We start from the raw sequence: 72,089 nt of genomic DNA, 5'->3' as shown, positions 1-72,089 counted from the left end.
CGTTTAGCTTAATATATTGGTCCGGGTGGCGTTGTATTGGTTTTTCAGAAGTGTTAGCCCTGTAAGAGAAAAATTTAAATGGTTGGGAAAGGCCATGGGATGTAGAAATATTTTTTTCACATTTTATTTCCTTGTAAAAACAGGTAAATCTATAGGGATTTTCGTAAGGATAAGTACCCAGTGAACGGTTCGTTTAGCTTAATATATTGGTCCGGGTGGGCGTTGTATTGGTTTTTCGGAAGTGTTAGCCCTGTAAGAGAAAAATTCAAATGGTTGGGAAAAGCCATGGGATGTAGAAATATCTTTTTCACATTTTATTTCCTTGTAAAAACAGGTAAATCAATAGGGATTTTCGTACGGATAAGTACCCAGTGAATGGTTGGTTTAGCTTTATATATTGATCCGGGTGGGCGAAGTATTGGTTTTTCGGAAGTGTTAGACCTGTAAGAGAAAAATTTAAATGGTTGGGAAAGGCCATGGGATGTAGAAATATTTTTTTCACATTTTATTTTCTTGTAAAAACAGGTAAATCAATAGGGATTTTCGTACGGATAAGTACCCAGTGAACGGTTCGTTTAGCTTTATATATTGTTCCGGGTGGGCGTTGTATTGGTTTTTCGGAAGTGTTAGCCCTGTAAGAGAAAAATTTAAATGGTTGGGAAAGGCCATGGTATGTAGAAATATTTTTTTCACATTTTATTTCCTTGTAAAAACAGGTAAATCTATAGGGATTTTCGTACGGATAAGTACCCAGTGAACGGTTCGTTTAGCTTAATATATTGGTCCGGGTGGGCGTTGTATTGGTTTTTCGGAAGTGTTAGCCCTGTAAGAGAAAAATTTAAATGGTTGGGAAAGGCCATGGGATGTAGAAATATATTTTTCACATTTTATTTCCTTGTAAAAACAGGTAAATCTATAGGGATTTTCGTACGGATAAGTACCCAGTGAACGGTTCATTTAGCTTTATATATTGTTCGGGGTGGGCGTTGTATTGATATTTTGGAAGTGTTAGACTTGGAAGAGAAAAATTTAAATGGTTGGGAAAGGCCATGGGATGTAGAAATATTGTTTTCACATTTTATTTCCTTGTAAAAACAGGTAAATCTATAGGGATTTTCGTACGGATAAGTACCCAGTGAACGGTTCGTTTAGCTTAATATATTGGTCCGGGTGGGCGTTGTATTGGTTTTTCGGAAGTGTTAGCCCTGTAAGAGAAAAATTTAAATGGTTGGGAAAGGCCACGGGATGTAGAAATATTTTTTTCACATTTTATTTCCTTGTAAAAACAGGTAAATCTATAGGGATTTTCGTACGGATAAGTACCCAGTGAACGGTTCGTTTAGCTTTATATATTGTTCCGGGTTGGCGTTGTATTGGTTTTTCGGAAGTGTTAGACCTGTAAGAGAAAAATTCAAATGGTTGGGAAAGGCCATGGGATGTAGAAATATCTTTTTCACATTTTATTTCCTTGTAAAAACAGGTAAATCAATAGGGATTTTCGTACGGATAAGTACCCAGTGAACGGTTGGTTTAGCTTTATATATTGATCCGGGTGGGCGAAGTATTGGTTTTTCGGAAGTGTTAGACCTGTAAGAGAAAAATTTAAATGGTTGGGAAAGGCCATGGGATGTAGAAATATTTTTTTCACATTTTATTTTCTTGTAAAAACAGGTAAATCAATAGGGATTTTCGTACGGATAAGTACCCAGTGAACGGTTCGTTTAGCTTTATATATTGTTCCGGGTGGGCGTTGTATTGGTTTTTCGGAAGTGTTAGACTTGTAAGAGAAAAATTTTAATGGTTGGGAAAGGCCATGGGATGTAGAAATAATGTTTTCACATCTTATTTCCTTGTAAAAACAATTAAATCAATAGGGATTTTCGTACATATAAGTACCCAGTGAACGGTTTGTTTAGCTTTATATATTGTTCCGGGTGGGCGTTGTATTGGTTTTTCGGAAGTGTTAGCCCTGTAAGAGAAAAATTTAAATGGTTGGGAAAGGCCATGGTATGTAGAAATATTTTTTTCACATTTTATTTCCTTGTAAAAACAGGTAAATCTATAGGGATTTTCGTACGGATAAGTACCCAGTGAACGGTTCGTTTAGCTTAATATATTGGTCCGGGTGGGCGTTGTATTGGTTTTTCGGAAGTGTTAGCCCTGTAAGAGAAAAATTTAAATGGTTGGGAAAGGCCATGGGATGTAGAAATATATTTTTCACATTTTATTTCCTTGTAAAAACAGGTAAATCTATAGGGATTTTCGTACGGATAAGTACCCAGTGAACGGTTCATTTAGCTTTATATATTGTTCGGGGTGGGCGTTGTATTGATATTTTGGAAGTGTTAGACTTGTAAGAGAAAAATTTAAATGGTTGGGAAAGGCCATGGGATGTAGAAATATTGTTTTCACATTTTATTTCCTTGTAAAAACAGGTAAATCAATAGGGATTTTCGTACATTTAAGTACCCAGTGAACGGTTCGTTTAGCTTAATATAGTGTTCTGGGTGGGCGTTGTATCGGTTTTTCGGAAGTGTAAGACCTGTAAGAGAAAAATTCAAATGGTTGGGAAAGGCTATGGGATGTAGAAATATATTTTTCACATTTTATTTCCTTGTAAAAACAGGTAAATCAATAGGGATTTTCGTACGGATAAGTACCCAGTGAACGGTTCGTTTAGCTTTATATATTGTTCGGGGTGGGCGTTGTATTGATATTTTGGAAGTGTTAGACTTGGAAGAGAAAAATTTAAATGGTTGGGAAAGGCCATGGGATGTAGAAATATTGTTTTCACATTTTATTTCCTTGTAAAAACAGGTAAATCTATAGGGATTTTCGTACGGATAAGTACCCAGTGAACGGTTCGTTTAGCTTAATATATTGGTCCGGGTGGGCGTTGTATTGGTTTTTCGGAAGTGTTAGCCCTGTAAGAGAAAAATTTAAATGGTTGGGAAAGGCCACGGGATGTAGAAATATTTTTTTCACATTTTATTTCCTTGTAAAAACAGGTAAATCTATAGGGATTTTCGTACGGATAAGTACCCAGTGAACGGTTCGTTTAGCTTTATATATTGTTCCGGGTTGGCGTTGTATTGGTTTTTCGGAAGTGTTAGACCTGTAAGAGAAAAATTCAAATGGTTGGGAAAGGCCATGGGATGTAGAAATATCTTTTTCACATTTTATTTCCTTGTAAAAACAGGTAAATCAATAGGGATTTTCGTACGGATAAGTACCCAGTGAACGGTTGGTTTAGCTTTATATATTGATCCGGGTGGGCGAAGTATTGGTTTTTCGGAAGTGTTAGACCTGTAAGAGAAAAATTTAAATGGTTGGGAAAGGCCATGGGATGTAGAAATATTTTTTTCACATTTTATTTTCTTGTAAAAACAGGTAAATCAATAGGGATTTTCGTACGGATAAGTACCCAGTGAACGGTTCGTTTAGCTTTATATATTGTTCCGGGTGGGCGTTGTATTGGTTTTTCGGAAGTGTTAGACTTGTAAGAGAAAAATTTTAATGGTTGGGAAAGGCCATGGGATGTAGAAATAATGTTTTCACATCTTATTTCCTTGTAAAAACAATTAAATCAATAGGGATTTTCGTACATATAAGTACCCAGTGAACGGTTTGTTTAGCTTTATATATTGTTCCGGGTGGGCGTTGTATTGGTTTTTCGGAAGTGTTAGCCCTGTAAGAGAAAAATTTAAATGGTTGGGAAAGGCCATGGTATGTAGAAATATTTTTTTCACATTTTATTTCCTTGTAAAAACAGGTAAATCTATAGGGATTTTCGTACGGATAAGTACCCAGTGAACGGTTCGTTTAGCTTAATATATTGGTCCGGGTGGGCGTTGTATTGGTTTTTCGGAAGTGTTAGCCCTGTAAGAGAAAAATTTAAATGGTTGGGAAAGGCCATGGGATGTAGAAATATATTTTTCACATTTTATTTCCTTGTAAAAACAGGTAAATCTATAGGGATTTTCGTACGGATAAGTACCCAGTGAACGGTTCATTTAGCTTTATATATTGTTCGGGGTGGGCGTTGTATTGATATTTTGGAAGTGTTAGACTTGTAAGAGAAAAATTTAAATGGTTGGGAAAGGCCATGGGATGTAGAAATATTGTTTTCACATTTTATTTCCTTGTAAAAACAGGTAAATCAATAGGGATTTTCGTACATTTAAGTACCCAGTGAACGGTTCGTTTAGCTTAATATAGTGTTCTGGGTGGGCGTTGTATCGGTTTTTCGGAAGTGTTAGACCTGTAAGAGAAAAATTTAAATGGTTGGGAAAGGCCATGGGATGTAGAAATATTTTTTTCACATTTTATTTCCTTGTAAAAACAGGCAAAAAAATAGGGATTTTCGTACGGATAAGTACCCAGTGAACGGTTCGTTTAGCTTTATATATTGTTCCGGATGGGCGTTGTATTGGTTTTTCGGAAGTGTTAGACCTGTAAGAGAAAAATTCAAATGGTTGGGAAAGGCTATGGGATGTAGAAATATATTTTTCACATTTTATTTCCTTGTAAAAACAGGTAAATCAATAGGGATTTTCGTACGGATAAGTACCCAGTGAACGGTTCGTTTAGCTTTATATATTGTTCCGGATGGGAGTTGTATTGGTTTTTCGGAAGTGTCAGACCTGTAAGAGAAAAATTCAAATGGTTGGGAAAGTCCATGGGATGTAGAAATATTTTTTTCACATTTTATTTCCTTGTAAAAACAGGTAAATCAATAGGGATTTTCGTACGGATAAGTACCCAGTGAACGGTTCGTTTAGCTTTATATATTGATCCGTGTGGGCGTTGTATTGGTTTTTCGGAAGTGTTAGACCTGTAAGAGAAAAATTTAAATGGTTGGGAAAGGCCATGGGATGTAGAAATATTTTTTTCACATTTTATTTCCTTGTAAAAACAGGTAAATCAATAGGGATTTTCGTACGGATAAGTACCCAGTGAACGGTTCGTTTAGCTTTATATATTGTTCCGGATGGGCGTTGTATTGGTTTTTCGGAAGGGTTAGACCTGTAAGAGAAAAATTCAAATGGTTGGGAAAGGCCATGGAATGTAGAAATATTTTTTTCACATTTTATTTCCTTGTAAAAACAGGTAAATCAATAGGGATTTTCGTACGGATAAGTACCCAGTGAACGGTTCTTTTAGCTTTATATATTGATCCGGGTGGGCGTTGTATTGGTTTTTCAGAAGTGTTAGACCTGTAAGAGAAAAATTAAAATGGTTGGGAAAGGCCATGGGATGTAGAAATATTTTTTTCACATTTTATTTCCTTGTAAAAACAGGTAAATCAATAGGGATTTTCGTACGGATAAGTACCCAGTGAACGGTTCGTTTAGCTTTATATATTGTTCCGGGTGGGCGTTGCATTGGTTTTTCGGAAGTGTTAGACTTGTAAGAGAAAAATTTAAATGGTTGGGAAAGGCCATGGGATGTAGAAATAATGTTTTCACATCTTATTTCCTTGTAAAAACAATTAAATCAATAGGGATTTTCGTACATATAAGTACCCAGTGAACGGTTCGTTTAGCTTTATATATTGTTCCGGGTGGGCGTTGTATTGGTTTTACGGAAGTGATAGACCTGTAAGAGAAAAATTTAAATGGTTGGGAAAGGCCATGGGATGTAGAAATATTTTTTTCACATTTTATTTCCTTGTAAAAAAAGGTAAATCAATAGGGATTTTCGTACGGATAAGTACCCAGTGAACGGTTCGTTTAGCTTTATATATTGTTCCGGGTGGGCGTTGTAGTGGTTTTTCAGAAGTGTTAGACCTGTAAGAAAAAAATTTAAATCGTTTGGAAAGGCCATGGGATGTAGAAATATTTTTTTCACATTTTATTTCCTTGTAAAACCAGGTAAATCCATAGGGATTTTCGTACGGATAAGTACCCAGTGAACGGTTCGTTTAGCTTTATATATTGATCCGGGTGGGCGTTGTATTGGTTTTTCGGAAGTGTTAGCCCTGTAAGAGAAAAATTAAATGGTTGGGAAAGGCCATTGGATGTAGAAATATATTTTTCACATTTTATTTCCTTGTAAAAACAGGTAAATCTATAGGGATTTTCGTACGGATAAGTACCCAGTGAACGGTTCGTTTAGCTTTATATATTGATCCGGGTGGGCGTTGTATTGGTTTTTCGGAAGTGTTAGACTTGTAAGAGAAAAATTTAAATGGTTGGGAAAGGCCATGGGATGTAGAAATATTTTTTTCACATTTTATTTCCTTGTAAAAAAAGGTAAATCAATAGGGATTTTCGTACGGATAAGTACCGAGTGAACGGTTCGTTTAGCTTTATATATTGTTCCGGGTGGGCGTTGTACTGGTTTTTCGGAAGTGTTAGACCTGTAAGAAAAAAATTTAAATCGTTGGGAAAGCCATGGGATGTAGAAATATTTTTTTCACATTTTATTTCCTTGTAAAAACAGGTAAATCAATAGGGATTTTCGTACGGATAAGTACCCAGTGAACGGTTCGTTTAGCTTTATATATTGATCCGGGTGGGCGTTGTATTGGTTTTTCGGAAGTGTTAGACCTGTAAGAGAAAAATTTAAATGGTTGGGAAAGGCCATGGGATGTAGAAATAATGTTTTCACATCTTATTTCCTTGTAATAACAATTAAATCAATAGGGATTTTCGTACATATAAGTACCCAGTGAACGGTTCGTTTAGCTTTATATATTGATCCGGGTGGGCGTTGTATTGGTTTTTCGGAAGTGTTAGCCCTGTAAGAGAAAAATTAAATGGTTGGGAAAGGCCATGGGATGTAGAAATAATGTTTTCACATCTTATTTCCTTGTAAAAACAATTAAATCAATAGGGATTTTCGTACATATAAGTACCCAGTGAACGGTTCGTTTAGCTTTATATATTGATCCGGGTGGGCGTTGTATTGGTTTTTCGGAAGTGTTAGACTTGTAAGAGAAAAATTTAAATGGTTGGGAAAGGCCATGGGATGTAGAAATATTTTTTTCACATTTTATTTCCTTGTAAAAAAAGGTAAATCAATAGGGATTTTCGTACGGATAAGTACCGAGTGAACGGTTCCTTTAGCTTTATATATTGTTCCGGGTGGGCGTTGTACTGGTTTTTCGGAAGTGTTAGACCTGTAAGAAAAAAATTTAAATCGTTGGGAAAGCCATGGGATGTAGAAATATTTTTTTCACATTTTATTTCCTTGTAAAAACAGGTAAATCAATAGGGATTTTCGTACGGATAAGTACCCAGTGAACGGTTCGTTTAGCTTTATATATTGATCCGGGTGGGCGTTGTATTGGTTTTTCGGAAGTGTTAGACCTGTAAGAGAAAAATTTAAATGGTTGGGAAAGGCCATGGGATGTAGAAATATTTTTTTCACATTTTATTTCCTTGTAAAAACAGGTAAATCAATAGGGATTTTCGTACGGATAAGTACCCAGTGAACGGTTCGTTTAGCTTTATATATTGTTCCGGGTGGGCGTTGTTTTGGTTTTTCGGAAGTGTTAGACTTGTAAGAGAAAAATTTAAATGGTTGGGAAAGGCCATGGGATGTAGAAATAATGTTTTCACATCTTATTTCCTTGTAAAAACAATTAAATCAATAGGGATTTTCGTACATATAAGTACCCAGTGAACGGTTCGTTTAGCTTTATATATTGTTCCGGGTGGGCGTTGTATTGGTTTTTCGGAAGTGTTAGACCTGTAAGAGAAAAATTTAAATGGTTGGGAAAGGCCATGGGATGTAGAAATATTGTTTTCACATTTTATTTCCTTGTAAAAACAGGTAAATCAATAGGGATTTTCGTACGGATAAGTACCCAGTGAACGGTTCATTTAGCTTAATATATTGGTCCGGGTGGGCGTTGTATTGGTTTTTCAGAAGTGTTAGACTTGTAAGAGAAAAATTTTAATGGTTGGGAAAGGCCATGGGATGTAGAAATAATGTTTTCACATCTTATTTCCTTGTAATAACAATTAAATCAATAGGGATTTTCGTACATATAAGTACCCAGTGAATGGTTTGTTTAGCTTTATATATTTTTCCGGGTGGGCGTTGTATTGGTTTTTCGGAAGTGATAGACCTGTAAGAGAAAAATTTAAATGGTTGGGAAAGGCCATGGGATGTAGAAATATTTTTTTCACATTTTATTTCCTTGTAAAAACAGGTAAATCAATAGGGATTTTCGTACGGATAAGTACCCAGTGAACGGTTCATTTAGCTTAATATATTGGTCCGTGTGGGCGTTGTATTGGTTTTTCAGAAGTGTTAGCCCTGTAAGAGAAAAATTTAAATGGTTGGGAAAGGCCATGGGATGTAGAAATATTTTTTTCACATTTTATTTCCTTGAAAAAACAGGTAAATCTATAGGGATTTTCGTACGGATAAGTACCCAGTGAACGGTTCGTTTAGCTTAATATATTGGTCCGGGTGGGCGTTGTATTGGTTTTTCAGAAGTGTTAGCCCTGTAAGAGAAAAATTTAAATGGTTGGGAAAGGCCACGGGATGTAGAAATATTTTTTTCACATTTTATTTCCTTGTAAAAACAGGTAAATCTATAGGGATTTTCGTACGGATAAGTACCCAGTGAACGGTTCGTTTAGCTTTATATATTGTTCCGGGTTGGCGTTGTATTGGTTTTTCGGAAGTGTTAGACCTGTAAGAGAAAAATTCAAATGGTTGGGAAAGGCCATGGGATGTAGAAATATCTTTTTCACATTTTATTTCCTTGTAAAAACAGGTAAATCAATAGGGATTTTCGTACGGATAAGTACCCAGTGAACGGTTCGTTTAGCTTTATATATTGATCCGGGTGGGCGTTGTATTGGTTTTTCAGAAGTGTTAGACCTGTAAGAGAAAAATTTAAATGGTTGGGAAAGGCCATGGGATGTAGAAATATTTTTTTCACATTTTATTTTCTTGTAAAAACAGGTAAATCAATAGGGATTTTCGTACGGATAAGTACCCAGTGAACGGTTCGTTTAGCTTTATATATTGTTCCGGGTGGGCGTTGTATTGGTTTTTCGGAAGTGTTAGACTTGTAAGAGAAAAATTTTAATGGTTGGGAAAGGCCATGGGATGTAGAAATAATGTTTTCACATCTTATTTCCTTGTAAAAACAATTAAATCAATAGGGATTTTCGTACATATAAGTACCCAGTGAACGGTTTGTTTAGCTTTATATATTGTTCCGGGTGGGCGTTGTATTGGTTTTTCGGAAGTGTTAGCCCTGTAAGAGAAAAATTTAAATGGTTGGGAAAGGCCATGGGATGTAGAAATATTTTTTTCACATTTTATTTCCTTGTAAAAACAGGTAAATCTATAGGGATTTTCGTACGGATAAGTACCCAGTGAACGGTTCGTTTAGCTTAATATATTGGTCCGGGTGGGCGTTGTATTGGTTTTTCGGAAGTGTTAGCCCTGTAAGAGAAAAATTTAAATGGTTGGGAAAGGCCATGGGATGTAGAAATATATTTTTCACATTTTATTTCCTTGTAAAAACAGGTAAATCTATAGGGATTTTCGTACGGATAAGTACCCAGTGAACGGTTCATTTAGCTTTATATATTGTTCGGGGTGGGCATTGTATTGATATTTTGGAAGTGTTAGACTTGTAAGAGAAAAATTTAAATGGTTGGGAAAGGCCATGGGATGTAGAAATATTGTTTTCACATTTTATTTCCTTGTAAAAACAGGTAAATCAATAGGGATTTTCGTACATTTAAGTACCCAGTGAACGGTTCGTTTAGCTTAATATAGTGTTCTGGGTGGGCGTTGTATCGGTTTTTCGGAAGTGTTAGACCTGTAAGAGAAAAATTTAAATGGTTGGGAAAGGCCATGGGATGTAGAAATATTTTTTTGACATTTTAATTCCTTGTAAAAACAGGCAAAAAAATAGGGATTTTCGTACGGATAAGTACCCAGTGAACGGTTCGTTTAGCTTTATATATTGTTCCGGATGGGCGTTGTATTGGTTTTTCGGAAGTGTTAGACCTGTAAGAGAAAAATTCAAATGGTTGGGAAAGGCTATGGGATGTAGAAATATATTTTTCACATTTTATTTCCTTGTAAAAACAGGTAAATCAATAGGGATTTTCGTACGGATAAGTACCCAGTGAACGGTTCGTTTAGCTTTATATATTGTTCCGGATGGGCGTTGTATTGGTTTTTCGGAAGTGTCAGACCTGTAAGAGAAAAATTCAAATGGTTGGGAAAGGCCATGGGATGTAGAAATATTTTTTTCACATTTTATTTCCTTGTAAAAACAGGTAAATCAATAGGGATTTTCGTACGGATAAGTACCCAGTGAACGGTTCGTTTAGCTTTATATATTGATCCGGGTGGGCGTTGTATTGGTTTTTCGGAAGTGTTAGACCTGTAAGAGAAAAATTTAAATGGTTGGGAAAGGCCATGGGATGTAGAAATATTTTTTTCACATTTTATTTCCTTGTAAAAACAGGTAAATCAATAGGGATTTTCGTACGGATAAGTACCCAGTGAACGGTTCGTTTAGCTTTATATATTGTTCCGGATTGGCGTTGTATTGGTTTTTCGGAAGGGTTAGACCTGTAAGAGAAAAATTCATATGGTTGGGAAAGGCCATGGGATGTAGAAATATTTTTTTCACATTTTATTTCCTTGTAAAAACAGGTAAATCAATAGGGATTTTCGTACGGATAAGTACCCAGTGAACGGTTCGTTTAGCTTTATATATTGATCCGGGTGGGCGTTGTATTGGTTTTTCAGAAGTGTTAGACCTGTAAGAGAAAAATTTAAATGGTTGGGAAAGGCCATGGGATGTAGAAATATTTTTTTCACATTTTATTTCCTTGTAAAAACAGGTAAATCAATAGGGATTTTCGTACGGATAAGTACCCAGTGAACGGTTCGTTTAGCTTTATATATTGTTCCGGGTGGGCGTTGCATTGGTTTTTCGGAAGTGTTAGACTTGTAAGAGAAAAATTTAAATGGTTGGGAAAGGCCATGGGATGTAGAAATAATGTTTTCACATCTTATTTCCTTGTAAAAACAATTAAATCAATAGGGATTTTCGTACATATAAGTACCCAGTGAACGGTTCGTTTAGCTTTATATATTGTTCCGGGTGGGCGTTGTATTGGTTTTTCGGAAGTGATAGACCTGTAAGAGAAAAATTTAAATGGTTGGGAAAGGCCATGGGATGTAGAAATATTTTTTTCACATTTTATTTCCTTGTAAAAACAGGTAAATCAATAGGGATTTTCGGACGGATAAGTACCCAGTGAACGGTTCGTTTAGCTTTATATATTGTTCCGGATGGGCGTTGTATTGGTTTTGCGGAAGGGTTAGACCTGTAAGAGAAAAATTCAAATGGTTGGGAAAGGCCATGGGATGTAGAAATATTTTTTTCACATTTTATTTCCTTGTAAAAACAGGTAAATCAATAGGGATTTTCGTACGGATAAGTACCCAGTGAACGGTTCGTTTAGCTTTATATATTGATCCGGGTGGGCGTTGTATTGGTTTTTCAGAAGTGTTAGACCTGTAAGAGAAAAATTTAAATGGTTGGGAAAGGCCATGGGATGTAGAAATATTTTTTTTCACATTTTATTTCCTTGTAAAAACAGGTAAATCAATAGGGATTTTCGTACGGATAAGTACCCAGTGAACGGTTCGTTTAGCTTTATATATTGTTCCGGGTGGGCGTTGCATTGGTTTTTCGGAAGTGTTAGACTTGTAAGAGAAAAATTTAAATGGTTGAGAAAGGCCATGGGATGTAGAAATAATGTTTTCACATCTTATTTCCTTGTAAAAACAATTAAATCAATAGGGATTTTCGTACATATAAGTACCCAGTGAACGGTTCGTTTAGCTTTATATATTGTTCCGGGTGGGCGTTGTATTGGTTTTTCGGAAGTGATAGACCTGTAAGAGAAAAATTTAAATGGTTGGGAAAGGCCATGGGATGTAGAAATATTTTTTTCACATTTTATTTCCTTGTAAAAAAAGGTAAATCAATAGGGATTTTCGTACGGATAAGTACCCAGTGAACGGTTCGTTTAGCTTTATATATTGTTCCGGGTGGGCATTGTAGTGGTTTTTCGGAAGTGTTAGACCTGTAAGAAAAAAATTTAAATCGTTGGGAAAGGCCATGGGATGTAGAAATATTTTTTTCACATTTTATTTCCTTGTAAAACCAGGTAAATCCATAGGGATTTTCGTACGGATAAGTACCCAGTGAACGGTTCGTTTAGCTTTATATATTGATCCGGGTGGGCGTTGTATTGGTTTTTCGGAAGTGTTAGCCCTGTAAGAGAAAAATTAAATGGTTGGGAAAGGCCATGGGATGTAGAAATATATTTTTCACATTTTATTTCCTTGTAAAAACAGGTAAATCTATAGGGATTTTCGTACGGATAAGTACCCAGTGAACGGTTCGTTTAGCTTTATATATTGATCCGGGTGGGCGTTGTATTGATTTTTTGGAAGTGTTAGACTTGTACGAGAAAAATTTAAATGGTTGGGAAAGGCCATGGGATGTAGAAATATTTTTTTCACATTTTATTTCCTTGTAAAAACAGGTAAATCAATAGGGATTTTCGTACGGATAAGTACCCAGTGAACGGTTCGTTTAGCTTTATATATTGTTCCGGGTGGGCGTTGTATTGGTTTTTCGGAAGTGTTAGACTTGTAAGAGAAAAATTTAAATGGTTGGGAAAGGCCATGGGATGTAGAAATAATGTTTTCACATCTTTTTTCCTTGTAAAAACAATTAAATCAATAGGGATTTTCGTACATATAAGTACCCAGTGAACGGTTCGTTTAGCTTTATATATTGATCCGGGTGGGCGTTGTATTGGTTTTTCGGAAGTGTTAGACCTGTAAGAGAAAAATTTAAATCGTTGGGAAAGCCATGGGATGTAGAAATATTTTTTTCACATTTTATTTCCTTGTAAAAACAGGTAAATCAATAGGGATTTTCGTACGGATAAGTACCCAGTGAACGGTTCGTTTAGCTTTATATATTGATCCGGGTGGGCGTTGTATTGGTTTTTCGGAAGTGTTAGACCTGTAAGAGAAAAATTTAAATGGTTGGGAAAGGCCATGGGATGTAGAAATATTTTTTTCACATTTTATTTCCTTGTAAAAACAGGTAAATCAATAGGGATTTTCGTACGGATAAGTACCCAGTGAACGGTTCGTTTAGCTTTATATATTGTTCCGGGTGGGCGTTGTTTTGGTTTTTCGGAAGTGTTAGACTTGTAAGAGAAAAATTTAAATGGTTGGGAAAGGCCATGGGATGTAGAAATAATGTTTTCACATCTTATTTCCTTGTAAAAACAATTAAATCAATAGGGATTTTCGTACATATAAGTACCCAGTGAACGCTTCGTTTAGCCTTATATTTTGTTCCGGGTGGGCGTTGTATTGGTTTTTCGGAAGTGTTAGACCTGTAAGAGAAAAATTTAAATGGTTGGGAAAGGCCATGGGATGTAGAAATATTTTTTTCACATTTTATTTCCTTGTAAAAACCGGTAAATCAATAGGGATTTTCGTACGGATAAGTACCCAGTGAACGGTTCGTTTAGCTTTATATATTGTTCCGGGTGGGCGTTGTATTGGTTTTTCGGAAGTGTTAGACTTGTAAGACAAAAATTTTAATGGTTGGGAAAGGCCATGGGATGTAGAAATAATGTTTTCACATCTTATTTCCTTGTAATAACAATTAAATCAATAGGGATTTTCGTACATATAAGTACCCGGTGAATGGTTTGTTTAGCTTTATATATTGTTCCGGGTGGGCGTTGTATTGGTTTTTCGGAAGTGATAGACCTGTAAGAGAAAAATTCAAATGGTTGGGAAAGGCCATGGGATGTAGAAATATTTTTTTCACATTTTATTTCCTTGTAAAAACAGGTAAATCAATAGGGATTTTCGTACGGATAAGTACCCAGTGAACGGTTCGTTTAGCTTTATATATTGATCCGGGTGGGCGTTGTATTGGTTTTTCAGAAGTGTTAGACCTGTAAGAGAAAAATTTAAATGGTTGGGAAAGGCCATGGGATGTAGAAATATTTTTTTCACATTTTATTTCCTTGTAAAAACAGGTAAATCAATAGGGATTTTCGTACGGATAAGTACCCAGTGAACGGTTCGTTTAGCTTTATATATTGTTCCGGGTGGGCGTTGCATTGGTTTTTCGGAAGTGTTAGACTTGTAAGAGAAAAATTTAAATGGTTGGGAAAGGCCATGGGATGTAGAAATATTTTTTTCACATTTTATTTCCTTGTAAAAAAAGGTAAATCAATAGGGATTTTCGTACGGATAAGTACCGAGTGAACGGTTCGTTTAGCTTTATATATTGTTCCGGGTGGGCGTTGTACTGGTTTTTCGGAAGTGTTAGACCTGTAAGAAAAAAATTTAAATCGTTGGGAAAGCCATGGGATGTAGAAATATTTTTTTCACATTTTATTTCCTTGTAAAAACAGGTAAATCAATAGGGATTTTCGTACGGATAAGTACCCAGTGAACGGTTCGTTTAGCTTTATATATTGATCCGGGTGGGCGTTGTATTGGTTTTTCGGAAGTGTTAGACCTGTAAGAGAAAAATTTAAATGGTTGGGAAAGGCCATGGGATGTAGAAATATTTTTTTCACATTTTATTTCCTTGTAAAAACAGGTAAATCAATAGGGATTTTCGTACGGATAAGTACCCAGTGAACGGTTCGTTTAGCTTTATATATTGTTCCGGGTGGGCGTTGTTTTGGTTTTTCGGAAGTGTTAGACTTGTAAGAGAAAAATTTAAATGGTTGGGAAAGGCCATGGGATGTAGAAATAATGTTTTCACATCTTATTTCCTTGTAAAAACAATTAAATCAATAGGGATTTTCGTACATATAAGTATCCAGTGAACGGTTCGTTTAGCTTTATATATTGTTCCGGGTGGGCGTTGTATTGGTTTTTCGGAAGTGTTAGACCTGTAAGAGAAAAATTTAAATGGTTGGGAAAGGCCATGGGATGTAGAAATATTTTTTTCACATTTTATTTCCTTGTAAAAACCGGTAAATCAATAGGGATTTTCGTACGGATAAGTACCCAGTGAACGGTTCGTTTAGCTTTATATATTGTTCCGGGTGGGCGTTGTATTGGTTTTTCGGAAGTGTTAGACTTGTAAGACAAAAATTTTAATGGTTGGGAAAGGCCATGGGATGTAGAAATAATGTTTTCACATCTTATTTCCTTGTAATAACAATTAAATCAATAGGGATTTTCGTACATATAAGTACCCGGTGAATGGTTTGTTTAGCTTTATATATTGTTCCGGGTGGGCGTTGTATTGGTTTTTCGGAAGTGATAGACCTGTAAGAGAAAAATTCAAATGGTTGGGAAAGGCCATGGGATGTAGAAATATTTTTTTCACATTTTATTTCCTTGTAAAAACAGGTAAATCAATAGGGATTTTCGTACGGATAAGTACCCAGTGAACGGTTCGTTTAGCTTTATATATTGATCCGGGTGGGCGTTGTATTGGTTTTTCAGAAGTGTTAGACCTGTAAGAGAAAAATTTAAATGGTTGGGAAAGGCCATGGGATGTAGAAATATTTTTTTCACATTTTATTTCCTTGTAAAAACAGGTAAATCAATAGGGATTTTCGTACGGATAAGTACCCAGTGAACGGTTCGTTTAGCTTTATATATTGTTCCGGGTGGGCGTTGCATTGGTTTTTCGGAAGTGTTAGACTTGTAAGAGAAAAATTTAAATGGTTGGGAAAGGCCATGGGATGTAGAAATAATGTTTTCACATCTTATTTCCTTGTAAAAACAATTAAATCAATAGGGATTTTCGTACATATAAGTACCCAGTGAACGGTTCGTTTAGCTTTATATATTGTTCCGGGTGGGCGTTGTATTGGTTTTTCGGAAGTGATAGACCTGTAAGAGAAAAATTTAAATGGTTGGGAAAGGCCATGGGATGTAGAAATATTTTTTTCACATTTTATTTCCTTGTAAAAAAAGGTAAATCAATAGGGATTTTCGTACGGATAAGTACCCAGTGAACGGTTCGTTTAGCTTTATATATTGTTCCGGGTGGGCGTTGTAGTGGTTTTTCGGAAGTGTTAGACCTGTAAGAAAAAAATTTAAATCGTTGGGAAAGGCCATGGGATGTAGAAATATTTTTTTCACATTTTATTTCCTTGTAAAACCAGGTAAATCCATAGGGATTTTCGTACGGATAAGTACCCAGTGAACGGTTCGTTTAGCTTTATATATTGATCCGGGTGGGCGTTGTATTGGTTTTTCGGAAGTGTTAGCCCTGTAAGAGAAAAATTAAATGGTTGGGAAAGGCCATGGGATGTAGAAATATATTTTTCACATTTTATTTCCTTGTAAAAACAGGTAAATCTATAGGGATTTTCGTACGGATAAGTACCCAGTGAACGGTTCGTTTAGCTTTATATATTGATCCGGGTGGGCGTTGTATTGATTTTTTGGAAGTGTTAGACTTGTAAGAGAAAAATTTAAATGGTTGGGAAAGGCCATGGGATGTAGAAATATTTTTTTCACATTTTATTTCCTTGTAAAAACAGGTAAATCAATAGGGATTTTCGTACGGATAAGTACCCAGTGAACGGTTCGTTTAGCTTTATATATTGTTCCGGGTGGGCGTTGTATTGGTTTTTCGGAAGTGTTAGACTTGTAAGAGAAAAATTTAAATGGTTGGGAAAGGCCATGGGATGTAGAAATAATGTTTTCACATCTTATTTCCTTGTAAAAACAATTAAATCAATAGGGATTTTCGTACATATAAGTACCCAGTGAACGGTTCGTTTAGCTTTATATATTGATCCGGGTGGGCGTTGTATTGGTTTTTCGGAAGTGTTAGACTTGTAAGAGAAAAATTTAAATGGTTGGGAAAGGCCATGGGATGTAGAAATATTTTTTTCACATTTTATTTCCTTGTAAAAAAAGGTAAATCAATAGGGATTTTCGTACGGATAAGTACCGAGTGAACGGTTCGTTTAGCTTTATATATTGTTCCGGGTGGGCGTTGTACTGGTTTTTCGGAAGTGTTAGACCTGTAAGAAAAAAATTTAAATCGTTGGGAAAGCCATGGGATGTAGAAATATTTTTTTCACATTTTATTTCCTTGTAAAAACAGGTAAATCAATAGGGATTTTCGTACGGATAAGTACCCAGTGAACGGTTCGTTTAGCTTTATATATTGATCCGGGTGGGCGTTGTATTGGTTTTTCGGAAGTGTTAGACCTGTAAGAGAAAAATTTTAATGGTTGGGAAAGGCCATGGGATGTAGAAATATTTTTTTCACATTTTATTTCCTTGTAAAACCAGGTAAATCCATAGGGATTTTCGTACGGATAAGTACCCAGTGAACGGTTCGTTTAGCTTTATATATTGATCCGGGTGGGCGTTGTATTGGTTTTTCGGAAGTGTTAGCCCTGTAAGAGAAAAATTAAATGGTTGGGAAAGGCCATGGGATGTAGAAATATATTTTTCACATTTTATTTCCTTGTAAAAACAGGTAAATCTATAGGGATTTTCGTACGGATAAGTACCCAGTGAACGGTTCGTTTAGCTTTATATATTGATCCGGGTGGGCGTTGTATTGATTTTTTGGAAGTGTTAGACTTGTACGAGAAAAATTTAAATGGTTGGGAAAGGCCATGGGATGTAGAAATATTTTTTTCACATTTTATTTCCTTGTAAAAACAGGTAAATCAATAGGGATTTTCGTACGGATAAGTACCCAGTGAACGGTTCGTTTAGCTTTATATATTGTTCCGGGTGGGCGTTGTATTGGTTTTTCGGAAGTGTTAGACTTGTAAGAGAAAAATTTAAATGGTTGGGAAAGGCCATGGGATGTAGAAATAATGTTTTCACATCTTTTTTCCTTGTAAAAACAATTAAATCAATAGGGATTTTCGTACATATAAGTACCCAGTGAACGGTTCGTTTAGCTTTATATATTGATCCGGGTGGGCGTTGTATTGGTTTTTCGGAAGTGTTAGACCTGTAAGAGAAAAATTTAAATGGTTGGGAAAGGCCATGGGATGTAGAAATATTTTTTTCACATTTTATTTCCTTGTAAAAACAGGTAAATCAATAGGGATTTTCGTACGGATAAGTACCCAGTGAACGGTTCGTTTAGCTTTATATATTGTTCCGGGTGGGCGTTGTTTTGGTTTTTCGGAAGTGTTAGACTTGTAAGAGAAAAATTTAAATGGTTGGGAAAGGCCATGGGATGTAGAAATAATGTTTTCACATCTTATTTCCTTGTAAAAACAATTAAATCAATAGGGATTTTTGTACATATAAGTACCCAGTGAACGGTTCGTTTAGCTTTATATATTGTTCCGGGTGGGCGTTGTATTGGTTTTTCGGAAGTGTTAGACCTGTAAGAGAAAAATTTAAATGGTTGGGAAAGGCCATGGGATGTAGAAATATTGTTTTCACATTTTATTTCCTTGTAAAAACCGGTAAATCAATAGGGATTTTCGTACGGATAAGTACCCAGTGAACGGTTCGTTTAGCTTTATATATTGTTCCGGGTGGGCGTTGTATTGGTTTTTCGGAAGTGTTAGACTTGTAAGACAAAAATTTTAATGGTTGGGAAAGGCCATGGGATGTAGAAATAATGTTTTCACATCTTATTTCCTTGTAATAACAATTAAATCAATAGGGATTTTCGTACATATAAGTACCCGGTGAATGGTTTGTTTAGCTTTATATATTGTTCCGGGTGGGCGTTGTATTGGTTTTTCGGAAGTGATAGACCTGTAAGAGAAAAATTCAAATGGTTGGGAAAGGCCATGGGATGTAGAAATATTTTTTTCACATTTTATTTCCTTGTAAAAACAGGTAAATCAATAGGGATTTTCGTACGGATAAGTACCCAGTGAACGGTTCGTTTAGCTTTATATATTGATCCGGGTGGGCGTTGTATTGGTTTTTCAGAAGTGTTAGACCTGTAAGAGAAAAATTTAAATGGTTGGGAAAGGCCATGGGATGTAGAAATATTTTTTTCACATTTTATTTCCTTGTAAAAACAGGTAAATCAATAGGGATTTTCGTACGGATAAGTACCCAGTGAACGGTTCATTTAGCTTTATATATTGTTCCGGGTGGGCGTTGCATTGGTTTTTCGGAAGTGTTAGACTTGTAAGAGAAAAATTTAAATGGTTGGGAAAGGCCATGGGATGTAGAAATAATGTTTTCACATCTTATTTCCTTGTAAAAACAATTAAATCAATAGGGATTTTCGTACATATAAGTACCCAGTGAACGGTTCGTTTAGCTTTATATATTGTTCCGGGTGGGCGTTGTATTGGTTTTTCGGAAGTGATAGACCTGTAAGAGAAAAATTTAAATGGTTGGGAAAGGCCATGGGATGTAGAAATATTTTTTTCACATTTTATTTCCTTGTAAAAAAAGGTAAATCAATAGGGATTTTCGTACGGATAAGTACCCAGTGAACGGTTCGTTTAGCTTTATATATTGTTCCGGGTGGGCGTTGTAGTGGTTTTTCGGAAGTGTTAGACCTGTAAGAAAAAAATTTAAATCGTTGGGAAAGGCCATGGGATGTAGAAATATTTTTTTCACATTTTATTTCCTTGTAAAAACAATTAAATCAATAGGGATTTTCGTACATATAAGTACCCAGTGAACGGTTCGTTTAGGTTTATATATTGTTCCGGGTGGGCGTTGTATTGGTTTTTCGGAAGTGTTAGACCTGTAAGAGAAAAATTTAAATGGTTGGGAAAGGCCATGGGATGTAGAAATATTGTTTTCACATTTTATTTCCTTGTAAAAACCGGTAAATCAATAGGGATTTTCGTACGGATAAGTACCCAGTGAACGGTTCGTTTAGCTTTATATATTGTTCCGGGTGGGCGTTGTATTGGTTTTTCGGAAGTGATAGACCTGTAAGAGAAAAATTCAAATGGTTGGGAAAGGCCATGGGATGTAGAAATATTTTTTTCACATTTTATTTCCTTGTAAAAACAGGTAAATCAATAGGGATTTTCGTACGGATAAGTACCCAGTGAACGGTTCGTTTAGCTTTATATATTGATCCGGGTGGGCGTTGTATTGGTTTTTCAGAAGTGTTAGACCTGTAAGAGAAAAATTTAAATGGTTGGGAAAGGCCATGGGATGTAGAAATATTTTTTTCACATTTTATTTCCTTGTAAAAACAGGTAAATCAATAGGGATTTTCGTACGGATAAGTACCCAGTGAACGGTTCGTTTAGCTTTATATATTGTTCCGGGTGGGCGTTGCATTGGTTTTTCGGAAGTGTTAGACTTGTAAGAGAAAAATTTAAATGGTTGGGAAAGGCCATGGGATGTAGAAATAATGTTTTCACATCTTATTTCCTTGTAAAAACAATTAAATCAATAGGGATTTTCGTACATATAAGTACCCAGTGAACGGTTCGTTTAGCTTTATATATTGTTCCGGGTGGGCGTTGTATTGGTTTTTCGGAAGTGATAGACCTGTAAGAGAAAAATTTAAATGGTTGGGAAAGGCCATGGGATGTAGAAATATTTTTTTCACATTTTATTTCCTTGTAAAAAAAGGTAAATCAATAGGGATTTTCGTACGGATAAGTACCCAGTGAACGGTTCGTTTAGCTTTATATATTGTTCCGGGTGGGCGTTGTAGTGGTTTTTCGGAAGTGTTAGACCTGTAAGAAAAAAATTTAAATCGTTGGGAAAGGCCATGGGATGTAGAAATATTTTTTTCACATTTTATTTCCTTGTAAAACCAGGTAAATCCATAGGGATTTTCGTACGGATAAGTACCCAGTGAACGGTTCGTTTAGCTTTATATATTGATCCGGGTGGGCGTTGTATTGGTTTTTCGGAAGTGTTAGCCCTGTAAGAGAAAAATTAAATGGTTGGGAAAGGCCATGGGATGTAGAAATATATTTTTCACATTTTATTTCCTTGTAAAAACAGGTAAATCTATAGGGATTTTCGTACGGAAAAGTACCCAGTGAACGGTTCGTTTAGCTTTATATATTGATCCGGGTGGGCGTTGTATTGATTTTTTGGAAGTGTTAGACTTGTAAGAGAAAAATTTAAATGGTTGGGAAAGGCCATGGGATGTAGAAATATTTTTTTCACATTTTATTTCCTTGTAAAAACAGGTAAATCAATAGGGATTTTCGTACGGATAAGTACCCAGTGAACGGTTCGTTTAGCTTTATATATTGTTCTGGGTGGGCGTTGTATTGGTTTTTCGGAAGTGTTAGACTTGTAAGAGAAAAATTTAAATGGTTGGGAAAGGCCATGGGATGTAGAAATAATGTTTTCACATCTTATTTCCTTGTAAAAACAATTAAATCAATAGGGATTTTCGTACATATAAGTACCCAGTGAACGGTTCGTTTAGCTTTATATATTGATCCGGGTGGGCGTTGTATCGGTTTTTCGGAAGTGTTAGACTTGTAAGAGAAAAATTTAAATGGTTGGGAAAGGCCATGGGATGTAGAAATATTTTTTTCACATTTTATTTCCTTGTAAAAAAAGGTAAATCAATAGGGATTTTCGTACGGATAAGTACCGAGTGAACGGTTCGTTTAGCTTTATATATTGTTCCGGGTGGGCGTTGTACTGGTTTTTCGGAAGTGTTAGACCTGTAAGAAAAAAATTTAAATCGTTGGGAAAGCCATGGGATGTAGAAATATTTTTTTCACATTTTATTTCCTTGTAAAAACAGGTAAATCAATAGGGATTTTCGTACGGATAAGTACCCAGTGAACGCTTCGTTTAGCTTTATATATTGTTCCGGGTGGGCGTTGTTTTGGTTTTTCGGAAGTGTTAGACTTGTAAGAGAAAAATTTAAATGGTTGGGAAAGGCCATGGGATGAAGAAATAATGTTTTCACATCTTATTTCCTTGTAAAAACAATTAAATCAATAGGGATTTTCGTACATATAAGTACCCAGTGAACGGTTCGTTTAGCTTTATATATTGTTCCGGGTGGGCGTTGTATTGGTTTTTCGGAAGTGTTAGACCTGTAAGAGAAAAATTTAAATGGTTGGGAAAGGCCATGGGATGTAGAAATATTGTTTTCACATTTTATTTCCTTGTAAAAACCGGTAAATCAATAGGGATTTTCGTACGGATAAGTACCCAGTGAACGGTTCGTTTAGCTTTATATATTGTTCCGGGTGGGCGTTGTATTGGTTTTTCGGAAGTGTTAGACTTGTAAGAGAAAAATTTTAATGGTTGGGAAAGGCCATGGGATGTAGAAATAATGTTTTCACATCTTATTTCCTTGTAATAACAATTAAATCAATAGGGATTTTCGTACATATAAGTACCCAGTGAATGGTTTGTTTAGCTTTATATATTGTTCCGGGTGGGCGTTGTATTGGTTTTTCGGAAGTGATAGACCTGTAAGAGAAAAATTTAAATGGTTGGGAAAGGCCATGGGATGTAGAAATATTTTTTTCACATTTTATTTCCTTGTAAAAACAGGTAAATCAATAGGGATTTTCGTACGGATAAGTACCCAGTGAACGGTTCGTTTAGCTTAATATATTGGTCCGGGTGGGCGTTGTATTGGTTTTTCAGAAGTGTTAGCCCTGTAAGAGAAAAATTTAAATGGTTGGGAAAGGCCATGGGATGTAGAAATATTTTTTTCACATTTTATTTCCTTGTAAAAACAGGTAAATCTATAGGGATTTTCATACGGATAAGTACCCAGTGAACGGTTCGTTTAGCTTTATATATTGTTCCGGGTGGGCATTGTATCGGTTTTTCGGAAGTGTTAGACCTGTAAGAGAAAAATTTAAATGGTTGGGAAAGGCCATGGGATGTAGAAATATTTTTTTCACATTTTATTTCCTTGTAAAAACACGTAAATCAATAGGGATTTTCATACGGATAAGTACCCAGTGAACGGTTTGTTTAGCTTTATATATTGTTCCGGGTGGGCGTTGTATTGGTTTTTCGGAAGTGTTAGACTTGTAAGAGAAAAATTTAAATGGTTGGGAAAGGCCATGGGATGTAGAAATAATGTTTTCACATCTTATTTCCTTGTAAAAACAATTAAATCAATAGGGATTTTCGTACATATAAGTACCCAGTGAACGGTTCGTTTAGCTTTATATATTGTTCAGGGTGGGCGTTGTATTGGTTTTTCGGAAGTGATAGACCTGTAAGAGAAAAATTTAAATGGTTTGGAAAGGCCATGGGATGTAGAAATATTTTTTTCACATTTTATTTCCTTGTATAAAAAGGTAAATCAATAGGGATTTTCGTACGGATAAGTACCCAGTGAACGGTTCGTTTAGCTTTATATATTGTTCCGGGTGGGCGTTGTACTGGTTTTTCGGAAGTGTTAGACCTGTAAGAAAAAAATTTAAATCGTTGGGAAAGGCCATGGGATGTAGAAATATTTTTTTCACATTTTATTTCCTTGTAAAAACAGGTAAATCAATAGGGATTTTCGTACGGATAAGTACCCAGTGAACGGTTCGTTTAGCTTTATATATTGTTCCGGGTGGGCGTTGTATTGGTTTTTCGGAAGTGTTAGACTTGTAAGAGAAAAATTTAAATGGTTGGGAAAGGCCATGGGATGTAGAAATAATGTTTTCACATCTTATTTCCTTGTAAAAACAATTAAATCAATAGGGATTTTCGTACATATAAGTACCCAGTGAACGGTTCGTTTAGCTTTATATATTGTTCAGGGTGGGCGTTGTATTGGTTTTTCGGAAGTGATAGACCTGTAAGAGAAAAATTTAAATGGTTTGGAAAGGCCATGGGATGTAGAAATATTTTTTTCACATTTTATTTCCTTGTATAAAAAGGTAAATCAATAGGGATTTTCGTGCGGATAAGTACCCAGTGAACGGTTCGTTTAGCTTTATATATTGTTCCGGGTGGGCGTTGTACTGGTTTTTCGGAAGTGTTATACCTGTAAGAAAAAAATTTAAATCGTTGGGAAAGGCCATGGGATGTAGAAATATTTTTTTCACATTTTATTTCCTTGTAAAAACAATTAAATCAATAGGGATTTTCGTACATATAAGTACCCAGTGAACGGTTCGTTTAGCTTTATATATTGTTCCGGGTGGGCGTTGTATTGGTTTTTCGGAAGTGTTAGACCTGTAAGAGAAAAATTTAAATGGTTGGGCAAGGCCATGGGATGTAGAAATATTGTTTTCACATTTTATTTCCTTGTAAAAACCGGTAAATCAATAGGGATTTTCGTACGGATAAGTACCCAGTGAACGGTTCGTTTAGCTTTATATATTGTTCCGGGTGGGCGTTGTATTGGTTTTTCGGAAGTGTTAGACTTGTAGGAGAAAAATTTTAATGGTTGGGAAAGGCCATGGGATGTAGAAATAATGTTTTCACATTTTATTTCCTTGTAAAAAAAGGTAAATCAATAGGGATTTTCGTACGGATAAGTACCGAGTGAACGGTTCGTTTAGCTTTATATATTGTTCCGGGTGGGCGTTGTACTGGTTTTTCGGAAGTGTTAGACCTGTAAGAAAAAAATTTAAATCGTTGGGAAAGCCATGGGATGTAGAAATATTTTTTTCACATTTTATTTCCTTGTAAAAACAGGTAAATCAATAGGGATTTTCGTACGGATAAGTACCCAGTGAACGGTTCGTTTAGCTTTATATATTGATCCGGGTGGGCGTTGTATTGGTTTTTCGGAAGTGTTAGACCTGTAAGAGAAAAATTTAAATGGTTGGGAAAGGCCATGGGATGTAGAAATATTTTTTTCACATTTTATTTCCTTGTAAAAACAGGTAAATCAATAGGGATTTTCGTACGGATAAGTACCCAGTGAACGCTTCGTTTAGCTTTATATATTGTTCCGGGTGGGCGTTGTTTTGGTTTTTCGGAAGTGTTAGACTTGTAAGAGAAAAATTTAAATGGTTGGGAAAGGCCATGGGATGTAGAAATAATGTTTTCACATCTTATTTCCTTGTAAAAACAATTAAATCAATAGGGATTTTCGTACATATAAGTACCCAGTGAACGGTTCGTTTAGCTTAATATATTGGTCCGGGTGGGCGTTGTATTGGTTTTTCAGAAGTGTTAGCCCTGTAAGAGAAAAATTTAAATGGTTGGGAAAGGCCATGGGATGTAGAAATATTTTTTTCACATTTTATTTCCTTGTAAAAACAGGTAAATCTATAGGGATTTTCATACGGATAAGTACCCAGTGAACGGTTCGTTTAGCTTTATATATTGTTCCGGGTGGGCATTGTATCGGTTTTTCGGAAGTGTTAGACCTGTAAGAGAAAAATTTAAATGGTTGGGAAAGGCCATGGGATGTAGAAATATTTTTTTCACATTTTATTTCCTTGTAAAAACACGTAAATCAATAGGGATTTTCATACGGATAAGTACCCAGTGAACGGTTTGTTTAGCTTTATATATTGTTCCGGGTGGGCGTTGTATTGGTTTTTCGGAAGTGTTAGACTTGTAAGAGAAAAATTTAAATGGTTGGGAAAGGCCATGGGATGTAGAAATAATGTTTTCACATCTTATTTCCTTGTAAAAACAATTAAATCAATAGGGATTTTCGTACATATAAGTACCCAGTGAACGGTTCGTTTAGCTTTATATATTGTTCAGGGTGGGCGTTGTATTGGTTTTTCGGAAGTGATAGACCTGTAAGAGAAAAATTTAAATGGTTTGGAAAGGCCATGGGATGTAGAAATATTTTTTTCACATTTTATTTCCTTGTATAAAAAGGTAAATCAATAGGGATTTTCGTACGGATAAGTACCCAGTGAACGGTTCGTTTAGCTTTATATATTGTTCCGGGTGGGCGTTGTACTGGTTTTTCGGAAGTGTTAGACCTGTAAGAAAAAAATTTAAATCGTTGGGAAAGGCCATGGGATGTAGAAATATTTTTTTCACATTTTATTTCCTTGTAAAAACAGGTAAATCAATAGGGATTTTCGTACGGATAAGTACCCAGTGAACGGTTCGTTTAGCTTTATATATTGTTCCGGGTGGGCGTTGTATTGGTTTTTCGGAAGTGTTAGACTTGTAAGAGAAAAATTTAAATGGTTGGGAAAGGCCATGGGATGTAGAAATAATGTTTTCACATCTTATTTCCTTGTAAAAACAATTAAATCAATAGGGATTTTCGTACATATAAGTACCCAGTGAACGGTTCGTTTAGCTTTATATATTGTTCAGGGTGGGCGTTGTATTGGTTTTTCGGAAGTGATAGACCTGTAAGAGAAAAATTTAAATGGTTTGGAAAGGCCATGGGATGTAGAAATATTTTTTTCACATTTTATTTCCTTGTATAAAAAGGTAAATCAATAGGGATTTTCGTGCGGATAAGTACCCAGTGAACGGTTCGTTTAGCTTTATATATTGTTCCGGGTGGGCGTTGTACTGGTTTTTCGGAAGTGTTATACCTGTAAGAAAAAAATTTAAATCGTTGGGAAAGGCCATGGGATGTAGAAATATTTTTTTCACATTTTATTTCCTTGTAAAAACAATTAAATCAATAGGGATTTTCGTACATATAAGTACCCAGTGAACGGTTCGTTTAGCTTTATATATTGTTCCGGGTGGGCGTTGTATTGGTTTTTCGGAAGTGTTAGACCTGTAAGAGAAAAATTTAAATGGTTGGGCAAGGCCATGGGATGTAGAAATATTGTTTTCACATTTTATTTCCTTGTAAAAACCGGTAAATCAATAGGGATTTTCGTACGGATAAGTACCCAGTGAACGGTTCGTTTAGCTTTATATATTGTTCCGGGTGGGCGTTGTATTGGTTTTTCGGAAGTGTTAGACTTGTAGGAGAAAAATTTTAATGGTTGGGAAAGGCCATGGGATGTAGAAATAATGTTTTCACATTTTATTTCCTTGTAAAAAAAGGTAAATCAATAGGGATTTTCGTACGGATAAGTACCGAGTGAACGGTTCGTTTAGCTTTATATATTGTTCCGGGTGGGCGTTGTACTGGTTTTTCGGAAGTGTTAGACCTGTAAGAAAAAAATTTAAATCGTTGGGAAAGCCATGGGATGTAGAAATATTTTTTTCACATTTTATTTCCTTGTAAAAACAGGTAAATCAATAGGGATTTTCGTACGGATAAGTACCCAGTGAACGGTTCGTTTAGCTTTATATATTGATCCGGGTGGGCGTTGTATTGGTTTTTCGGAAGTGTTAGACCTGTAAGAGAAAAATTTAAATGGTTGGGAAAGGCCATGGGATGTAGAAATATTTTTTTCACATTTTATTTCCTTGTAAAAACAGGTAAATCAATAGGGATTTTCGTACGGATAAGTACCCAGTGAACGCTTCGTTTAGCTTTATATATTGTTCCGGGTGGGCGTTGTTTTGGTTTTTCGGAAGTGTTAGACTTGTAAGAGAAAAATTTAAATGGTTGGGAAAGGCCATGGGATGTAGAAATAATGTTTTCACATCTTATTTCCTTGTAAAAACAATTAAATCAATAGGGATTTTCGTACATATAAGTACCCAGTGAACGGTTCGTTTAGCTTTATATATTGTTCCGGGTGGGCGTTGTATTGGTTTTTCGGAAGTGTTAGACCTGTAAGAGAAAAATTTAAATGGTTGGGAAAGGCCATGGGATGTAGAAATATTGTTTTCACATTTTATTTCCTTGTAAAAACCGGTAAATCAATAGGGATTTTCGTACGGATAAGTACCCAGTGAACGGTTCGTTTAGCTTTATATATTGTTCCGGGTGGGCGTTGTATTGGTTTTTCGGAAGTGTTAGACTTGTAAGAGAAAAATTTTAATGGTTGGGAAAGGCCATGGGATGTAGAAATAATGTTTTCACATCTTATTTCCTTGTAATAACAATTAAATCAATAGGGATTTTCGTACATATAAGTACCCAGTGAATGGTTTGTTTAGCTTTATATATTGTTCCGGGTGGGCGTTGTATTGGTTTTTCGGAAGTGATAGACCTGTAAGAGAAAAATTTAAATGGTTGGGAAAGGCCATGGGATGTAGAAATATTTTTTTCACATTTTATTTCCTTGTAAAAACAGGTAAATCAATAGGGATTTTCGTACGGATAAGTACCCAGTGAACGGTTCGTTTAGCTTAATATATTGGTCCGGGTGGGCGTTGTATTGGTTTTTCAGAAGTGTTAGCCCTGTAAGAGAAAAATTTAAATGGTTGGGAAAGGCCATGGGATGTAGAAATATTTTTTTCACATTTTATTTCCTTGTAAAAACAGGTAAATCTATAGGGATTTTCATACGGATAAGTACCCAGTGAACGGTTCGTTTAGCTTTATATATTGTTCCGGGTGGGCATTGTATCGGTTTTTCGGAAGTGTTAGACCTGTAAGAGAAAAATTTAAATGGTTGGGAAAGGCCATGGGATGTAGAAATATTTTTTTCACATTTTATTTCCTTGTAAAAACACGTAAATCAATAGGGATTTTCATACGGATAAGTACCCAGTGAACGGTTTGTTTAGCTTTATATATTGTTCCGGGTGGGCGTTGTATTGGTTTTTCGGAAGTGTTAGACTTGTAAGAGAAAAATTTAAATGGTTGGGAAAGGCCATGGGATGTAGAAATAATGTTTTCACATCTTATTTCCTTGTAAAAACAATTAAATCAATAGGGATTTTCGTACATATAAGTACCCAGTGAACGGTTCGTTTAGCTTTATATATTGTTCAGGGTGGGCGTTGTATTGGTTTTTCGGAAGTGATAGACCTGTAAGAGAAAAATTTAAATGGTTTGGAAAGGCCATGGGATGTAGAAATATTTTTTTCACATTTTATTTCCTTGTATAAAAAGGTAAATCAATAGGGATTTTCGTACGGATAAGTACCCAGTGAACGGTTCGTTTAGCTTTATATATTGTTCCGGGTGGGCGTTGTACTGGTTTTTCGGAAGTGTTAGACCTGTAAGAAAAAAATTTAAATCGTTGGGAAAGGCCATGGGATGTAGAAATATTTTTTTCACATTTTATTTCCTTGTAAAAACAGGTAAATCAATAGGGATTTTCGTACGGATAAGTACCCAGTGAACGGTTCGTTTAGCTTTATATATTGTTCCGGGTGGGCGTTGTATTGGTTTTTCGGAAGTGTTAGACTTGTAAGAGAAAAATTTAAATGGTTGGGAAAGGCCATGGGATGTAGAAATAATGTTTTCACATCTTATTTCCTTGTAAAAACAATTAAATCAATAGGGATTTTCGTACATATAAGTACCCAGTGAACGGTTCGTTTAGCTTTATATATTGTTCAGGGTGGGCGTTGTATTGGTTTTTCGGAAGTGATAGACCTGTAAGAGAAAAATTTAAATGGTTTGGAAAGGCCATGGGATGTAGAAATATTTTTTTCACATTTTATTTCCTTGTATAAAAAGGTAAATCAATAGGGATTTTCGTGCGGATAAGTACCCAGTGAACGGTTCGTTTAGCTTTATATATTGTTCCGGGTGGGCGTTGTACTGGTTTTTCGGAAGTGTTATACCTGTAAGAAAAAAATTTAAATCGTTGGGAAAGGCCATGGGATGTAGAAATATTTTTTTCACATTTTATTTCCTTGTAAAAACAATTAAATCAATAGGGATTTTCGTACATATAAGTACCCAGTGAACGGTTCGTTTAGCTTTATATATTGTTCCGGGTGGGCGTTGTATTGGTTTTTCGGAAGTGTTAGACCTGTAAGAGAAAAATTTAAATGGTTGGGCAAGGCCATGGGATGTAGAAATATTGTTTTCACATTTTATTTCCTTGTAAAAACCGGTAAATCAATAGGGATTTTCGTACGGATAAGTACCCAGTGAACGGTTCGTTTAGCTTTATATATTGTTCCGGGTGGGCGTTGTATTGGTTTTTCGGAAGTGTTAGACTTGTAGGAGAAAAATTTTAATGGTTGGGAAAGGCCATGGGATGTAGAAATAATGTTTTCACATCTTATTTCCTTGTAATAACAATTAAATCAATAGGGATTTTCGTACATATAAGTACCCAGTGAATGGTTTGTTTAGCTTTATATATTGTTCCGGGTGGGCGTTGTATTGGTTTTTCGGAAGTGATAGACCTGTAAGAGAAAAATTTAAATGGTTGGGAAAGGCCATGGGATGTAGAAATATTTTTTTCACATTTTATTTCCTTGTAAAAACAGGTAAATCAATAGGGATTTTCGTACGGATAAGTACCCAGTGAACGGTTCGTTTAGCTTAATATATTGGTCCGGGTGGGCGTTGTATTGGTTTTTCAGAAGTGTTAGCCCTGTAAGAGAAAAATTTAAATGGTTGGGAAAGGCCATGGGATGTAGAAATATTTTTTTCACATTTTATTTCCTTGTAAAAACAGGTAAATCTATAGGGATTTTCATACGGATAAGTACCCAGTGAACGGTTCGTTTAGCTTTATATATTTTTCCGGGTGGGCATTGTATCGGTTTTTCGGAAGTGTTAGACCTGTAAGAGAAAAATTTAAAAGGTTGGGAAAGGCCATGGGATGTAGAAATATTTTTTTCACATTTTATTTCCTTGTAAAAACAGGTAAATCAATAGGGATTTTCATACAGATAAGTACCCAGTGAACGGTTTGTTTAGCTTTATATATTGTTCCGGGTGGGCGTTGTATTGGTTTTTCGGAAGTGTTAGACTTGTAAGAGAAAAATTTAAATGGTTGGGAAAGGCCATGGGATGTAGAAATAATGTTTTCACATCTTATTTCCTTGTAAAAACAATTAAATCAATAGGGATTTTCGTACATATAAGTACCCAGTGAACGGTTCGTTTAGCTTTATATATTGATCCGGGTGGGCGTTGTATCGGTTTTTCGGAAGTGTTAGACTTGTAAGAGAAAAATTTAAATGGTTGGGAAAGGCCATGGGATGTAGAAATATTTTTTTCACATTTTATTTCCTTGTAAAAAAAGGTAAATCAATAGGGATTTTCGTACGGATAAGTACCGAGTGAACGGTTCGTTTAGCTTTATATATTGTTCCGGGTGGGCGTTGTACTGGTTTTTCGGAAGTGTTAGACCTGTAAGAAAAAAATTTAAATCGTTGGGAAAGCCATGGGATGTAGAAATATTTTTTTCACATTTTATTTCCTTGTAAAAACAGGTAAATCAATAGGGATTTTCGTACGGATAAGTACCCAGTGAACGGTTCGTTTAGCTTTATATATTGATCCGGGTGGGCGTTGTATTGGTTTTTCGGAAGTGTTAGACCTGTAAGAGAAAAATTTAAATGGTTGGGAAAGGCCATGGGATGTAGAAATATTTTTTTCACATTTTATTTCCTTGTAAAAACAGGTAAATCAATAGGGATTTTCGTACGGATAAGTACCCAGTGAACGCTTCGTTTAGCTTTATATATTGTTCCGGGTGGGCGTTGTTTTGGTTTTTCGGAAGTGTTAGACTTGTAAGAGAAAAATTTAAATGGTTGGGAAAGGCCATGGGATGTAGAAATAATGTTTTCACATCTTATTTCCTTGTAAAAACAATTAAATCAATAGGGATTTTCGTACATATAAGTACCCAGTGAACGGTTCGTTTAGCTTTATATATTGTTCCGGGTGGGCGTTGTATTGGTTTTTCGGAAGTGTTAGACCTGTAAGAGAAAAATTTAAATGGTTGGGAAAGGCCATGGGATGTAGAAATATTGTTTTCACATTTTATTTCCTTGTAAAAACCGGTAAATCAATAGGGATTTTCGTACGGATAAGTACCCAGTGAACGGTTCGTTTAGCTTTATATATTGTTCCGGGTGGGCGTTGTATTGGTTTTTCGGAAGTGTTAGACTTGTAAGAGAAAAATTTTAATGGTTGGGAAAGGCCATGGGATGTAGAAATAATGTTTTCACATCTTATTTCCTTGTAATAACAATTAAATCAATAGGGATTTTCGTACATATAAGTACCCAGTGAATGGTTTGTTTAGCTTTATATATTGTTCCGGGTGGGCGTTGTATTGGTTTTTCGGAAGTGATAGACCTGTAAGAGAAAAATTTAAATGGTTGGGAAAGGCCATGGGATGTAGAAATATTTTTTTCACATTTTATTTCCTTGTAAAAACAGGTAAATCAATAGGGATTTTCGTACGGATAAGTACCCAGTGAACGGTTCGTTTAGCTTAATATATTGGTCCGGGTGGGCGTTGTATTGGTTTTTCAGAAGTGTTAGCCCTGTAAGAGAAAAATTTAAATGGTTGGGAAAGGCCATGGGATGTAGAAATATTTTTTTCACATTTTATTTCCTTGTAAAAACAGGTAAATCTATAGGGATTTTCATACGGATAAGTACCCAGTGAACGGTTCGTTTAGCTTTATATATTGTTCCGGGTGGGCATTGTATCGGTTTTTCGGAAGTGTTAGACCTGTAAGAGAAAAATTTAAATGGTTGGGAAAGGCCATGGGATGTAGAAATATTTTTTTCACATTTTATTTCCTTGTAAAAACACGTAAATCAATAGGGATTTTCATACGGATAAGTACCCAGTGAACGGTTTGTTTAGCTTTATATATTGTTCCGGGTGGGCGTTGTATTGGTTTTTCGGAAGTGTTAGACTTGTAAGAGAAAAATTTAAATGGTTGGGAAAGGCCATGGGATGTAGAAATAATGTTTTCACATCTTATTTCCTTGTAAAAACAATTAAATCAATAGGGATTTTCGTACATATAAGTACCCAGTGAACGGTTCGTTTAGCTTTATATATTGTTCAGGGTGGGCGTTGTATTGGTTTTTCGGAAGTGATAGACCTGTAAGAGAAAAATTTAAATGGTTTGGAAAGGCCATGGGATGTAGAAATATTTTTTTCACATTTTATTTCCTTGTATAAAAAGGTAAATCAATAGGGATTTTCGTACGGATAAGTACCCAGTGAACGGTTCGTTTAGCTTTATATATTGTTCCGGGTGGGCGTTGTACTGGTTTTTCGGAAGTGTTAGACCTGTAAGAAAAAAATTTAAATCGTTGGGAAAGGCCATGGGATGTAGAAATATTTTTTTCACATTTTATTTCCTTGTAAAAACAGGTAAATCAATAGGGATTTTCGTACGGATAAGTACCCAGTGAACGGTTCGTTTAGCTTTATATATTGTTCCGGGTGGGCGTTGTATTGGTTTTTCGGAAGTGTTAGACTTGTAAGAGAAAAATTTAAATGGTTGGGAAAGGCCATGGGATGTAGAAATAATGTTTTCACATCTTATTTCCTTGTAAAAACAATTAAATCAATAGGGATTTTCGTACATATAAGTACCCAGTGAACGGTTCGTTTAGCTTTATATATTGTTCAGGGTGGGCGTTGTATTGGTTTTTCGGAAGTGATAGACCTGTAAGAGAAAAATTTAAATGGTTTGGAAAGGCCATGGGATGTAGAAATATTTTTTTCACATTTTATTTCCTTGTATAAAAAGGTAAATCAATAGGGATTTTCGTGCGGATAAGTACCCAGTGAACGGTTCGTTTAGCTTTATATATTGTTCCGGGTGGGCGTTGTACTGGTTTTTCGGAAGTGTTATACCTGTAAGAAAAAAATTTAAATCGTTGGGAAAGGCCATGGGATGTAGAAATATTTTTTTCACATTTTATTTCCTTGTAAAAACAATTAAATCAATAGGGATTTTCGTACATATAAGTACCCAGTGAACGGTTCGTTTAGCTTTATATATTGTTCCGGGTGGGCGTTGTATTGGTTTTTCGGAAGTGTTAGACCTGTAAGAGAAAAATTTAAATGGTTGGGCAAGGCCATGGGATGTAGAAATATTGTTTTCACATTTTATTTCCTTGTAAAAACCGGTAAATCAATAGGGATTTTCGTACGGATAAGTACCCAGTGAACGGTTCGTTTAGCTTTATATATTGTTCCGGGTGGGCGTTGTATTGGTTTTTCGGAAGTGTTAGACTTGTAGGAGAAAAATTTTAATGGTTGGGAAAGGCCATGGGATGTAGAAATAATGTTTTCACATCTTATTTCCTTGTAATAACAATTAAATCAATAGGGATTTTCGTACATATAAGTACCCAGTGAATGGTTTGTTTAGCTTTATATATTGTTCCGGGTGGGCGTTGTATTGGTTTTTCGGAAGTGATAGACCTGTAAGAGAAAAATTTAAATGGTTGGGAAAGGCCATGGGATGTAGAAATATTTTTTTCACATTTTATTTCCTTGTAAAAACAGGTAAATCAATAGGGATTTTCGTACGGATAAGTACCCAGTGAACGGTTCGTTTAGCTTAATATATTGGACCGGGTGGGCGTTGTATTGGTTTTTCAGAAGTGTTAGCCCTGTAAGAGAAAAATTTAAATGGTTGGGAAAGGCCATGGGATGTAGAAATATTTTTTTCACATTTTATTTCCTTGTAAAAACAGGTAAATCTATAGGGATTTTCATACGGATAAGTACCCAGTGAACGGTTCGTTTAGCTTTATATATTGTTCCGGGTGGGCATTGTATCGGTTTTTCGGAAGTGTTAGACCTGTAAGAGAAAAATTTAAATGGTTGGGAAAGGCCATGGGATGTAGAAATATTTTTTTCACATTTTATTTCCTTGTAAAAACAGGTAAATCAATAGGGATTTTCATACAGATAAGTACCCAGTGAACGGTTTGTTTAGCTTTATATATTGTTCCGGGTGGGCGTTGTATTGGTTTTTCGGAAGTGTTAGACTTGTAAGAGAAAAATTTAAATGGTTGGGAAAGGCCATGGGATGTAGAAATAATGTTTTCACATCTTATTTCCTTGTAAAAACAATTAAATCAATAGGGATTTTCGTACATATAAGTACCCAGTGAACGGTTCGTTTAGCTTTATATATTGTTCAGGGTGGGCGTTGTATTGGTTTTTCGGAAGTGATAGACCTGTAAGAGAAAAATTTAAATGGTTTGGAAAGGCCATGGGATGTAGAAATATTTTTTTCACATTTTATTTCCTTGTATAAAAAGGTAAATCAATAGGGATTTTCGTACGGATAAGTACCCAGTGAACGGTTCGTTTAGCTTTATATATTGTTCCGGGTGGGCGTTGTACTGGTTTTTCGGAAGTGTTAGACCTGTAAGAAAAAAATTTAAATCGTTGGGAAAGGCCATGGGATGTAGAAATATTTTTTTCACATTTTATTTCCTTGTAAAAACAGGTAAATCAATAGGGATTTTCGTACGGATAAGTACCCAGTGAACGGTTCGTTTAGCTTTATATATTGATCCGGGTGGGCGTTGTATTGGTTTTTCGGAAGTGTTAGCCCTGTAAGAGAAAAATTTAAATGGTTGGGAAAGGCCATGGGATGTAGAAATATTTTTTTCACATTTTATTTCCTTGTAAAAACAGGTAAATCTATAGGGATTTTCGTACGGATAAGTACCCAGTGAACGGTTCGTTTAGCTTTATATATTGTTCCGGGTGGGCGTTGTATTGGTTTTTCGGAAGTGTTAGACTTGTAAGAGAAAAATTTAAATGGTTGGGAAAGGCCATGGGATGTAGAAATAATGTTTTCACATCTTATTTCCTTGTAAAAACAATTAAATCAATAGGGATTTTCGTACATATAAGTACCCAGTGAACGGTTCGTTTAGCTTTATATATTGATCCGGGTGGGCGTTGTATTGGTTTTTCGGAAGTGTTAGACTTGTAAGAGAAAAATTTAAATGGTTGGGAAAGGCCATGGGATGTAGAAATAATGTTTTCACATCTTATTTCCTTGTAAAAACAATTAAATCAATAGGGATTTTCGTACATATAAGTACCCAGTGAACGGTTCGTTTAGCTTTATATATTGTTCAGGGTGGGCGTTGTATTGGTTTTTCGGAAGTGATAGACCTGTAAGAGAAAAATTTAAATGGTTTGGAAAGGCCATGGGATGTAGAAATATTTTTTTCACATTTTATTTCCTTGTATAAAAAGGTAAATCAATAGGGATTTTCGTGCGGATAAGTACCCAGTGAACGGTTCGTTTAGCTTTATATATTGTTCCGGGTGGGCGTTGTACTGGTTTTTCGGAAGTGTTAGACCTGTAAGAAAAAAATTTAAATCGATGGGAAAGGCCATGGGATGTAGAAATATTTTTTTCACATTTTATTTCCTTGTAAAAACAGGTAAATCAATAGGGATTTTCGTACGGATAAGTACCCAGTGAATGGTTCGTTTAGCTTTATATATTGATCCGGGTGGGCGTTGTATTGGTTTTTCGGAAGTGTTAGCCCTGTAAGAGAAAAATTTAAATGGTTGGGAAAGGCCATGGGATGTAGAAATATTTTTTTCACATTTTATTTCCTTGTAAAAACAGGTAAATCTATAGGGATTTTCGTACGGATAAGTACCCAGTGAACGGTTCGTTTAGCTTTATATATTGTTCCGGGTGGGCGTTGTATTGGTTTTTCGGAAGTGTTAGACTTGTAAGAGAAAAATTTAAATGGTTGGGAAAGGCCATGGGATGTAGAAATAATGTTTTCACATCTTATTTCCTTGTAAAAACAATTAAATCAATAGGGATTTTCGTACATATAAGTACCCAGTGAACGGTTCGTTTACCTTTATATATTGATCCGGGTGGGCGTTGTATTGGTTTTTCGGAAGTGTTAGACTTGTAAGAGAAAAATTTAAATGGTTGGGAAAGGCCATGGGATGTAGAAATATTTTTTTCACATTTTATTTCCTTGTAAAAAAAGGTAAATCAATAGGGATTTTCGTACGGATAAGTACCGAGTGAACGGTTCGTTTAGCTTTATATATTGTTCCGGGTGGGCGTTGTACTGGTTTTTCGGAAGTGTTAGACCTGTAAGAAAAAAATTTAAATCGTTGGGAAAGCCATGGGATGTAGAAATATTTTTTTCACATTTTATTTCCTTGTAAAAACAGGTAAATCAATAGGGATTTTCGTACGGATAAGTACCCAGTGAACGGTTCGTTTAGCTTTATATATTGATCCGGGTGGGCGTTGTATTGGTTTTTCGGAAGTGTTAGACCTGTAAGAGAAAAATTTAAATGGTTGGGAAAGGCCATGGGATGTAGAAATATTTTTTTCACATTTTATTTCCTTGTAAAAACAGGTAAATCAATAGGGATTTTCGTACGGATAAGTACCCAGTGAACGCTTCGTTTAGCTTTATATATTGTTCCGGGTGGGCGTTGTTTTGGTTTTTCGGAAGTGTTAGACTTGTAAGAGAAAAATTTAAATGGTTGGGAAAGGCCATGGGATGTAGAAATATTTTTTTCACATCTTATTTCCTTGTAAAAACAATTAAATCAATAGGGATTTTCGTACATATAAGTACCCAGTGAACGGTTCGTTTAGCTTTATATATTGTTCCGGGTGGGCGTTGTATTGGTTTTTCGGAAGTGTTAGACCTGTAAGAGAAAAATTTAAATGGTTGGGAAAGGCCATGGGATGTAGAAATATTGTTTTCACATTTTATTTCCTTGTAAAAACCGGTAAATCAATAGGGATTTTCGTACGGATAAGTACCCAGTGAACGGTTCGTTTAGCTTTATATATTGTTCCGGGTGGGCGTTGTATTGGTTTTTCGGAAGTGTTAGACTTGTAAGAGAAAAATTTTAATGGTTGGGAAAGGCCATGGGATGTAGAAATAATGTTTTCACATCTTATTTCCTTGTAATAACAATTAAATCAATAGGGATTTTCGTACATATAAGTACCCAGTGAATGGTTTGTTTAGCTTTATATATTGTTCCGGGTGGGCGTTGTATTGCTTTTTCGGAAGTGATAGACCTGTAAGAGAAAAATTTAAATGGTTGGGAAAGGCCATGGGATGTAGAAATATTTTTTTCACATTTTATTTCCTTGTAAAAACAGGTAAATCAATAGGGATTTTCGTACGGATAAGTACCCAGTGAACGGTTCGTTTAGCTTAATATATTGGTCCGGGTGGGCGTTGTATTGGTTTTTCAGAAGTGTTAGCCCTGTAAGAGAAAAATTTAAATGGTTGGGAAAGGCCATGGGATGTAGAAATATTTTTTTCACATTTTATTTCCTTGTAAAAACAGGTAAATCTATAGGGATTTTCATACGGATAAGTACCCAGTGAACGGTTCGTTTAGCTTTATATATTGTTCCGGGTGGGCATTGTATCGGTTTTTCGGAAGTGTTAGACCTGTAAGAGAAAAATTTAAATGGTTGGGAAAGGCCATGGGATGTAGAAATATTTTTTTCACATTTTATTTCCTTGTAAAAACACGTAAATCAATAGGGATTTTCATACGGATAAGTACCCAGTGAACGGTTTGTTTAGCTTTATATATTGTTCCGGGTGGGCGTTGTATTGGTTTTTCGGAAGTGTTAGACTTGTAAGAGAAAAATTTAAATGGTTGGGAAAGGCCATGGGATGTAGAAATAATGTTTTCACATCTTATTTCCTTGTAAAAACAATTAAATCAATAGGGATTTTCGTACATATAAGTACCCAGTGAACGGTTCGTTTAGCTTTATATATAGTTCAGGGTGGGCGTTGTATTGGTTTTTCGGAAGTGATAGACCTGTAAGAGAAAAATTTAAATGGTTTGGAAAGGCCATGGGATGTAGAAATATTTTTTTCACATTTTATTTCCTTGTATAAAAAGGTAAATCAATAGGGATTTTCGTACGGATAAGTACCCAGTGAACGGTTCGTTTAGCTTTATATATTGTTCCGGGTGGGCGTTGTACTGGTTTTTCGGAAGTGTTAGACCTGTAAGAAAAAAATTTAAATCGTTGGGAAAGGCCATGGGATGTAGAAATATTTTTTTCACATTTTATTTCCTTGTAAAAACAGGTAAATCAATAGGGATTTTCGTACGGATAAGTACCCAGTGAACGGTTCGTTTAGCTTTATATATTGTTCCGGGTGGGCGTTGTATTGGTTTTTCGGAAGTGTTAGACTTGTAAGAGAAAAATTTAAATGGTTGGGAAAGGCCATGGGATGTAGAAATAATGTTTTCACATCTTATTTCCTTGTAAAAACAATTAAATCAATAGGGATTTTCGTACATATAAGTACCCAGTGAACGGTTCGTTTAGCTTTATATATTGTTCAGGGTGGGCGTTGTATTGGTTTTTCGGAAGTGATAGACCTGTAAGAGAAAAATTTAAATGGTTTGGAAAGGCCATGGGATGTAGAAATATTTTTTTCACATTTTATTTCCTTGTATAAAAAGGTAAATCAATAGGGATTTTCGTGCGGATAAGTACCCAGTGAACGGTTCGTTTAGCTTTATATATTGTTCCGGGTGGGCGTTGTACTGGTTTTTCGGAAGTGTTAGACCTGTAAGAAAAAAATTTAAATCGTTGGGAAAGGCCATGGGATGTAGAAATATTTTTTTCACATTTTATTTCCTTGTAAAAACAATTAAATCAATAGGGATTTTCGTACATATAAGTACCCAGTGAACGGTTCGTTTAGCTTTATATATTGTTCCGGGTGGGCGTTGTATTGGTTTTTCGGAAGTGTTAGACCTGTAAGAGAAAAATTTAAATGGTTGGGAAAGGCCATGGGATGTAGAAATATTTTTTTCACATTTTATTTCCTTGTAAAAACAATTAAATCAATAGGGATTTTCGTACATATAAGTACCCAGTGAACGGTTCGTTTAGCTTTATATATTGATCCGGGTGGGCGTTGTATTGGTTTTTCGGAAGTGTTAGACTTGTAAGAGAAAAATTTAAATGGTTGGGAAAGGCCATGGGATGTAGAAATATTTTTTTCACATTTTATTTCCTTGTAAAAAAAGGTAAATCAATAGGGATTTTCGTACGGATAAGTACCGAGTGAACGGTTCGTTTAGCTTTATATATTGTTCCGGGTGGGCGTTGTACTGGTTTTTCGGAAGTGTTAGACCTGTAAGAAAAAAATTTAAATCGTTGGGAAAGCCATGGGATGTAGAAATATTTTTTTCACATTTTATTTCCTTGTAAAAACAGGTAAATCAATAGGGATTTTCGTACGGATAAGTACCCAGTGAACGGTTCGTTTAGCTTTATATATTGATCCGGGTGGGCGTTGTATTGGTTTTTCGGAAGTGTTAGACCTGTAAGAGAAAAATTTAAATGGTTGGGAAAGGCCATGGGATGTAGAAATATTTTTTTCACATTTTATTTCCTTGTAAAAACAGGTAAATCAATAGGGATTTTCGTACGGATAAGTACCCAGTGAACGCTTCGTTTAGCTTTATATATTGTTCCGGGTGGGCGTTGTTTTGGTTTTTCGGAAGTGTTAGACTTGTAAGAGAAAAATTTAAATGGTTGGGAAAGGCCATGGGATGTAGAAATATTTTTTTCACATCTTATTTCCTTGTAAAAACAATTAAATCAATAGGGATTTTCGTACATATAAGTACCCAGTGAACGGTTCGTTTAGCTTTATATATTGTTCCGGGTGGGCGTTGTATTGGTTTTTCGGAAGTGTTAGACCTGTAAGAGAAAAATTTAAATGGTTGGGAAAGGCCATGGGATGTAGAAATATTGTTTTCACATTTTATTTCCTTGTAAAAACCGGTAAATCAATAGGGATTTTCGTACGGATAAGTACCCAGTGAACGGTTCGTTTAGCTTTATATATTGTTCCGGGTGGGCGTTGTATTGGTTTTTCGGAAGTGTTAGACTTGTAAGAGAAAAATTTTAATGGTTGGGAAAGGCCATGGGATGTAGAAATAATGTTTTCACATCTTATTTCCTTGTAATAACAATTAAATCAATAGGGATTTTCGTACATATAAGTACCCAGTGAATGGTTTGTTTAGCTTTATATATTGTTCCGGGTGGGCGTTGTATTGCTTTTTCGGAAGTGATAGACCTGTAAGAGAAAAATTTAAATGGTTGGGAAAGGCCATGGGATGTAGAAATATTTTTTTCACATTTTATTTCCTTGTAAAAACAGGTAAATCAATAGGGATTTTCGTACGGATAAGTACCCAGTGAACGGTTCGTTTAGCTTAATATATTGGTCCGGGTGGGCGTTGTATTGGTTTTTCAGAAGTGTTAGCCCTGTAAGAGAAAAATTTAAATGGTTGGGAAAGGCCATGGGATGTAGAAATATTTTTTTCACATTTTATTTCCTTGTAAAAACAGGTAAATCTATAGGGATTTTCATACGGATAAGTACCCAGTGAACGGTTCGTTTAGCTTTATATATTGTTCCGGGTGGGCATTGTATCGGTTTTTCGGAAGTGTTAGACCTGTAAGAGAAAAATTTATATGGTTGGGAAAGGCCATGGGATGTAGAAATATTTTTTTCACATTTTATTTCCTTGTAAAAACACGTAAATCAATAGGGATTTTCATACGGATAAGTACCCAGTGAACGGTTTGTTTAGCTTTATATATTGTTCCGGGTGGGCGTTGTATTGGTTTTTCGGAAGTGTTAGACTTGTAAGAGAAAAATTTAAATGGTTGGGAAAGGCCATGGGATGTAGAAATAATGTTTTCACATCTTATTTCCTTGTAAAAACAATTAAATCAATAGGGATTTTCGTACATATAAGTACCCAGTGAACGGTTCGTTTAGCTTTATATATTGTTCAGGGTGGGCGTTGTATTGGTTTTTCGGAAGTGATAGACCTGTAAGAGAAAAATTTAAATGGTTTGGAAAGGCCATGGGATGTAGAAATATTTTTTTCACATTTTATTTCCTTGTATAAAAAGGTAAATCAATAGGGATTTTCGTACGGATAAGTACCCAGTGAACGGTTCGTTTAGCTTTATATATTGTTCCGGGTGGGCGTTGTACTGGTTTTTCGGAAGTGTTAGACCTGTAAGAAAAAAATTTAAATCGTTGGGAAAGGCCATGGGATGTAGAAATATTTTTTTCACATTTTATTTCCTTGTAAAAACAGGTAAATCAATAGGGATTTTCGTACGGATAAGTACCCAGTGAACGGTTCGTTTAGCTTTATATATTGTTCCGGGTGGGCGTTGTATTGGTTTTTCGGAAGTGTTAGACTTGTAAGAGAAAAATTTAAATGGTTGGGAAAGGCCATGGGATGTAGAAATAATGTTTTCACATCTTATTTCCTTGTAAAAACAATTAAATCAATAGGGATTTTCGTACATATAAGTACCCAGTGAACGGTTCGTTTAGCTTTATATATTGTTCAGGGTGGGCGTTGTATTGGTTTTTCGGAAGTGATAGACCTGTAAGAGAAAAATTTAAATGGTTTGGAAAGGCCATGGGATGTAGAAATATTTTTTTCACATTTTATTTCCTTGTATAAAAAGGTAAATCAATAGGGATTTTCGTGCGGATAAGTACCCAGTGAACGGTTCGTTTAGCTTTATATATTGTTCCGGGTGGGCGTTGTACTGGTTTTTCGGAAGTGTTAGACCTGTAAGAAAAAAATTTAAATCGTTGGGAAAGGCCATGGGATGTAGAAATATTTTTTTCACATTTTATTTCCTTGTAAAAACAATTAAATCAATAGGGATTTTCGTACATATAAGTACCCAGTGAACGGTTCGTTTAGCTTTATATATTGTTCCGGGTGGGCGTTGTATTGGTTTTTCGGAAGTGTTAGACCTGTAAGAGAAAAATTTAAATGGTTGGGAAAGGCCATGGGATGTAGAAATATTGTTTTCACATTTTATTTCCTTGTAAAAACCGGTAAATCAATAGGGATTTTCGTACGGATAAGTACCCAGTGAACGGTTCGTTTAGCTTTATATATTGTTCCGGGTGGGCGTTGTATTGGTTTTTCGGAAGTGTTAGACTTGTAAGAGAAAAATTTTAATGGTTGGGAAAGGCCATGGGATGTAGAAATAATGTTTTCACATCTTATTTCCTTGTAATAACAATTAAATCAATAGGGATTTTCGTACATATAAGTACCCAGTGAATGGTTTGTTTAGCTTTATATATTGTTCCGGGTGGGCGTTGTATTGGTTTTTCGGAAGTGATAGACCTGTAAGAGAAAAATTTAAATGGTTGGGAAAGGCCATGGGATGTAGAAATATTTTTTTCACATTTTATTTCCTTGTAAAAACAGGTAAATCAATAGGGATTTTCGTACGGATAAGTACCCAGTGAACGGTTCGTTTAGCTTAATATATTGGTCCGGGTGGGCGTTGTATTGGTTTTTCAGAAGTGTTAGCCCTGTAAGAGAAAAATTTAAATGGTTGGGAAAGGCCATGGGATGTAGAAATATTTTTTTCACATTTTATTTCCTTGTAAAAACAGGTAAATCTATAGGGATTTTCATACGGATAAGTACCCAGTGAACGGTTCGTTTAGCTTTATATATTGTACCGGGTAGGCATTGTATCGGTTTTTCGGAAGTGTTAGACCTGTAAGAGAAAAATTTAAATGGTTGGGAAAGGCCATGGGATGTAGAAATATTTTTTTCACATTTTATTTCCTTGTAAAAACACGTAAATCAATAGGGATTTTCATACGGATAAGTACCCAGTGAACGGTTTGTTTAGCTTTATATATTGTTCCGGGTGGGCGTTGTATTGGTTTTTCGGAAGTGTTAGACTTGTAAGAGAAAAATTTAAATGGTTGGGAAAGGCCATGGGATGTAGAAATAATGTTTTCACATCTTATTTCCTTGTAAAAACAATTAAATCAATAGGGATTTTCGTACATATAAGTACCCAGTGAACGGTTCGTTTAGCTTTATATATTGTTCAGGGTGGGCGTTGTATTGGTTTTTCGGAAGTGATAGACCTGTAAGAGAAAAATTTAAATGGTTTGGAAAGGCCATGGGATGTAGAAATATTTTTTTCACATTTTATTTCCTTGTATAAAAAGGTAAATCAATAGGGATTTTCGTGCGGATAAGTACCCAGTGAACGGTTCGTTTAGCTTTATATATTGTTCCGGGTGGGCGTTGTACTGGTTTTTCGGAAGTGTTAGACCTGTAAGAAAAAAATTTAAATCGTTGGGAAAGGCCATGGGATGTAGAAATATTTTTTTCACATTTTATTTCCTTGTAAAAACAATTAAATCAATAGGGATTTTCGTACATATAAGTACCCAGTGAACGGTTCGTTTAGCTTTATATATTGTTCCGGGTGGGCGTTGTATTGGTTTTTCGGAAGTGTTAGACCTGTAAGAGAAAAATTTAAATGGTTGGGAAAGGCCATGGGATGTAGAAATATTGTTTTCACATTTTATTTCCTTGTAAAAACCGGTAAATCAATAGGGATTTTCGTACGGATAAGTACCCAGTGAACGGTTCGTTTAGCTTTATATATTGTTCCGGGTGGGCGTTGTATTGGTTTTTCGGAAGTGTTAGACTTGTAAGAGAAAAATTTAAATGGTTGGGAAAGGCCATGGGATGTAGAAATAATGTTTTCACATCTTATTTCCTTGTAAAAACAATTAAATCAATAGGGATTTTCGTACATATAAGTACCCAGTGAACGGTTCGTTTAGCTTTATATATTGTTCAGGGTGGGCTTTGTATTGGTTTTTCGGAAGTGATAGACCTGTAAGAGAAAAATTTAAATGGTTTGGAAAGGCCATGGGATGTAGAAATATTTTTTTCACATTTTATTTCCTTGTATAAAAAGGTAAATCAATAGGGATTTTCGTGCGGATAAGTACCCAGTGAACGGTTCGTTTAGCTTTATATATTGTTCCGGGTGGGCGTTGTACTGGTTTTTCGGAAGTGTTAGACCTGTAAGAAAAAAATTTAAATCGTTGGGAAAGGCCATGGGATGTAGAAATATTTTTTTCACATTTTATTTCCTTGTAAAAACAATTAAATCAATAGGGATTTTCGTACATATAAGTACCCAGTGAACGGTTCGTTTAGCTTTATATATTGTTCCGGGTGGGCGTTGTATTGGTTTTTCGGAAGTGTTAGACCTGTAAGAGAAAAATTTAAATGGTTGGGAAAGGCCATGGGATGTAGAAATATTGTTTTCACATTTTATTTCCTTGTAAAAACCGGTAAATCAATAGGGATTTTCGTACGGATAAGTACCCAGTGAACGGTTCGTTTAGCTTTATATATTGTTCCGGGTGGGCGTTGTATTGGTTTTTCGGAAGTGTTAGACTTGTAAGAGAAAAATTTTAATGGTTGGGAAAGGCCATGGGATGTAGAAATAATGTTTTCACATCTTATTTCCTTGTAATAACAATTAAATCAATAGGGATTTTCGTACATATAAGTACCCAGTGAATGGTTTGTTTAGCTTTATATATTGTTCCGGGTGGGCGTTGTATTGGTTTTTCGGAAGTGATAGACCTGTAAGAGAAAAATTTAAATGGTTGGGAAAGGCCATGGGATGTAGAAATATTTTTTTCACATTTTATTTCCTTGTAAAAACAGGTAAATCAATAGGGATTTTCGTACGGATAAGTACCCAGTGAACGGTTCGTTTAGCTTAATATATTGGTCCGGGTGGGCGTTGTATTGGTTTTTCAGAAGTGTTAGCCCTGTAAGAGAAAAATTTAAATGGTTGGGAAAGGCCATGGGATGTAGAAATATTTTTTTCACATTTTATTTCCTTGTAAAAACAGGTAAATCTATAGTGATTTTCATACGGATAAGTACCCAGTGAACGGTTCGTTTAGCTTTATATATTGTACCGGGTAGGCATTGTATCGGTTTTTCGGAAGTGTTAGACCTGTAAGAGAAAAATTTAAATGGTTGGGAAAGGCCATGGGATGTAGAAATATTTTTTTCACATTTTATTTCCTTGTAAAAACACGTAAATCAATAGGGATTTTCATACGGATAAGTACCCAGTGAACGGTTTGTTTAGCTTTATATATTGTTCCGGGTGGGCGTTGTATTGGTTTTTCGGAAGTGTTAGACTTGTAAGAGAAAAATTTAAATGGTTGGGAAAGGCCATGGGATGTAGAAATAATGTTTTCACATCTTATTTCCTTGTAAAAACAATTAAATCAATAGGGATTTTCGTACATATAAGTACCCAGTGAACGGTTCGTTTAGCTTTATATATTGTTCAGGGTGGGCGTTGTATTGGTTTTTCGGAAGTGATAGACCTGTAAGAGAAAAATTTAAATGGTTTGGAAAGGCCATGGGATGTAGAAATATTTTTTTCACATTTTATTTCCTTGTATAAAAAGGTAAATCAATAGGGATTTTCGTACGGATAAGTACCCAGTGAACGGTTCGTTTAGCTTTATATATTGTTCCGGGTGGGCGTTGTACTGGTTTTTCGGAAGTGTTAGACCTGTAAGAAAAAAATTTAAATCGTTGGGAAAGGCCATGGGATGTAGAAATATTTTTTTCACATTTTATTTCCTTGTAAAAACAGGTAAATCAATAGGGATTTTCGTACGGATAAGTACCCAGTGAACGGTTCGTTTAGCTTTATATATTGTTCCGGGTGGGCGTTGTATTGGTTTTTCGGAAGTGTTAGACTTGTAAGAGAAAAATTTAAATGGTTGGGAAAGGCCATGGGATGTAGAAATAATGTTTTCACATCTTATTTCCTTGTAAAAACAATTAAATCAATAGGGATTTTCGTACATATAAGTACCCAGTGAACGGTTCGTTTAGCTTTATATATTGTTCAGGGTGGGCGTTGTATTGGTTTTTCGGAAGTGATAGACCTGTAAGAGAAAAATTTAAATGGTTTGGAAAGGCCATGGGATGTAGAAATATTTTTTTCACATTTTATTTCCTTGTATAAAAAGGTAAATCAATAGGGATTTTCGTGCGGATAAGTACCCAGTGAACGGTTCGTTTAGCTTTATATATTGTTCCGGGTGGGCGTTGTACTGGTTTTACGGAAGTGTTAGACCTGTAAGAAAAAAATTTAAATCGTTGGGAAAGGCCATGGGATGTAGAAATATTTTTTTCACATTTTATTTCCTTGTAAAAACAGGTAAATCAATAGGGATTTTCGTACGGATAAGTACCCAGTGAACGGTTCGTTTAGCTTTATATATTGATCCGGGTGGGCGTTGTATTGGTTTTTCGGAAGTGTTAGCCCTGTAAGAGAAAAATTTAAATGGTTGGGAAAGGCCATGGGATGTAGAAATATTTTTTTCACATTTTATTTCCTTGTAAAAACAGGTAAATCTATAGGGATTTTCGTACGGATAAGTACCCAGTGAACGGTTCGTTTAGCTTTATATATTGTTCCGGGTGGGCGTTGTATTGATTTTTTGGAAGTGTTAGACTTGTAAGAGAAAAATTTTAATGGTTGGGAAAGGCCATGGGATGTAGAAATAATGTTTTCACATCTTATTTCCTTGTAAAAACAATTAAATAAATAGGGATTTTCGTACATATAAGTACCCAGTGAACGGTTCGTTTAGGTTTATATATTGTTTCGGGTGGGCGTTGTATTGGTTTTTCGGAAGTGTTAGCCCTGTAAGAGAAAAATTTAAATGGTTGGGAAAGGCCATGGGATGTAGAAATATTTTTTTCACATTTTATTTCCTTGTAAAAAAAGGTAAATCAATAGGGATTTTCGTACGGATAAGTACCCAGTGAACGGTTCGTTTAGCTTAATATATTGGTCCGAGTAGGCGTTGTATTGGTTTTTCGGAAGTGTTAGCCCTGTAAGATTAAAATTTAAATGGTTGGGAAAGGCCATGGGATGTAGAAATATTTTTTTCACATTTTATTTCCTTGTAAAAACAGGTAAATCAATAGGGATTTTCGTACGGATAAGTACCCAGTGAACGGTTCGTTTAGCTTTATATATTGATCCGGGTGGGCGTTGTATTGGTTTTTCGGAAGTGTTAGACATGTAAGAGAAAAATTTAAATGGTTGGGAAAGGCCATGGGATGTAGAAATATTTTTTTCACATTTTATTTCCTTGTAAAAACAGGTAAATCAATAGGGATTTTCGTACGGATAAGTACCCAGTGAACGGTTCGTTTAGCTTTATATATTGTTCCGGGTGGGCGTTGTACTGGTTTTTCGGAAGTGTTAGACCTGTAAGAAAAAAATTTAAATCGTTGGGAAAGGCCATGGGATGTAGAAATATTTTTTTCACATTTTATTTCCTTGTAAAAACAGGTAAATCAATAGGGATTTTCGTACGGATAAGTACCCAGTGAACGGTTCGTTTAGCTTTATATATTGTTCCGGGTGGGCGTTGTATTGGTTTTTCGGAAGTGTTAGCCCTGTAAGAGAAAAATTTAAATGGTTGGGAAAGGCCATGGGATGTAGAAATATTTTTTTCACATTTTATTTCCTTGTAAAAACAGGTAAATCTATAGGGATTTTCGTACGGATAAGTACCCAGTGAACGGTTCGTTTAGCTTAATATATTGGTCCGAGTGGGTGTTGTATTGGTTTTTCGGAAGTGTTAGCCCTGTAAGAGAAAAATTTAAATGGTTGGGAAAGGCCATGGGATGTAGAAATATTTTTTTCACATTTTATTTCCTTGTAAAAACAGGTAAACCAATAGGGATTTTCGTACGGATAAGTACCCAGTGAACGGTTCGTTTAGCTTTATATATTGATCCGGGTGGGCGTTGTATTGGTTTTTCGGAAGTGTTAGACCTGTAAGAGAAAAATTTAAATGGTTGGGAAAGGCCATGGGATGTAGAAATATTTTTTTCACATTTTATTTCCTTGTAAAAACAGGTAAATCAATAGGGATTTCCGTACGGATAAGTACCCAGTGAACGGTTCGTTTAGCTTTATATATTGTTCCGGGTGGGCGTTGTATTGGTTTTTCGGAAGTGATAGACTTGCAGGAGAAAAATTTAAATGGTTGGGAAAGGCCATGGGATGTAGAAATAATGTTTTCACAACTTATTTCCTTGAAAAACAATTAAATCAATAGGGATTTTCGTACATATAAGTACCCAGTGAACGGTTCGTTTAGCTTTATATATTGTTCCGGGTGGGCGTTGTATTGGTTTTTCGGAAGTGATAGACCTGTAAGAGAAAAATTTAAATGGTTGGGAAAGGCCATGGGATGTAGAAATATTTTTTTCACATTTTATTTCCTTGTAAAAACAGGTAAATCAATAGGGATTTTCGTACGGATAAGTACCCAGTGAACGGTCCGTTTAGCTTTATATATTGTTCCGGGTGGACGTTGTACTGGTTTTTCGGAAGTGTTAGACCTGTAAGAAAAAAATTTTAATGGTTGGGAAAAGCCATGGGATGTAGAAATAATGTTTTCACATCTTATTTCCTTGTAAAAACAATTAAATCAATAGGGATTTTTGTACATATAAGTACCCAGTGAACGGTTCGTTTAGCTTTATATATTGTTCAGGGTGGGCGTTGTATTGGTTTTTCGGAAGTGATAGACCTGTAAGAGAAAAATTTAAATGGTTTGGAAAGGCCATGGGATGTAGAAATATTTTTTTCACATTTTATTTCCTTGTATAAAAAGGTAAATCAATAGGGATTTTCGTGCGGATAAGTACCCAGTGAACGGTTCGTTTAGCTTTATATATTGTTCCGGGTGGGCGTTGTACTGGTTTTTCAGAAGTGTTAGACCTGTAAGAAAAAAATTTAAATCGTTGGGAAAGGCCATGGGATGTAGAAATATTTTTTTCACATTTTATTTCCTTGTAAAAACAGGTAAATCAATAGGGATTTTCGTACGGATAAGTACCCAGTGAACGGTTCGTTTAGCTTTATATATTGATCCGGGTGGGCGTTGTATTGGTTTTTCGGAAGTGTTAGCCCTGTAAGAGAAAAATTTAAATGGTTGGGAAAGGCCATGGGATGTAGAAATAATGTTTTCACATCTTATTTCCTTGTAAAAACAATTAAATCAATAGGGATTTTCGTACATATAAGTACCCAGTGAACGGTTCGTTTAGCTTTATATATTGTTCAGGGTGGGCGTTGTATTGGTTTTTCGGAAGTGATAGACCTGTAAGAGAAAAATTTAAATGGTTGGGAAAGGCCATGGTATGTAGAAATATTTTTTTCACATTTTATTTCCTTGTAAAAACAGGTAAATCAATAGGGATTTTCGTACGGATAAGTACCCAGTGAACGGTTCGTTTAGCTTTATATATTGTTCCGGGTGGGCGTTGTACTGGTTTTTCGGAAGTGTTAGACCTGTAAGAAAAAAATTTAAATCGTTGGGAAAGGCCATGGGATGTAGAAATATTTTTTTCACATTTTATTTCCTTGTAAAAACAGGTAAATCAATAGGGATTTTCGTACGGATAAGTACCCAGTGAACGGTTCGTTTAGCTTTATATATTGTTCCGGGTGGGCGTTGTATTGGTTTTTCGGAAGTGTTAGCCCTGTAAGAGAAAAATTTAAATGGTTGGGAAAGGCCATGGGATGTAGAAATATTTTTTTCACATTTTATTTCCTTGTAAAAACAGGTAAATCTATAGGGATTTTCGTACGGATAAGTACCCAGTGAACGGTTCGTTTAGCTTAATATATTGGTCCGAGTGGGTGTTGTATTGGTTTTTCGGAAGTGTTAGCCCTGTAAGAGAAAAATTTAAATGGTTGGGAAAGGCCATGGGATGTAGAAATATTTTTTTCACATTTTATTTCCTTGTAAAAACAGGTAAACCAATAGGGATTTTCGTACGGATAAGTACCCAGTGAACGGTTCGTTTAGCTTTATATATTGATCCGGGTGGGCGTTGTATTGGTTTTTCGGAAGTGTTAGACCTGTAAGAGAAAAATTTAAATGGTTGGGAAAGGCCATGGGATGTAGAAATATTTTTTTCACATTTTATTTCCTTGTAAAAACAGGTAAATCAATAGGGATTTCCGTACGGATAAGTACCCAGTGAACGGTTCGTTTAGCTTTATATATTGTTCCGGGTGGGCGTTGTATTGGTTTTTCGGAAGTGATAGACTTGCAGGAGAAAAATTTAAATGGTTGGGAAAGGCCATGGGATGTAGAAATAATGTTTTCACAACTTATTTCCTTGAAAAACAATTAAATCAATAGGGATTTTCGTACATATAAGTACCCAGTGAACGGTTCGTTTAGCTTTATATATTGTTCCGGGTGGGCGTTGTATTGGTTTTTCGGAAGTGTTAGACTTGTAAGAGAAAAATTTAAATGGTTGGGAAAGGCCATGGGATGTAGAAATAATGTTTTCACATTTTATTTCCTTGTAAAAACAATTAAATCAATAGGGATTTTCGTACATATAAGTACCCAGTGAATGGTTCGTTTAGCTTTATATATTGTTCAGGGTGGGCGTTGTATTGGTTTTTCGGAAGTGATAGACCTGTAAGAGAAAAATTTAAATGGTTTGGAAAGGCCATGGGATGTAGAAATATTTTTTTCACATTTTATTTCCTTGTATAAAAAGGTAAATCAATAGGGATTTTCGTGCGGATAAGTACCCAGTGAACGGTTCGTTTAGCTTTATATATTGTTCCGGGTGGGCGTTGTACTGGTTTTTCAGAAGTGTTAGACCTGTAAGAAAAAAATTTAAATCGTTGGGAAAGGCCATGGGATGTAGAAATATTTTTTTAACATTTTATTTCCTTGTAAAAACAGGTAAATCAATAGGGATTTTCGTACGGATAAGTACCCAGTGAACGGTTCGTTTAGCTTTATATATTGATCCGGGTGGGCGTTGTATTGGTTTTTCGGAAGTGTTAGCCCTGTAAGAGAAAAATTTAAATGGTTGGGAAAGGCCATGGGATGTAGAAATATTTTTTTCACATTTTATTTCCTTGTAAAAACAGGTAAATCTATAGGGATTTTCGTACGGATAAGTACCCAGTGAACGGTTCGTTTAGCTTTATATATTGTTCCGGGTGGGCGTTGTATTGATTTTTTGGAAGTGTTAGACTTGTAAGAGAAAAATTTTAATGGTTGGGAAAGGCCATGGGATGTAGAAATAATGTTTTCACATCTTATTTCCTTGTAAAAACAATTAAATAAATAGGGATTTTCGTACATATAAGTACCCAGTGAACGGTTCGTTTAGCTTTATATATTGTTTCGGGTGGGCGTTGTATTGGTTTTTCGGAAGTGTTAGCCCTGTAAGAGAAAAATTTAAATGGTTGGGAAAGGCCATGGGATGTAGAAATATTTTTTTCACATTTTATTTCCTTGTAAAAAAAGGTAAATCAATAGGGATTTTCGTACGGATAAGTACCCAGTGAACGGTTCGTTTAGCTTAATATATTGGTCCGAGTAGGCGTTGTATTGGTTTTTCGGAAGTGTTAGCCCTGTAAGATTAAAATTTAAATGGTTGGGAAAGGCCATGGGATGTAGAAATATTTTTTTCACATTTTATTTCCTTGTAAAAACAGGTAAATCAATAGGGATTTTCGTACGGATAAGTACCCAGTGAACGGTTCGTTTAGCTTTATATATTGATCCGGGTGGGCGTTGTATTGGTTTTTCGGAAGTGTTAGACCTGTAAGAGAAAAATTTAAATGGTTGGGAAAGGCCATGGGATGTAGAAATATTTTTTTCACATTTTATTTCCTTGTAAAAACAGGTAAATCAATAGGGATTTTCGTACGGATAAGTACCCAGTGAACGGTTCGTTTAGCTTTATATATTGTTCCGGGTGGGCGTTGTATTGGTTTTTCGGAAGTGTTAGACTTGTAAGAGAAAAATTTAAATGGTTGGGAAAGGCCATGGGATGTAGAAATAATGTTTTCACATCTTATTTCCTTGTAAAAACAATTAAATCAATAGGGATTTTCGTACATATAAGTACCCAGTGAACGGTTCGTTTAGCTTTATATATTGTTCAGGGTGGGCGTTGTATTGGTTTTTCGGAAGTGATAGACCTGTAAGAGAAAAATTTAAATGGTTGGGAAAGGCCATGGTATGTAGAAATATTTTTTTCACATTTTATTTCCTTGTAAAAACAGGTAAATCAATAGGGATTTTCGTACGGATAAGTACCCAGTGAACGGTTCGTTTAGCTTTATATATTGTTCCGGGTGGGCGTTGTACTGGTTTTTCGGAAGTGTTAGACCTGTAAGAAAAAAATTTAAATCGTTGGGAAAGGCCATGGGATGTAGAAATATTTTTTTCACATTTTATTTCCTTGTAAAAACAGGTAAATCAATAGGGATTTTCGTACGGATAAGTACCCAGTGAACGGTTCGTTTAGCTTTATATATTGTTCCGGGTGGGCGTTGTATTGGTTTTTCGGAAGTGTTAGCCCTGTAAGAGAAAAATTTAAATGGTTGGGAAAGGCCATGGGATGTAGAAATATTTTTTTCACATTTTATTTCCTTGTAAAAACAGGTAAATCTATAGGGATTTTCGTACGGATAAGTACCCAGTGAACGGTTCGTTTAGCTTAATATATTGGTCCGAGTGGGTGTTGTATTGGTTTTTCGGAAGTGTTAGCCCTGTAAGAGAAAAATTTAAATGCTTGGGAAAGGCCATGGGATGTAGAAATATTTTTTTCACATTTTATTTCCTTGTAAAAACAGGTAAATCAATAGGGATTTTCGTACGGATAAGTACCCAGTGAACGGTTCGTTTAGCTTTATATATTGTTCCGGGTGGGCGTTGTATTGGTTTTTCGGAAGTGTTAGACTTGTAAGAGAAAAATTTAAATGGTTGGGAAAGGCCATGGGATGTAGAAATATTTTTTTCACATTTTATTTCCTTGTAAAAACAATTAAATCAATAGGGATTTTCGTACATATAAGTACCCAGTGAACGGTTCGTTTAGCTTTATATATTGTTCAGGGTGGGCGTTGTATTGGTTTTTCGGAAGTGATAGACCTGTAAGAGAAAAATTTAAATGGTTGGGAAAGGCCATGGTATGTAGAAATATTTTTTTCACATTTTATTTCCTTGTAAAAACAGGTAAATCAATAGGGATTTTCGTACGGATAAGTACCCAGTGAACGGTTCGTTTAGCTTTATATATTGTTCCGGGTGGGCGTTGTACTGGTTTTTCGGAAGTGTTAGACCTGTAAGAAAAAAATTTAAATCGTTGGGAAAGGCCATGGGATGTAGAAATATTTTTTTCACATTTTATTTCCTTGTAAAAACAGGTAAATCAATAGGGATTTTCGTACGGATAAGTACCCAGTGAACGGTTCGTTTAGCTTTATATATTGTTCCGGGTGGGCGTTGTATTGGTTTTTCGGAAGTGTTAGCCCTGTAAGAGAAAAATTTAAATGGTTGGGAAAGGCCATGGGATGTAGAAATATTTTTTTCACATTTTATTTCCTTGTAAAAACAGGTAAATCTATAGGGATTTTCGTACGGATAAGTACCCAGTGAACGGTTCGTTTAGCTTAATATATTGGTCCGAGTGGGTGTTGTATTGGTTTTTCGGAAGTGTTAGCCCTGTAAGAGAAAAATTTAAATGGTTGGGAAAGGCCATGGGATGTAGAAATATTTTTTTCACATTTTATTTCCTTGTAAAAACAGGTAAACCAATAGGGATTTTCGTACGGATAAGTACCCAGTGAACGGTTCGTTTAGCTTTATATATTGATCCGGGTGGGCGTTGTATTGGTTTTTCGGAAGTGTTAGACCTGTAAGAGAAAAATTTAAATGGTTGGGAAAGGCCATGGGATGTAGAAATATTTTTTTCACATTTTATTTCCTTGTAAAAACAGGTAAATCAATAGGGATTTTCGTACGGATAAGTACCCAGTGAACGGTTCGTTTAGCTTTATATATTGTTCCGGGTGGGCGTTGTATTGGTTTTTCGGAAGTGATAGACTTGCAGGAGAAAAATTTAAATGGTTGGGAAAGGCCATGGGATGTAGAAATAATGTTTTCACATCTTATTTCCTTGAAAAACCATTAAATCAATAGGGATTTTCGTACATATAAGTACCCAGTGAACGGTTCGTTTAGCTTTATATATTGTTCCGGGTGGGCGTTGTATTGGTTTTTCGGAAGTGATAGACCTGTAAGAGAAAAATTTAAATGGTTGGGAAAGGCCATGGGATGTAGAAATATTTTTTTCACATTTTATTTCCTTGTAAAAACAGGTAAATCAATAGGGATTTTCGTACGGATAAGTACCCAGTGAACGGTTCGTTTAGCTTAATATATTGTTCCGGGTGGGCGTTGTATTGGTTTTTCGGAAGTGTTAGCCCTGTAAGAGAAAAATTTAAATGGTTGGGAAAGGCCATGGGATGTAGAAATATTTTTTTCACATTTTATTTCCTTGTAAAAATAGGTAAATCAATAGGGATTTTCGTACGGATAAATACACAGTGAACGGTTCGTTTAGCTTTATATATTGTTCCGGGTGGGCGTTGTATTGGTTTTTCGGAAGTGTTAGCCCTGTAAGAGAAAAATTTAAATGGTTGGGAAAGGCCATGGGATGTAGAAATATTTTTTTCACATTTTATTTCCTTGTAAAAACAGGTAAATCTATAGGGATTTTCGTACGGATAAGTACCCAGTGAACGGTTCGTTTAGCTTAATATATTGGTCCGAGTGGGCGTTGTATTGGTTTTTCAGAAGTGTTAGCCCTGTAAGAGAAAAATTTAAATGGTTGGGAAAGGCCATGGGATGTAGAAATATTTTTTTCACATTTTATTTCCTTGTAAAAACAGGTAAATCAATAGGGATTTTCGTACGGATAAGTACCCAGTGAACGGTTCGTTTAGCTTTATATATTGTTCCGGGTGGGCGTTGTATTGGTTTTTCGGAAGTGATAGACTTGCAGGAGAAAAATTTAAACGGTTGGGAAAGGCCATGGGATGTAGAAATAATGCTTTCACATCTTATTTCCTTGAAAAACAATTAAATCAATAGGGATTTTCGTACATATAAGTACCCAGTGAACGGTTCGTTTAGCTTTATATATTGTTCCGGGTGGGCATTGTATTGGTTTTTCGGAAGTGATAGACCTGTAAGAGAAAAATTTAAATGGTTGGGAAAGGCCATGGGATGTAGAAATAATGTTTTCACATCTTATTTCCTTGTAAAAACAATTAAATCAATAGGGATTTTCGTACATATGAGTACCCAGTGAACGGTTCGTTTAGCTTTATATATTGTTCCGGGTGGGCGTTGTATTGGTTTTTCGGAAGTGTTAGACCTGTAAGAGAAAAATTCAAATGGTTGGGAAAGGCCATGGGATGTAGAAATATTTTTTTCACATTTTATTTCCTTGTAAAAACAGGTAAATCAACAGGGATTTTCGTACGGATAAGTACCCAGTGAACGGTTCGTTTAGCTTTATATATTGATCCGGGTGGGCGTTGTATTGGTTTTTCGGAAGTGTTAGACCTGTAAGAGAAAAATTTAAATGGTTGGGAAAGGCCATGGGATGTAGAAATATTTTTTTCACATTTTATTTCCTTGTAAAAACAGGTAAATCAATAGGGATTTTCGTACATATGAGTACCCAGTGAACGGTTCGTTTAGCTTTATATATTGTTCCTGGTGGGCGTTGTATTGGTTTTTCGGAAGTGATAGACCTGTAAGAGAAAAATTTAAATGGTTGGGAAAGGCCATGGGATGTAGAAATATTTTTTTCACATTTTATTTCCTTGTAAAAAAAGGTAAATCAATAGGGATTTTCGTACGGATAAGTACCCAGTGAACGGTTCGTTTAGCTTTATATATTGATCCGGGTGGGCGTTGTACTGGTTTTTCGGAAGTGTTAGACCTGTAAGAGAAAAATTTAAATGGTTGGGAAAGGCCATGGGATGTAGAAATAATTTTTTCACATTTTATTTCCTTGTAAAAACAGGTAAATCAATAGGGATTTTCGTACGGATAAGTACCCAGTGAACGGTTCGTTTAGCTTTATTTATTGTTCTGGGTCATGAGCCTCTTGTGGCGCAGAGTGGTAAGGCAGCCGTCTGAAAGCTTTGCCCATAAGGCTGGGAGTTCAATCCCAGCAGCCGGCTCAAGGTTGACTCAGCCTTCCATCCTTCCGAGGTCGGTAAAATGAGTACCCAGCTTGCTGGGGGGTAAACGGTCATGACTGGGGAAGGCACTGGCAAACCACCCCGTATTGAGTCTGCCATGAAAACGCTAGAGGGCGTCACCCCAAGGGTCAGACATGACTCGGTGCTTGCACAGGGGATACCTTTACCTTTACCTTATTGTTCCGGGTGGGCGTTGTGTTGGTTTTTCGGAAGTGTTAGACTTGTAAGAGAAAAATTTAAATGGTTGGGAAAGGCCATGGGATGTAGAAATAATGTTTTCACATCTTATTTCCTTGTAAAAACAATTAAATCAATAGGGATTTTCGTACATATGAGTACCCAGTGAACGGTTCGTTTAGCTTTATATATTGTTCCGGGTGGGCATTGTATTGGTTTTTCGGAAGTGATAGACCTGTAAGAGAAAAATTTAAATGATTGGGAAAGGCCATGGGATGTAGAAATATTTTTTTCACATTTTATTTCCTTGTAAAAACAGGTAAATCAATAGGGATTTTCGTACGGATAAGTACCCAGTGAACGGTTCGTTTAGCTTTATATATTGATCCGGATGGGCGTTGTATTGGTTTTTCGGAAGTGTTAGACCTGTAAGAGAAAAATTTAAATCGTTGGGAAAGGCCATGGGATGTAGAAATATTTTTTCACATTTTATTTCCTTGTAAAAACAGGTAAATCAATAGGGATTTTCGTACATTTAAGTACCCAGTGAACGGTTCGTTTAGCTTTATATATTGTTCCGGGTGGGCGTTGTACTGGTTTTTCAGAAGTGTTAGACCTGTAAGAAAAAAATTTAAATCGTTGGGAAAGGCCATGGGATGTAGAAATATTTTTTTCACATTTTATTTCCTTGTAAAAACAGGTAAATCAATAGGGATTTTCGTACGGATAAGTACCCAGTGAACGGTTCGTTTAGCTTTATATATTGATCCGGGTGGGCGTTGTATTGGTTTTTCGGAAGTGTTAGCCCTGTAAGAGAAAAATTTAAAAGGTTGGGAAAGGCCATGGGATGTAGAAATATTTTTTTCACATTTTATTTCCTTGTAAAAACAGGTAAATCTATAGGGATTTTCGTACGGATAAGTACCCAGTGAACGGTTCGTTTAGCTTTATATATTGTTCCGGGTGGGCGTTGTATTGATTTTTTGGAAGTGTTAGACTTGTAAGAGAAAAATTTTAATGGTTGGGAAAGGCCATGGGATGTAGAAATAATGTTTTCACATCTTATTTCCTTGTAAAAACAATTAAATAAATAGGGATTTTCGTACATATAAGTACCCAGTGAACGGTTCGTTTAGCTTTATATATTGTTTCGGGTGGGCGTTGTATTGGTTTTTCGGAAGTGTTAGCCCTGTAAGAGAAAAATTTAAATGGTTGGGAAAGGCCATGGGATGTAGAAATATTTTTTTCACATTTTATTTCCTTGTAAAAAAAGGTAAATCAATAGGGATTTTCGTACGGATAAGTACCCAGTGAACGGTTCGTTTAGCTTAATATATTGGTCCGAGTAGGCGTTGTATTGGTTTTTCGGAAGTGTTAGCCCTGTAAGATTAAAATTTAAATGGTTGGGAAAGGCCATGGGATGTAGAAATATTTTTTTCACATTTTATTTCCTTGTAAAAACAGGTAAATCAATAGGGATTTTCGTACGGATAAGTACCCAGTGAACGGTTCGTTTAGCTTTATATATTGATCCGGGTGGGCGTTGTATTGGTTTTTCGGAAGTGTTAGACCTGTAAGAGAAAAATTTAAATGGTTGGGAAAGGCCATGGGATGTAGAAATATTTTTTTCACATTTTATTTCCTTGTAAAAACAGGTAAATCAATAGGGATTTTCGTACGGATAAGTACCCAGTGAACGGTTCGTTTAGCTTTATATATTGTTCCGGGTGGGCGTTGTATTGGTTTTTCGGAAGTGTTAGACTTGTAAGAGAAAAATTTAAATGGTTGGGAAAGGCCATGGGATGTAGAAATAATGTTTTCACATCTTATTTCCTTGTAAAAACAATTAAATCAATAGGGATTTTTGTACATATAAGTACCCAGTGAACGGTTCGTTTAGCTTTATATATTGTTCAGGGTGGGCGTTGTATTGGTTTTTCGGAAGTGATAGACCTGTAAGAGAAAAATTTAAATGGTTGGGAAAGGCCATGGTATGTAGAAATATTTTTTTCACATTTTATTTCCTTGTAAAAACAGGTAAATCAATAGGGATTTTCGTACGGATAAGTAACCAGTGAACGGTTCGTTTAGCTTTATATATTGTTCCGGGTGGGCGTTGTACTGGTTTTTCGGAAGTGTTAGACCTGTAAGAAAAAAATTTAAATCGTTGGGAAAGGCCATGGGATGTAGAAATATTTTTTTCACATTTTATTTCCTTGTAAAAACAGGTAAATCAATAGGGATTTTCGTACGGATAAGTACCCAGTGAACGGTTCGTTTAGCTTTATATATTGTTCCGGGTGGGCGTTGTATTGGTTTTTCGGAAGTGTTAGCCCTGTAAGAGAAAAATTTAAATGGTTGGGAAAGGCCATGGGATGTAGAAATATTTTTTTCACATTTTATTTCCTTGTAAAAACAGGTAAATCTATAGGGATTTTCGTACGGATAAGTACCCAGTGAACGGTTCGTTTAGCTTAATATATTGGTCCGAGTGGGTGTTGTATTGGTTTTTCGGAAGTGTTAGCCCTGTAAGAGAAAAATTTAAATGGTTGGGAAAGGCCATGGGATGTAGAAATATTTTTTTCACATTTTATTTCCTTGTAAAAACAGGTAAACCAATAGGGATTTTCGTACGGATAAGTACCCAGTGAACGGTTCGTTTAGCTTTATATATTGATCCGGGTGGGCGTTGTATTGGTTTTTCGGAAGTGTTAGACCTGTAAGAGAAAAATTTAAATGGTTGGGAAAGGCCATGGGATGTAGAAATATTTTTTTCACATTTTATTTCCTTGTAAAAACAGGTAAATCAATAGGGATTTCCGTACGGATAAGTACCCAGTGAACGGTTCGTTTAGCTTTATATATTGTTCCGGGTGGGCGTTGTATTGGTTTTTCGGAAGTGATAGACTTGCAGGAGAAAAATTTAAATGGTTGGGAAAGGCCATGGGATGTAGAAATAATGTTTTCACAACTTATTTCCTTGAAAAACAATTAAATCAATAGGGATTTTCGTACATATAAGTACCCAGTGAACGGTTCGTTTAGCTTTATATATTGTTCCGGGTGGGCGTTGTATTGGTTTTTCGGAAGTGATAGACCTGTAAGAGAAAAATTTAAATGGTTGGGAAAGGCCATGGGATGTAGAAATATTTTTTTCACATTTTATTTCCTTGTAAAAACAGGTAAATCAATAGGGATTTTCGTACGGATAAGTACCCAGTGAACGGTCCGTTTAGCTTTATATATTGTTCCGGGTGGACGTTGTACTGGTTTTTCGGAAGTGTTAGACCTGTAAGAAAAAAATTTTAATGGTTGGGAAAAGCCATGGGATGTAGAAATAATGTTTTCACATCTTATTTCCTTGTAAAAACAATTAAATCAATAGGGATTTTCGTACATATAAGTACCCAGTGAACGGTTCGTTTAGCTTTATATATTGTTCCGGGTGGGCGTTGTATTGGTTTTTCGGAAGTGTTAGCCCTGTAAGAGAAAAATTTAAATGGTTGGGAAAGGCCATGGGATGTAGAAATATTTTTTTCACATTTTATTTCCTTGTAAAAACAGGTAAATCAATAGGGATTTTCGTACGGATAAGTACCCAGTGAACGGTTCGTTTAGCTTTATATATTGATCCGGGTGGGCGTTGTATTGGTTTTTCGGAAGTGTTAGACCTGTAAGAGAAAAATTTAAATGGTTGGGAAAGGCCATGGGATGTAGAAATATTTTTTTCACATTTTATTTCCTTGTAAAAACAGGTAAATCAATAGGGATTTTCGTACGGATAAGTACCCAGTGAACGGTTCGTTTAGCTTTATATATTGTTCCGGGTGGGCGTTGTATTGGTTTTTCGGAAGTGATAGACTTGCAGGAGAAAAATTTAAATGGTTGGGAATGGCCATGGGATGTAGAAATAATGTTTTCACATCTTATTTCCTTGAAAAACAATTAAATCAATAGGGATTTTCGTACATATAAGTACCCAGTGAACGGTTCGTTTAGCTTTATATATTGTTCCGGGTGGGCGTTGTACTGGTTTTTCGGAAGTGTTAGACCTATAAGAAAAAAATTTTAATGGTTGGGAAAGGCCATGGAATGTAGAAATAATGTTTTCACATCTTATTTCCTTGTCAAAACAATTAAATCAATAGGGATTTTCGTACATATAAGTACCCAGTGAACGGTTCGTTTAGCTTTATATATTGTTCCGGGTGGGCGTTGTATTGGTTTTTCGGAAGTGATAGACCTGTAAGAGAAAAATTTAAATGGTTGGGAAAGGCCATGGGATGTAGAAATATTTTTTTCACATTTTATTTCCTTGTAAAAACAGGTAAATCAATAGGGATTTTCGTACGGATAAGTACCCAGTGAACGGTTCGTTTAGCTTTATATATTGTTCCGGGTGGACGTTGTACTGGTTTTTCGGAAGTGTTAGACCTGTAAGAGAAAAATTTAAATGGTTGGGAAAGGCCATGGGATGTAGAAATATTTTTTTCACATTTTATTTCCTTGTAAAAACAGGTAAATCAATAGGGATTTTCGTACGGATAAGTACCCAGTGAACGGTTCGTTTAGCTTTATATATTGTTCCGGGTGGGCGTTGTATTGATTTTTTGGAAGTGTTAGACTTGTAAGAGAAAAATTTAAATGGTTGGGAAAGGCCATGGGATGTAGAAATATTGTTTTCACATTTTATTTCCTTGTAAAAACAGGTAAATCAATAGGGATTTTCATACATTTAAGTACCCAGTGAACGGTTCATTTAGCTTTATATATTGTTCCGGGTGGGCGTTGTATCGGTTTTTCGGAAGTGTTAGACCTGTAAGAGAAAAATTTAAATGGTTGGGAAAGGCCATGGGATGTAGAAATATTTTTTTCACATTTTATTTCCTTGTAAAAAAAGGTAAATCAATAGGGATTTTCGTACGGATAAGTACCCAGTGAACGGTTCATTTAGCTTTATATATTGTTCCGGGTGAGCGTTGTACTGGTTTTTCGGAAGTGTTAGACCTGTAAAAAAAAAATTTAAATCATTGGGAAAGGCCATGGGATGTAGAAATATTTTTTTCACATTTTATTTCCTTGTAAAATCAGGTAAATCTTTAGGGATTTTCGTACGGATAAGTACCCAGTGAACGGTTCGTTTAGCTTAATATATTGTTCCGGGTGGGCGTTGTATTGGTTTTTCGGAAGTGTTAGCCCTGTAAGAGAAAAATTTAAATGGTTGGGAAAGGCCATGGGATGTAGAAATATTTTTTTCACATTTTATTTCCTTGTAAAAACAGGTAAATCAATAGGGATTTTCGTACGGATAAATACCCAGTGAACGGTTCGTTTAGCTTTATATATTGTTCCGGGTGGGCGTTGTATTGGTTTTTCGGAAGTGTTAGCCCTGTAAGAGAAAAATTTAAATGGTTGGGAAAGGCCATGGGATGTAGAAATATTTTTTTCACATTTTATTTCCTTGTAAAAACAGGTAAATCTATAGGGATTTTCGTACGGATAAGTACCCAGTGAACGGTTCGTTTAGCTTAATATATTGGTCCGAGTGGGCGTTGTATTGGTTTTTCAGAAGTGTTAGCCCTGTAAGAGAAAAATTTAAATGGTTGGGAAAGGCCATGGGATGTAGAAATATTTTTTTCACATTTTATTTCCTTGTAAAAACAGGTAAATCAACAGGGATTTTCGTACGGATAAGTACCCAGTGAACGGTTCGTTTAGCTTTATATATTGTTCCGGGTGGGCGTTGTATTGGTTTTTCGGAAGTGATAGACTTGCAGGAGAAAAATTTAAACGGTTGGGAAAGGCCATGGGATGTAGAAATAATGTTTTCACATCTTATTTCCTTGAAAAACAATTAAATCAATAGGGATTTTCGTACATATAAGTACCCAGTGAACGGTTCGTTTAGCTTTATATATTGTTCCGGGTGGGCATTGTATTGGTTTTTCGGAAGTGATAGACCTGTAAGAGAAAAATTTAAATGGTTGGGAAAGGCCATGGGATGTAGAAATAATGTTTTCACATCTTATTTCCTTGTAAAAACAATTAAATCAATAGGGATTTTCGTACATATGAGTACCCAGTGAACGGTTCGTTTAGCTTTATATATTGTTCCGGGTGGGCGTTGTATTGGTTTTTCGGAAGTGTTAGACCTGTAAGAGAAAAATTCAAATGGTTGGGAAAGGCCATGGGATGTAGAAATATTTTTTTCACATTTTATTTCCTTGTAAAAACAGGTAAATCAACAGGGATTTTCGTACGGATAAGTACCCAGTGAACGGTTCGTTTAGCTTTATATATTGATCCGGGTGGGCGTTGTATTGGTTTTTCGGAAGTGTTAGACCTGTAAGAGAAAAATTTAAATGGTTGGGAAAGGCCATGGGATGTAGAAATATTTTTTTCACATTTTATTTCCTTGTAAAAACAGGTAAATCAATAGGGATTTTCGTACATATGAGTACCCAGTGAACGGTTCGTTTAGCTTTATATATTGTTCCTGGTGGGCGTTGTATTGGTTTTTCGGAAGTGATAGACCTGTAAGAGAAAAATTTAAATGGTTGGGAAAGGCCATGGGATGTAGAAATATTTTTTTCACATTTTATTTCCTTGTAAAAAAAGGTAAATCAATAGGGATTTTCGTACGGATAAGTACCCAGTGAACGGTTCGTTTAGCTTTATATATTGATCCGGGTGGGCGTTGTACTGGTTTTTCGGAAGTGTTAGACCTGTAAGAGAAAAATTTAAATGGTTGGGAAAGGCCATGGGATGTAGAAATAATTTTTTCACATTTTATTTCCTTGTAAAAACAGGTAAATCAATAGGGATTTTCGTACGGATAAGTACCCAGTGAACGGTTCATTTAGATTTATATATTGTTCCGGGTGGGCGTTGTATTGATTTTTTGGAAGTATTAGACTTGTAAGAGAAAAATTTAAATGGTTGGGAAAGGCCATGGGATGTAGAAATATTGTTTTCACATTTTATTTCCTTATAAAAACAGGTAAATCAATAGGGATTTTCGTACATTTAAGTACCCAGTGAACGGTTCGTTTAGCTTTATATATTGCTCCGGGTGGGCATTGTATCGGTTTTTCGGAAGTGTTAGACCTGTAAGAGAAAATTTTAAATGGTTGGGAAAGGCCACGGGATGTAGAAATATTTTTTTCACATTTTATTTCCTTGTAAAAACAGGTAAATCAATAGGGATTTTCGTACGGATAAGTACCCAGTGAACGGTTCGTTTAGCTTTATATATTGTTCCGGGTCATGAGCCTCTTGTGGCGCAGAGTGGTAAGGCAGCCGTCTGAAAGCTTTGCCCATAAGGCTGGGAGTTCAATCCCAGCAGCCGGCTCAAGGTTGACTCAGCCTTCCATCCTTCCGAGGTCGGTAAAATGAGTACCCAGCTTGCTGGGGGGTAAACGGTCATGACTGGGGAAGGCACTGGCAAACCACCCCGTATTGAGTCTGCCATGAAAACGCTAGAGGGCGTCACCCCAAGGGTCAGACATGACTCGGTGCTTGCACAGGGGATACCTTTACCTTTACCTTATTGTTCCGGGTGGGCGTTGTATTGGTTTTTCGGAAGTGTTAGACTTGTAAGAGAAAAATTTAAATGGTTGGGAAAGGCCATGGGATGTAGAAATAATGTTTTCACATCTTATTTCCTTGTAAAAACAATTAAATCAATAGGGATTTTCGTACATATAAGTACCCAGTGAACGGTTCGTTTAGCTTTATATATTGTTCAGGGTGGGCGTTGTATTGGTTTTTCGGAAGTGATAGACCTGTAAGAGAAAAATTTAAATGGTTGGGAAAGGCCATGGTATGTAGAAATATTTTTTTCACATTTTATTTCCTTGTAAAAACAGGTAAATCAATAGGGATTTTCGTACGGATAAGTACCCAGTGAACGGTTCGTTTAGCTTTATATATTGTTCCGGGTGGGCGTTGTACTGGTTTTTCGGAAGTGTTAGACCTGTAAGAAAAAAATTTAAATCGTTGGGAAAGGCCATGGGATGTAGAAATATTTTTTTCACATTTTATTTCCTTGTAAAAACAGGTAAATCAATAGGGATTTTCGTACGGATAAGTATCCAGTGAACGGTTCGTTTAGCTTTATATATTGTTCCGGGTGGGCGTTGTATTGGTTTTTCGGAAGTGTTAGCCCTGTAAGAGAAAAATTTAAATGGTTGGGAAAGGCCATGGGATGTAGAAATATTTTTTTCACATTTTATTTCCTTGTAAAAACAGGTAAATCTATAGGGATTTTCGTACGGATAAGTACCCAGTGAACGGTTCGTTTAGCTTAATATATTGGTCCGAGTGGGTGTTGTATTGGTTTTTCGGAAGTGTTAGCCCTGTAAGAGAAAAATTTAAATGGTTGGGAAAGGCCATGGGATGTAGAAATATTTTTTTCACATTTTATTTCCTTGTAAAAACAGGTAAACCAATAGGGATTTTCGTACGGATAAGTACCCAGTGAACGGTTCGTTTATCTTTATATATTGATCCGGGTGGGCGTTGTATTGGTTTTTCGGAAGTGTTAGACCTGTAAGAGAAAAATTTAAATGGTTGGGAAAGGCCATGGGATGTAGAAATATTTTTTTCACATTTTATTTCCTTGTAAAAACAGGTAAATCAATAGGGATTTCCGTACGGATAAGTACCCAGTGAACGGTTCGTTTAGCTTTATATATTGTTCCGGGTGGGCGTTGTATTGGTTTTTCGGAAGTGATAGACTTGCAGGAGAAAAATTTAAATGGTTGGGAAAGGCCATGGGATGTAGAAATAATGTTTTCACAACTTATTTCCTTGAAAAACAATTAAATCAATAGGGATTTTCGTACATATAAGTACCCAGTGAACGGTTCGTTTAGCTTTATATATTGTTCCGGGTGGGCGTTGTATTGGTTTTTCGGAAGTGATAGACCTGTAAGAGAAAAATTTAAATGGTTGGGAAAGGCCATGGGATGTAGAAATATTTTTTTCACATTTTATTTCCTTGTAAAAACAGGTAAATCAATAGGGATTTTCGTACGGATAAGTACCCAGTGAACGGTCCGTTTAGCTTTATATATTGTTCCGGGTGGACGTTGTACTGGTTTTTCGGAAGTGTTAGACCTGTAAGAAAAAAATTTTAATGGTTGGGAAAAGCCATGGGATGTAGAAATAATGTTTTCACATCTTATTTCCTTGTAAAAACAATTAAATCAATAGGGATTTTCGTACATATAAGTACCCAGTGAACGGTTCGTTTAGCTTTATATATTGTTCCGGGTGGGCGTTGTATTGGTTTTTCGGAAGTGTTAGCCCTGTAAGAGAAAAATTTAAATGGTTGGGAAAGGCCATGGGATGTAGAAATATTTTTTTCACATTTTATTTCCTTGTAAAAACAGGTAAATCAATAGGGATTTTCGTACGGATAAGTACCCAGTGAACGGTTCGTTTATCTTTATATATTGATCCGGGTGGGCGTTGTATTGGTTTTTCGGAAGTGTTAGACCTGTAAGAGAAAAATTTAAATGGTTGGGAAAGGCCATGGGATGTAGAAATATTTTTTTCACATTTTATTTCCTTGTAAAAACAGGTAAATCAATAGGGATTTCCGTACGGATAAGTACCCAGTGAACGGTTCGTTTAGCTTTATATATTGTTCCGGGTGGGCGTTGTATTGGTTTTTCGGAAGTGATAGACTTGCAGGAGAAAAATTTAAATGGTTGGGAAAGGCCATGGGATGTAGAAATAATGTTTTCACAACTTATTTCCTTGAAAAACAATTAAATCAATAGGGATTTTCGTACATATAAGTACCCAGTGAACGGTTCGTTTAGCTTTATATATTGTTCCGGGTGGGCGTTGTATTGGTTTTTCGGAAGTGATAGACCTGTAAGAGAAAAATTTAAATGGTTGGGAAAGGCCATGGGATGTAGAAATATTTTTTTCACATTTTATTTCCTTGTAAAAACAGGTAAATCAATAGGGATTTTCGTACGGATAAGTACCCAGTGAACGGTCCGTTTAGCTTTATATATTGTTCCGGGTGGACGTTGTACTGGTTTTTCGGAAGTGTTAGACCTGTAAGAAAAAAATTTTAATGGTTGGGAAAAGCCATGGGATGTAGAAATAATGTTTTCACATCTTATTTCCTTGTAAAAACAATTAAATCAATAGGGATTTTCGTACATATAAGTACCCAGTGAACGGTTCGTTTAGCTTTATATATTGTTCCGGGTGGGCGTTGTATTGGTTTTTCGGAAGTGTTAGCCCTGTAAGAGAAAAATTTAAATGGTTGGGAAAGGCCATGGGATGTAGAAATATTTTTTTCACATTTTATTTCCTTGTAAAAACAGGTAAATCAATAGGGATTTTCGTACGGATAAGTACCCAGTGAACGGTTCGTTTAGCTTTATATATTGATCCGGGTGGGCGTTGTATTGGTTTTTCGGAAGTGTTAGACCTGTAAGAGAAAAATTTAAATGGTTGGGAAAGGCCATGGGATGTAGAAATATTTTTTTCACATTTTATTTCCTTGTAAAAACAGGTAAATCAATAGGGATTTTCGTACGGATAAGTACCCAGTGAACGGTTCGTTTAGCTTTATATATTGTTCCGGGTGGGCGTTGTATTGGTTTTTCGGAAGTGATAGACTTGCAGGAGAAAAATTTAAATGGTTGGGAAAGGCCATGGGATGTAGAAATAATGTTTTCACATCTTATTTCCTTGAAAAACAATTAAATCAATAGGGATTTTCGTACATATAAGTACCCAGTGAACGGTTCGTTTAGCTTTATATATTGTTCCGGGTGGGCGTTGTATTGGTTTTTCGGAAGTGATAGACCTGTAAGAGAAAAATTTAAATGGTTGGGAAAGGCCATGGGATGTAGAAATATTTTTTTCACATTTTATTTCCTTGTAAAAACAGGTAAATCAATAGGGATTTTCGTATGGATAAGTACCCAGTGAACGGTTCGTTTAGCTTTATATATTGTTCCGGGTGGATGTTGTACTGGTTTTTCGGAAGTGTTAGACCTATAAGAAAAAAATTTTAATGGTTGGGAAAGGCCATGGAATGTAGAAATAATGTTTTCACATCTTATTTCCTTGTCAAAACAATTAAATCAATAGGGATTTTCGTACATATAAGTACCCAGTGAACGGTTCGTTTAGCTTTATATATTGTTCCGGGTGGGCGTTGTATTGGTTTTTCGGAAGTGATAGACCTGTAAGAGAAAAATTTAAATGGTTGGGAAAGGCCATGGGATGTAGAAATATTTTTTTCACATTTTATTTCCTTGTAAAAACAGGTAAATCAATAGGGATTTTCGTACGGATAAGTACCCAGTGAACGGTTCGTTTAGCTTTATATATTGTTCCGGGTGGACGTTGTACTGGTTTTTCGGAAGTGTTAGACCTGTAAGAGAAAAATTTAAATGGTTGGGAAAGGCCATGGGATGTAGAAATATTTTTTTCACATTTTATTTCCTTGTAAAAACAGGTAAATCAATAGGGATTTTCGTACGGATAAGTACCCAGTGAACGGTTCGTTTAGCTTTATATATTGTTCCGGGTGGGCGTTGTATTGATTTTTTGGAAGTGTTAGACTTGTAAGAGAAAAATTTAAATGGTTGGGAAAGGCCATGGGATGTAGAAATATTGTTTTCACATTTTATTTCCTTGTAAAAACAGGTAAATCAATAGGGATTTTCATACATTTAAGTACCCAGTGAACGGTTCATTTAGCTTTATATATTGTTCCGGGTGGGCGTTGTATCGGTTTTTCGGAAGTGTTAGACCTGTAAGAGAAAAATTTAAATGGTTGGGAAAGGCCATGGGATGTAGAAATATTTTTTTCACATTTTATTTCCTTGTAAAAAAAGGTAAATCAATAGGGATTTTCGTACGGATAAGTACCCAGTGAACGGTTCGTTTAGATTTATATATTGTTCCGGGTGAGCGTTGTACTGGTTTTTCGGAAGTGTTAGACCTGTAAAAAAAAAATTTAAATCATTGGGAAAGGCCATGGGATGTAGAAATATTTTTTTCACATTTTATTTCCTTGTAAAATCAGGTAAATCTTTAGGGATTTTCGTACGGATAAGTACCCAGTGAACGGTTCGTTTAGCTTAATATATTGGTCCGGGTGGGCGTTGTATTGGTTTTTCGGAAGTGTTAGCCCTGTAAGAGAAAAATTTAAATGGTTGGGAAAGGCCATGGGATGTAGAAATATTTTTTTCACATTTTATTTCCTTGTAAAAACAGGTAAATCAATAGGGATTTTCGTACGGATAAGTACCCAGTGAACGGTTCGTTTAGCTTTATATATTGATCCGGGTGGGCGTTGTATTGGTTTTTCGGAAGTGTTAGACCTGTAAGAGAAAAATTTAAATGGTTGGGAAAGGCCATGGGATGTAGAAATATTTTTTTCACATTTTATTTCCTTGTAAAAACAGGTAAATCAATAGGGATTTTCGTACGGATAAGTACCCAGTGAACGGTTCGTTTAGCTTTATATATTGTTCCGGGTGGGCGTTGTATTGGTTTTTCGGAAGTGATAGACTTGCAGGAGAAAAATTTAAATGGTTGGGAAAGGCCATGGGATGTAGAAATAATGTTTTCACATCTTATTTCCTTGAAAAACAATTAAATCAATAGGGATTTTCGTACATATAAGTACCCAGTGAACGGTTCGTTTAGCTTTATATATTGTTCCGGGTGGGCGTTGTATTGGTTTTTCGGAAGTGATAGACCTGTAAGAGAAAAATTTAAATGGTTGGGAAAGGCCATGGGATGTAGAAATATTTTTTTCACATTTTATTTCCTTGTAAAAACAGGTAAATCAATAGGGATTTTCGTATGGATAAGTACCCAGTGAACGGTTCGTTTAGCTTTATATATTGTTCCGGGTGGATGTTGTACTGGTTTTTCGGAAGTGTTAGACCTATAAGAAAAAAATTTTAATGGTTGGGAAAGGCCATGGAATGTAGAAATAATGTTTTCACATCTTATTTCCTTGTCAAAACAATTAAATCAATAGGGATTTTCGTACATATAAGTACCCAGTGAACGGTTCGTTTAGCTTTATATATTGTTCCGGGTGGGCGTTGTATTGGTTTTTCGGAAGTGATAGACCTGTAAGAGAAAAATTTAAATGGTTGGGAAAGGCCATGGGATGTAGAAATATTTTTTTCACATTTTATTTCCTTGTAAAAACAGGTAAATCAATAGGGATTTTCGTACGGATAAGTACCCAGTGAACGGTTCGTTTAGCTTTATATATTGTTCCGGGTGGACGTTGTACTGGTTTTTCGGAAGTGTTAGACCTGTAAGAGAAAAATTTAAATGGTTGGGAAAGGCCATGGGATGTAGAAATATTTTTTTCACATTTTATTTCCTTGTAAAAACAGGTAAATCAATAGGGATTTTCGTACGGATAAGTACCCAGTGAACGGTTCGTTTAGCTTTATATATTGTTCCGGGTGGGCGTTGTATTGATTTTTTGGAAGTGTTAGACTTGTAAGAGAAAAATTTAAATGGTTGGGAAAGGCCATGGGATGTAGAAATATTGTTTTCACATTTTATTTCCTTGTAAAAACAGGTAAATCAATAGGGATTTTCATACATTTAAGTACCCAGTGAACGGTTCATTTAGCTTTATATATTGTTCCGGGTGGGCGTTGTATCGGTTTTTCGGAAGTGTTAGACCTGTAAGAGAAAAATTTAAATGGTTGGGAAAGGCCATGGGATGTAGAAATATTTTTTTCACATTTTATTTCCTTGTAAAAAAAGGTAAATCAATAGGGATTTTCGTACGGATAAGTACCCAGTGAACGGTTCGTTTAGATTTATATATTGTTCCGGGTGAGCGTTGTACTGGTTTTTCGGAAGTGTTAGACCTGTAAAAAAAAAATTTAAATCATTGGGAAAGGCCATGGGATGTAGAAATATTTTTTTCACATTTTATTTCCTTGTAAAATCAGGTAAATCTTTAGGGATTTTCGTACGGATAAGTACCCAGTGAACGGTTCGTTTAGCTTAATATATTGGTCCGGGTGGGCGTTGTATTGGTTTTTCGGAAGTGTTAGCCCTGTAAGAGAAAAATTTAAATGGTTGGGAAAGGCCATGGGATGTAGAAATATTTTTTTCACATTTTATTTCCTTGTAAAAACAGGTAAATCAATAGGGATTTTCGTACGGATAAATACCCAGTGAACGGTTCGTTTAGCTTTATATATTGTTCCGGGTGGGCGTTGTATTGGTTTTTCGGAAGTGTTAGCCCTGTAAGAGAAAAATTTAAATGGTTGGGAAAGGCCATGGGATGTAGAAATATTTTTTTCACATTTTATTTCCTTGTAAAAACAGGTAAATCTATAGGGATTTTCGTACGGATAAGTACCCAGTGAACGGTTCGTTTAGCTTTATATATTGGTCCGAGTGGGCGTTGTATTGGTTTTTCAGAAGTGTTAGCCCTGTAAGAGAAAAATTTAAATGGTTGGGAAAGGCCATGGGATGTAGAAATATTTTTTTCACATTTTATTTCCTTGTAAAAACAGGTAAATCAATAGGGATTTTCGTACGGATAAGTACCCAGTGAACGGTTCGTTTAGCTTTATATATTGTTCCGGGTGGGCGTTGTATTGGTTTTTCGGAAGTGATAGACTTGCAGGAGAAAAATTTAAACGGTTGGGAAAGGCCATGGGATGTAGAAATAATGTTTTCACATCTTATTTCCTTGAAAAACAATTAAATCAATAGGGATTTTCGTACATATAAGTACCCAGTGAACGGTTCGTTTAGCTTTATATATTGTTCCGGGTGGGCATTGTATTGGTTTTTCGGAAGTGATAGACCTGTAAGAGAAAAATTTAAATGGTTGGGAAAGGCCATGGGATGTAGAAATATTTTTTTCACATTTTATTTCCTTGTAAAAACAGGTAAATCAATAGGGATTTTCGTACGGATAAGTACCCAGTGAACGGTTCGTTTAGCTTTATATATTGTTCCGGGTGGACGTTGTACTGGTTTTTTGGAAGTGTTAGACCTGTAAGAAAAAAATTTTAATGGTTGGGAAAGGCCATGGGATGTAGAAATAATGTTTTCACATCTTATTTCCTTGTAAAAACAATTAAATCAATAGGGATTTTCCTACATATAAGTACCCAGTGAACGGTTCGTTTAGCTTTATATATTGTTCCGGGTGGGCGTTGTATTGGTTTTTCGGAAGTGATAGACCTGTAAGAGAAAAATTTAAATGGTTGGGAAAGGCC

Source organism: Paroedura picta, chromosome 10 (assembly GCF_049243985.1).
Source record: "Paroedura picta isolate Pp20150507F chromosome 10, Ppicta_v3.0, whole genome shotgun sequence".
Classification (NCBI taxonomy): domain Eukaryota; kingdom Metazoa; phylum Chordata; class Lepidosauria; order Squamata; family Gekkonidae; genus Paroedura; species Paroedura picta.
The sequence above is the reverse complement of the archived record's forward strand: the minus strand, read 5'-3'. Positions refer to the sequence as shown.